Here is a 72,089-nt window from a genome sequence, read left to right as displayed (position 1 = left end):
AACAAATTCCAGCACAGCACTCTCAGAGCATCTCTTGCCTGATGAAGTTTCAGAATAAATAAATTAGTGTTCCAGGCTGATTTAAATGACAAAACCAGTTATTAATTTTGGTACAATCTTTGGATGAGCCCTCCAAGACTTTATGACACCTTCCTTCACACGTGGAACTCTGCCACCAGTGCTTTTATCTCCTCTTTCACTCTGGCTGACGTTATTAGTATCAGAAATGCTGTTTGGATGGAAAGAGGAAATGGAGATGTAGCTAATTTCTTAAGAAGTGGGACCATTAATCCTGTCAGAGGAATATTTGGATCCTAAGGAAGAAGATATTCTCAGGCTGGTAGCTATCTGTTATAGATGAGCATGAACAGTGTCTCCAAGACAATGGCACCAATGTAATGCACTCAGGTGCAAGGTGAAGGCACCATCTTAGAGAAAAGGAGAAACTCATCCTGGGAATACATGGCACACCTGGGTTGGTTTAAGAACAATTCTCCAGCCTGTGCTGGAGAAGAGACTTTAGACTTTCAAACACCATGAATAGGAAGGCAACTTGTTATGAAGGGAATATCAGTTTTTAGAACGTGATATATTTGAATTGAAGGAAGAGGTGGCAGTGGCTGTATGATTTCTTAGTCCTTGTGCTAAGAGATGCTAGATGTGTGATTAAAGCAGTACACAAAGTCAACACGGCAAGTGTACCAGAGCACTCCAGGCTCGGGATAGCTTTGATGTCTGAGGCTCAAGAGGAACTGGGCTGCTCATGAAGGACTGGCTCTCTTCTCTTTGAGAAGAGATCCATTGAGATCACAAGAAAATAGAGAGGTAGTGGGACAAACAGGCCAAACTGGTAGAAAACAGACTCAAATGGATAATGAGATACTGAGAAGATGGACAATTTTGCCCAGCATCCTCTCTGGTGACCCTAAACACTGCTCTGGGAAGGAATGATGATTCCCTCTTCAAGAGGGAAGAAGCCTTCACATTTCCTGTGTCTATGCCTCTCTAGGACTTTGTATTACATGTAACAGTCAAAATTTAGTGGCAGTAAGAACAAAACCTGAGATGTGAGACACCCTCCTCTGTCTTTCCCCGTTCACTGTGTTCTTGTCTTCTCTTTTCACTCTCTCAAAGCATTAATTTAAGCAAATAAATGTCAAACAGCTTGTAAACATATATGGTGTTAGTAATAGTAGCCCTAGAGTTTGTATAGATTTTTCCTAACTACTTTAAAACATATGATCAGTCTCTATTTTACAGATGGGAAAAATAGAAGTATTTACCCTGATCACTCACCATGCAAATGGCAGAAGAGGGAGGAAACAATCCCATATTTTCCAAGTCCTTAGCTGGCAATTGGTACTTGCAATACCATGTCATAGCTCTAAACCATTATTAGTTATTATAATTTTTACCGTATTTTAGCGTGTTAGTGTATTTTTATTACAGCAATTCCCAAAGAGTGAAGGGAAGAATGCTCCAATGTGCCAGAAAGACTTGGTAATGAGAAAAATAAAAATATTTACATCGTGTAATAAACAGCCATCTCTAAAGACCAGAAATTTCTGTGCTGCAGCTATGTGGGATAAACAGCAACATCCTGATGTCTAAGACACCATACCTCAAAACTTAAAAGTAGTTCCTGATGTCCCATATAGTTCTGTTCCTCAGGAAAGAGCTCATAAGAGCAGAGAGAACACCAGGGAATCACTTGGAAAATATGGCTTGCAGTTAAGCCCTTGATCAATCAGTGTAGTATAGGAGCGGTATCACTCTTCGGAAGTTAATTAGACACTAAGAGTAATACTCTAGAAAGCTTTGAGAGCAGATTGTGTAAAGACAGCTCCCCATATAAATCATTACTATACCTCAACTCTGAATTTCCATTAATTATTAAAGCTTTCTAGGCAAGCTAAGCAGATACTCTAAGATGCATATTTCAGAAATTTCCACATGTTAAAAATTAAGTACTGCCGAACAAGCCAGGCCAGTCAATGAGAGGCAGCCTTTGGAGGCCCTCACCACAATGTTCTCCTGTCACTCATTTCCAGCGGCTGTGTCAGGCTGCACCATGCAGGCCCAGGACCCAACAGGCTGCCTCTGGGCACGTCACTGCCCTGTCCAACCAAGGTGTTTTGGTTTCTTTTCCACAGATTTGGGAGACAACCTGGAGACACGGGTGCAGCTGAGCGCGTTCACACTGCTGGGTTCTTCAGTGTACTTGGTGTCAGAGTTCTTGATGATGACACAAATTAAAAGAACTGGGGATATGAAATAAATGAGTGGACACATTGAGGCTACGGAGAGCAGTTTGTGTGAGGAATTAAGGCCCAAATGGATGACAGGAATGAGGCTCTTCTGCTCACTCCTCAAGTTTGCCTATGTTTTTTCTTGTTTTGGTGATCAGACACAGAAAGAAATAGAGCTAGACCAAAGACATAGTTTGAAAGACCCCTCCTGGCATTCTCTGGAGTCAAGGGAAGTCACATTTCACTGACCCTTGGCTTTGTTTTGGAGTTTAATTAGAAACAGAAGTCAACTAAAATGGTCTCATTTGGGATGACTGCATTAAGCCCCCTCTAAGTCCAACCTCACAATAAAGTACTGGGGGCAGAGGTCTTGTTGCTGTTTTTAATTAGATTAATTATTTTCAGTATTTTAAGCTAATACTACGAAAATCACAGCAAGAGAGAGATTTACATCAAATGCTAAAGGTAGATACTTCTATTATTTCTGCAGTAAAACAAAAGGGAAAAAAATCAAAGGATCTTATTTAGACAATAGCTCACTCATTCTATTTTGTGCGTCTTTTTTTTTTATATATATTAAATACAGGAGTTGTTAACTTTATTTGTAAATAATAAATAGGCTTGTCCTTCTGTTGGAGCAGACTAGAGAAGAAAGATCAGCAATGAAAATGTTCAGAAGAATAGGAGAGAATTGCAGGCTTTAGATTTGCATGCAAAGCTTTCAACGTGTGAAATGTACCCAAATAAAGTGTCTCAATTTTTGATTATTCAAATCAGGATATTGCAATATTTTTGGACATTCAAGACTTTGAGCTGTTTATTTATTCATTTTATTTCTTTACTGTTTTTGTCCCCTGAGAAACCTAACATCTGAAATACAGCAACAGTGCAGAATATTTATTGGAGAAAACAAGCACTTAACAGGATTGCAAAATTCCAGGTTCTCAAGAAGAAAAAACAATAGGCTTTTAGACAAAAGCTGCTGATAGTGTACTACTTTCTGATGGTACTGATATTTTGCTTTTAAGAAGAAACCTAAGCATAGTCAAGTAAGAGCATTAGACTTTGTTTTTCCAAACTACACTACAACGAGACCTTTGCAAAAGTACATGAGAAGGATGGATGATGCTTTGCAGCTAAACCAAGGTAAAGACTGAGAAATGGCCACTTTCCAGAAGGGTTGGGGGTAATAAGCTGGTCTGAAAGCCAGGTGGCTTAAAAATCTGATGTTTCCAAATGTGAAACAGGAAAAAGAGGATAGTCAATGATTCCTAATCAAGGGAGGAGAAGAACTGGGATGGCAAAGTAGAGAAGTCTGAGTAGAGAATTCAGGTGGGACTGGTGCAGAAAAGGAGAAGAGTCCATAGTGGCAGAGAGCTGTCTTCTCAGAGAGACACTGCCCAAGGTGAAAACCAGATCAAAAGAAACAAGTGTGTGAGGTCATGAGTATAGCTAGCGAGGTGCTTGGGGTGCTTGCAAGGGAGAGACAGAAGAGGAGGAAGTGTGGTCCTAAAAGGGCAGAGAGTCTCCATGCTGTGGCCTCACAGAAAAGCCATTTTTCTAAGTGTAGATTTAACTGTTATTTGACAAATTTTTCAGAACGGCCACATCCTTCCCGCTCTTTGCATTTTCAGCAAAACACGCACATTGCTTGCAAAACACTACAAAACCCTGTCCCCAGGCTTTTCAAAACAGAAGCTGTCTTGCACATATCCTTGTCTAAACCCAAGGTATGGTCTGAACTAAAAATTTAGTAGCTTCAATTATACAATCACCTAGCATGTTAATGAATGAGGGACTAGAAATAAGGTTGCCTGAGCAACCTCATTTCTGGCATTGCTTAACATCAGAGTACTTGACTAAGCAGTGGGAATAATTCTCTTTTAACACCAAGTGGGTTTCCTGGACAGATCTAGAGAGCACACTGCCTTCATATGCTTTTAGAAGTAAGAATAGTTCTTTTTTTCAGAAGTATTTACAAGCATACCTATCTCATTTCTACTACGTGAGAAAATTTGGAAAGAATAACCCCAGTGCAGGGTCTGAGGTTGCCATGGTGCAAAGCAGCACATCCAAAGCGTTGCCTGAGCTTGCACCAGGACGAGTCATCCCACAGAATAGCCCCAAAGCACATTTCCACTCTGCTCTGGCTCTTCCCTGGTTTGTCTCACCAACAGAACCTCATAAAGCACTGGAGCAGGCTTGGTGGATTGGAGATGAGCTGACACTCAGGACAGGTTTTAGTCACTTTTGTCTCACTTGCATACTGTTAGGATTGATGGCAGTTTATTTTCTAATGTTCAGGTCTAAGGTTGATTGCAGATATAATTTTCCTCTATTCTCAGCTGCATGCTTTCTATATATAGCACTACTTTTTTTTTTTTTTTTTTTTTTTTTTCCTTCCAGCAACTTTGACTTTTTTTCCCCCTAAGTTCAGGATGGAAAGAAATGCAGTCTTCAAAACAAAACAGGAAGTAAGCCTGTTTCAAATAAAAATATGAATTTGATCCTCTTTCACCTGTGACACTTTCTCCACCCTCTTCCAGCCTCCAGCTTGTTATATATTTGAAAGAATTTGGTACTTAAAAATACAGTGAATATGTACAAATAACTTTAATCCCTATGATTGTTTTTGAACTATCAAGCTACATCGAATCAGACAATTCTTCTCTTTCATCTACACTCCAGAGAACTGCGCTTTTTTCCCTGAAATTCTCTAGCATTTGAAAAGAAATGGTCCTAGTTTAGAGTGATAGCGCTCCAAACACTTCTTGTGTTTTCCATTAATTTTCAGTTGTATTGGTATTCTGTTCCAATTAGTCTCTGTTAATGCTTCAAAGCTCTATCTTATCTGTAGATAACATCAAAGATGAGAGCTTCCAGTTTTAAATTTGGTTTGTAGTTATTTTAAAGATACAAAGGCATCATTTGTGAATAGCTGATCAAATAGAATAAATACTTTCTTGTTTGGGATCCAAAAGGGCCAGAAAACCACTTTTTATTTTGAAGTTCAATTTCATTTAGACATCAGGCCTGATTTTCAGGGTGCTGAACTCTCAGAGCTCATGTTGACTTCAGTTATGATTGTATGTGTGCAGACAGGAAGCAGATTTCCTCTTCCACAAGACTTTGAGACTTCACAGTTTTTCTCATTTCACTAGTTCAAATCACAGATATTTCAAAGCATCTTACAGAGGCATTAGCAAGAAAGATCCCAACTCCCATAATGACCAAGCTATCGCTTCCTTTAGGACAAGAAGTTCTTAATCTCTCCTGTTGGAGCTGTTTCACTCCAGCTAGAAATGAACACAATCATTCAGAAGGAGTTTGAACTGAGGTTTCTTGTACCCCAGGGAGATCCTGAGAGTTCACAAAGTTTTTGTTTTTGTTCTACTGCTGCCTTCTCCCTAGTCTGAGAAGTATTTAAACAAAAGTAAACTTAGCAAGAGAACAGAAGAAACTCATTTCACCAGTGGTTAGCTTAGAAATAGCAGGGCTGAGTGCAAGGCACCTAGAATTTCCCTTGACATCTTCCTGAAATAAGCCAGCTGTTTAATCTAATCTTTCTGATAAGAGTTATGCAGACCCAAAAAAAGTCTTCCCCAGCTGTACTCAGCATCTCCGAGAAGATGACCACATTTCAACCACTGTTGGGAAGTGGCTTACTTAAAAGCATGAGAGAAAACTGTCTGAAATGTTTTCCCTTCTGTTTGAGAAGCGCAGTGCTTTCACTGACATCTCATCTGGGATAGTGCTGTTTAGGGAGGTGCTGTCAAGCTTTGCCAGTTAGCAAAGGAATCTGTAAGTGCTCAGATTCCTCTTCATTACAAATACTTGCCACTGGCTTTTTATGTGTGATGGAACACGTACCAAAACACTGTTGTGCCTACCTGGCTTGTAAACAACCTTGAAGATGGTGTGCACTCACCGTCAGCAATCCCAGTTTGCACCCTGCAATTACTGAGAGCATAAGGGATTTTTCTCCATGTCCCTGCATGCCTGCTTATACACTCAGAGGTGTCATCTTGGCATTCAAGGAGCAGTCCCTCTTGTTTTTCTAACCATGAAGAGCCAGAGATTGAAGGGACTCATGGATTCTGGTAAGAAAGCAAACCATGGGGGAATATATATACCATCCATGAAAGTGTGGTTTGGAAAATGTAATGCTTCATATTTCTGACCTACTCCAAGTGCTTATGTAGCAGCAATTTCCACAGGAGCTCTGCAAACATCCACCAACACAACCACAACACATTGGGGCTAGAAGCACTTTAGAGGACAGGGTGAGAATTCAAAATGATCTTCACAAACTGGGGAAATAATATGGAGAAGATTGGAATGGAGTTCGGGAAGCACAACTGCACAATGTTATGCTTAGGTGCAGATAATCGGTTGCATAAACAAAAGAGAAAACAACTGGTTATGTTGCTATGCTGAAGAAACTAATCTGGGGAAGAGGATGTATTATAAACGACACATGAGTAAACAGTTTCATGCTGTCATGGAAATGACATATACAGGGATGGACAAAGAGGAAGAAAGACTGTAAAACATGCAAGTAACCTCACTGCTTAATCCCATGTTGGCAAAGTCTTAGGAGGAATACGTGACCACTTTTGGATACCACATTACAAGGAAGGAGAAGCTCCAACAAAGACGACAGGATCCATCATAGACTAATGAAAGTGATACACACACAAGTGTTGGAAAAACAACAACATCTCAGAATATGAGCATGCTCCTTTATCTGATGAAGGGCCTTTTTCAAAGTGGTAGGAAGCTCAGCTTTGCACAAGCAGAACAGAAAAGACAAGAGGTGAAGGGCAGCAATAAACTGTTGCAATGAAAATACAACCTACATTTTTCACATCTGCTACACAAACTTCCCTTCACCCCCATGAAAGTCCTGTAGCTATTGTTGGTCACACATATCTGCCAGAGGATACATCCCACCCTTGAACGCCACATTCCTGTCTCCCTTACACAAACATGCACTCAAAAAACACAGCAGTGACACCATGAAGCTTATTTTCCATCTCATCTTACTCAGTCTTTCCTAATTTTTGCTATAACGGCCCAAAAGCTTTCAAACATCTGTCTGGAAAGATCTCATTCAGCAGGTCTCTTTGGCCTAGGGGGTCCACCCAAGGGATCTGTACTTCCACCTGCCTCACTAAATGCACAAAAACTAAGCCTTTTAAGAGGGCAAGCTGTCCCCTGACATTTAAAAAAAATAATAAATAAATAAATTACTGTGTGTTTAAGCTACTCTCCACTCAAATACAGCCACCCATGTGCCCACCAGTGCAGAACCATCCATAAGGACAGCGTACACAGAGGTAACAGATAACTTGGTTCATGACAGACAAAACAACGTGGAACAGCACAGGAGGATTTTCTGCTTGAAGCCAGGGTACACAAAGCTTCACACACCTCACACGTTACTATAAAAACATTATGAAACCTGGGCCTTCATTTCAATCCCAAGAGTTTATAGTGGGTAGGAGGGAAGTTGGCCAAACAATATTTATGCATCCATAGCCCCTTCCCCAGCTTGGACGAGGTTGGAGGCTGGGTCTTTCCTAGGTCCTCCCTACCCTAGCATCTCACTATCATTTGCTCAACTTTATTCCACACCTGATATTGTCCCCTTCATCACTTTTTAGCTCAGTCCCTCCTACCCTCTAGAAGGATGAAACCTGTAAGCTCTTTGCTGTCTTCAGACACTTGGCTTTGCTGGGGAGTGAAGTGGTTTTGTTGACATGCAACATCTCTTTTTCTTTCCTGTTCAGCATGGAGTATTTCTAATCTTACTGATTTGTAATGTTTCCTCTACATTATTAGTGACCTCTGTGCTCAACAGCCTTTGCAACACTTCAAGATTTTATTCCTTTCCCCAGTCTAAACCTATTCCCAGGCATTCACCAATCTAGAGTGGCAAGGAGTGGCAAAGTGAAATAAAGCCTCATGTCTCCCCTTGCAGGACACAGTTCCTGAAAAATTATCCAGAGTGTCCATGAGGCAGAGTGATGGGGAGTAAAATCTGACTGTCTTTGTACTGCTCAGAGCCTCTGCAGCATATAGATCATTTGTCAGTGCCAGTTTGAGGTAGTCTCTATAAACAGGCTGTTTTGCATTTGAAGCACTCACAGGACATGATGGTTCGGCTAAAAAACCATGCATTTTACATGTAATCACCAGGATAATTTGGCTGTATATCGTGTTCCCACAACTTAATATTCTACCTACAGATGCATGATCAAGAAGAGATTCCTTAACTTTGACAGGGCACATCACATTATACTCACTTTATTATTGGAAATGATCACCCCAGGGTGCAAAATGGAGCAAAGGCAGAGTTTCATCGTGGTGTGTTTTTTTTTTTTTTCCTTACACATTTACTGCAGTGTGGGGTATTCCAAAGCTACAGAGTGCCACTTGCCAGTGGACAAGGGGCTACATTTTACCTGGACTATGCAGAAGAGAAATAACTGCTTAATCCAATGTTGTGCTGTGGAAATTGTGCATGCTTCTACTTCCTGGAAATGAAGTGTTGAGGCACACAATCCATCTCTTCAAGTAAAAAGTCACTTTAGGTAGTGAAATATAACTCTGTAAATGCTGTACTCATGGATGTAACCAAAAACCCTCCTGGCTAAATCTTCGCATCCTCCCTTAGGACAGCACTTGATTCTGGACTCCTGACCTGATGTTAAGCACACAAGGAAATCTTAACAGCTCTGTTGCTTGCATTTTCCTCTGCTTTGATGGTTACTACAGTCTATTAAAGTTTCCTGTTCCCCAACTCTACAAAGACTTGAATGCACTCTCCTAGTTGAGCAGACCAGAAGAACACACTCTCAAATTTCAACAAAAACTTGATACAGTACATTTATCTGGCAGCTGATTGACATCATATCTATTTTGGCATTATGATTTTTTTTATTTTTATTTTTTTTATCCTCCATATAATTGCCCTATTTCACAATCTGGAAGAAACAAGTGATGGCCCATAGCTATTTAACAGCTATAAAGTAAAACCTATAAAATAAAAGTGAAATGAATTATCAAACCATAAACTAAAGTTCGGTGTTTAAAATGGGCCGTGGCTTTAAAAATTCAATTACAGCTTTAATAGAAACAAGTTTACTCAATATTTTAATGATCTTCTTGCATAATGTTTTTTTTTTCTCCTCCTTTTCAAAGTCTGGCAATATTGAGGATGCATGGTAAGCCTGCCTTTCCTCTAACTGCTTTAAGATTGATTAGGAAACAGAAATATTGATGCATTTATCTGAAATAATTAAATGAGGGGAAAAAATAGCACACAAATACACCTCAGTAGAAAACTAGAGTTGATCAAGATTAAGAAAGGTTATATTTCATGTTTCTGGATTGAAAACATTAGACCATTAATTGAATATCAACAATGGAGACCACTCCAAATAGAAAACTCATATAATGTTTTGTCAACTAGCTGGTGAGATCTTTCCCAAGGTTCAGATTCGGTAATTTCTGAGAGTTTGCATGTTACCAACAGGCAGAGGAATCCTACAAGGCATCTTGTCTGAAAGTAGCAGATGAACAGGTTATCTCAGAACAGGAACCTATGTTATTCTTGCTGAACCACAGATTTAAAGCCAGGTTTTTATTTGGTTGATTTGCTCAAATCAGTATTGTCATGGCTTGGGGGAGATGCTTAGAGATGAGCCATTAGCACATTGCAAGTGGTGCTGGTTTCTTGCACTCTTGGAGGCTGTCAGGAGTTCTAGCTCCTGCTGGTTTCAAGAAAAGATTAAGTTGGGAAAAAAATAAAAATAAAAATCTAAGGAACAGCAACTTCAGGAGCTGTTCTTTCAAGCAACAGCAGCTATCAGGGCTGTGGCTTTGGATGGGCTTTTCTTGGTTGCTTTACTATGGGAGACATTAGGATTTTGACAAAGTCTATAGAAAAACAAGAAAGGGGTGCTGAGTGAACGTATAGAAAGAATTTTCTCTCTAGTTTCCTTTGGAAACAAGCCATTTCTTCATTTTAAACAGTGCTTCTGAAATGCCAATTAACATCAGGTCCAAGACCTATAGGTCTATGCTGACAGAGCATAGACCTATACATAGACCCATACAGAGCCCAGGTGATTTTATTAGGACCCACCCCCACCAGGAGCTCTACAGACTGTCCTGGCAAATACAGCTGCAGAATCAGCACCACTGATAAATTTATAGCATTACAGGTGCAACAATATGGAAAAAATAGGAAAGTGTTTCTGGGAAAAACAGGGGAACGGCAATTGAAAATACATGACTCTCAAAGCTGCATCCAAGGGGAATGGAACAAAGATCTTAAAATATTACCCCTAGATGTTTCCCCCCTGTGGTTGCAATTATTCCCAAAGTACCCTGCTTAAAATAGGTTTTCAAACCATGCAAGACTAATCATTGCAATTTGGAGATGTAAGTAGGCACTTACCATGCAATTCACAATTAGCTAAAGATGGTAGAAGAATCTCAGGCATGTTGGCACGGGAGAAGTAGGAAGAAAAAAAAAAAAAAGAAAACATTTTTTCTTGCAAGAATGACATGTGATGGGAGAGTAGAGGAAGATAATTGTCATAACAAAAGGAATATGTTATTATTTATTGGCCACACTTAAGCACTGGGATCTTGGATTATAGTATCTGGTGACAAACACTGCTTGAAATTTTGTAAATATTGCTTAAAAGGTAAGAGAACTGAGTAATTCCGAATGTACTCTGCAACTAATACTTTCGAAACTCAATTTGGGAAAGCAGAGTGGCATTTGCTTTTTTGTCCTATAGAAAAAGTAGGACAACATCTGAGTACCCTGAAGTTTTGTTCGCTTTGGGCTTGACCCTGCTCTCACCAACATTAGAGCAGCATTGCTGGTAACTATAGCAAGTGAATTTTAACAGCCAGCTAGTAACAGTTAACTATTTAATTTTTAGTGTCCAATAATCACCTTGACCTCCACATTGTTGACCATCGAGCCCACCAGCACAAGCACCATCCCCACTTGAGACCTCTTGTCCCTGTCCAATGCTTGTCTGTGCCCACCTGCCCTCCTGGGTGAGGATGGATTTCTGCCTCCTGAGCTCGAGGGATTCACAGCACTCAGCTCCCCACAGGATTAGATCTTTTTCTTTGCCAATGTGGCAGCTGTAAATAGGCACTCAGGGTCTAATTCATATACCCTTCATTATTTTAACTTGCATTTAGCCAAAACATTGACACATTTATCTGATTTGTCACTATTAATTTCCTGGTTCCCTTTTTACTTTCTTTCTCCCCTTGCAGATCCACTGGTTTACGAACTGCAGTAATAGCCTTTCCAAACCAATTTTTCTTTCACAAAGCTGTTGATTTTCTACCACTCCACTAGTGCTGGGACGCTGATTACCCCCTCCTTCCCTACCCTACCCAGCTCTAGAGGTGCATGCAAACAAAAAGGGAAAGAAAAAAAAAGAGAAAAAGAAAAAGAAGAAAACCTCAGCAATAAGTTGGCTGATTCTGGCAGCAAGACAAATCTAGCACCACACAGCAGGCAGGAAGAGAGTGCACTGCTCATCCTTTCGGTTTTGTCAGTGTATGGGAATGCTGGACATCAACACACAGCGAGGGATTCGGCCGAAAGCACTCCTCCTCAGCATCTGAACCCTGCTGCTTTCACCCCCGTTCGGAAGATACAGGTAAAAATAGAGAAATGCTTTAGCTAACTGGATTCAGTGAAAATATAAAGCAGTTAGAAGAAGCCCGGACAGCCTAATCTTATTCCTAGCAAGCAATGGAAGTAAACCTCAGTGTACGGGCTGATAGCTACTGTATGCATAATACCCTCAGGTACTGTAACTTGCATGTGATTCTTCTCGTTACAGCAAATAAATCGTCGCAAGTGGCAGTAAAGGTTTTTTTGGATACACTTGGTTCGAGTTGCCTTTATAAATATTTATCATTATTTACATAATTATACCTCTCCGACAGCAGGCTTTACAGCAACTTTGAACCACAATAAACAGGCAGGCTGGATGCCTCCTCTGTAGCCAAACCGTATCTGTTCTGTGTTGTATGTGCATCTCTTACCAGCATGTTACGACTGTATCACTCACTCCTTTCATAACGTAATTTATAGTAACCTTACAAAAGAATCCATCTACAAACAGCAACCATGTAATATTGATAAAGCATTTAGGAACAGAACATAAATTTAATGACTGAGATATTATATAGTATAAATAATCTGCAGGAAAAAAGTGTGTCTGTGTAAGTAAACAATCTATTATAGCTGGAACCTAAACAGAGAACACAGTTGTCAGAAACTTTCTTTAAAAGAAATCCTGACATCCCCAAATTCTTTTCTCCCCCACAGATGTCAGAAGCAGAGACAGAGAAGGTAAAAATCAAACCAGCAGAAAGTTTTGAAAATGACAAGCAAAATATTTCTTGGCTGAAGAAAGGTAAGCTGCATTGCTGAGTTATTAACTACTGGTTTGTGTTTGGAAAGATACACAACAAATTTTGCAGTCTAAATTATGGCAAGGAATTTTTACCATATTAATTCCATAGTTTAACACCTATGAGATGTACATGTACATTTGGTTTTGGTGCAGAATGGCCTAAATTACCAAAATTTAGAGTACACTGAAAGCTCATTTTTCCAACGTTTGCATTCCTTTGGAAGCTTTATTTAAGATCTATTGCAACACTAATATGTACAGACCATCCTCATTCCTGATGAAAAGTTTCTATTAAATCAAACCACTACTGCATTGGATTCACATTTGTAGGGTGTCCTCAAATTATTGGGGTAAAAATGAACCCCAAATCTTTGGATTTGGCAGCATGCTAACTTAGAAAAAGTCGCATCAGTTGTCATCAGTTTGTGGAATATGGACTGCCAGAAGTAGAAGTATTATAGAAGATGTTATAGAGGGAATTTCCAATTTTAAAGGCTGAAAATTGACCGGTGTTAAGTAGCTTGTTTGCTACAAATAATTGTCAAAGAAAGGCATTTCAAAAATTACGTTCTACTTGTTAAAATATTTTAGAAGACAGGCATGCGATTGTAAAGGTTTTCCTATTGCATACCGCTATATGCATAAAAAGGGAAGGTTAAAATATATTTCTTGCTGGAAAAAAATATTGGTAAATTAATATGTTGCTTATTACAAGACCCTTTATGTATGTTTGTTGGTCATAGCAGAATCACTTTATTGCATGTCATACATGTGCACACAAGAGAAGTATATGAATGAGGAGACTTTCAAGGATACAAATTACATATCTACAGTTAGGTGCAAATTTGGGTTTTAAAATGAAAACAGTTGTATTCTAATCCTAACTGATGTGTATTGGAAAGACTCAACAAGTAACCTCATTTTGAAAACATCAACTAGGAGGGTATTGAGGAAAAGGCCATTTATAGCAACTGATTACGTCACCTGTAAAATGCGCATCACTATTTTAAACTCATGTTGTTAATTATATCTTTTAAGCTGTGATAGGGGCTGCATTAAAATAGACCTAAATTATTGTCTCTACCTTGCATTTTTCATTGTTTATGCAGCACTTCCTCAAAATGAAAATTGCATGCTTAAGTAGAACTCACCGGCCAACATGCAGGCCTTGTTTGGCTGGACAACCAAAATCCTCCACTTGCAAGGTGTCAGCTGCACCAGTAGAAACTCTGCAAGATTTGCAATTTGAGCATCACAAAGAACGATATAGCTGATTGAGATCTGGGTCTGATCCTACAAAATGGCTTTGTACTTTAGCTGTAAACAGCAAGCACTTAACTGAAATGAAGATTTATTCCATCAGAATAGGGTACAGCACCAGAGACTGCGACTTTAAAAAAGGGGTATAGAGGGTTTTAACTGGTCCATGGTAAGAAGAGTCCACGAGCAGGGTAGGCATGAGCCCTCAGAGCCCCATATGGTTATTTATCCTCTGCACTAGACCTACTCTGGTAGCCAGTTACATCTCTCACACCTCTACGTTCTTGAGTTCATTTAGCTTGGGTAATGCTCATGCTTCATCTTTTATTACTAATCCCCTTCTTACAGGGGCCTACAGTTCTGCATTTCTAGGTCATTAGCAATATATATATATTTTTTTTTTCTTGGAGGCAGTAATCTCCTTCAGAAATCAAGCCAAATGCTGTCTCTTTACACCCCTTCTCTAAAATGCAGAGAAATGGGCCTTGAAGGCCTTGGACAGCAGCTGAGTCAGTAGGTAGCTGAAGTGTCTCAGAAGAGAAAGAATTTTTCCTTGAGATATGGATATGGGCATTATTTTATATTATATTGAAATTTGGTTGTTTAAAAAGCATTATTGTGTCTTTGCTTTACGCACTTCTGTGGTACACATCAGGTTCTTAGAAAAAGGTAAACCATACTGTCTGGAGCAGAAGCTCAACTTCTATGTTTAAGTGTTTTAAAAATACATTGCATATAGATTTCAGGCATTCCAATAAACAATGAATTGTGGAAAACAGACTTGTACTGCTTCCGTCAGGCACAGTAAGAAGACTATATGTTCTTTTAGCATCCAGTTTTAAAGAAAAGTTATTTTTGTTCATGGTTTTGTATTGATTATTTGTTCCTTCTAAAAGAAACAATCATGAACCACATAGTATCAGAAATAAACATAAAAATACAGGCGATGCTGTGGCTTTAGTATCTTTTGTAGACTTCTGTTTTTTCCCAATGCTTTGCAAAGTAGTAGTTCATGGACTAGTAGTGCAGTGGGTCAGAGTATGTTACCTGTTGGTTTCAACATTAGAAGCTGTTAGATCAAGGCAGGGGGAAGGGATTTTAATTTGGCTGCCAGTTATTTATCTTCCAAGTTTTTTGGAAGAGGATTTTTTTTTTTCTATCTTCCAGCCCCTACAAACTGAAATCAAAGCCTCATTTTGAAGGAATACTTTCACAAAGCAAAACAGACACCTAACCAGCCATGTAAAAAGTATTACAGAGAAACACTGAGCTGTGCTTTTAGGAACTTCCTTGGGCAGGAAACCCCCCCCCAAAATCCTACTCATGCCTCAACCTCTAAGCCATTTGCACCCAGTGCTGCACTCATTTCTCTTTTCACAAGTGCAGTGGAAGACTCCAGGGAGTTAAAGATGATGAGGGGAAGAAATAATGCTGCACAAGCCAGAACAGTCTTGGAGAGAAAGATCTACATAATTGTGGCCCTAGATTATATTTTTAAAATGAACAATGACATATTTACCCTCTCCTTTAATTTCTTGCTTATAAAAGCCTTTTAGGTGGAGGGCCTGAGGTCCTCCACAACATATAGGAGAATGTGGAACTACAGTGATATAATAAAACTGTATGCACGGAATCAGACTGGCAGATATGTGGTCTGGTTTTGCTAGGCTATCGAAAAGACCTAAAACATTCCTATAACATCCTAAGTCACCTAGCAGTGAAGTCTGGATCTGAACAACACCATGAGACACACCCTGGTCTGAGGGCCTGAATGAAGACAGAGGTGGTCACAGTCCTATCCCGAGAACTAGCAGGGAAAAGAATTTATACCAGCAATCTTTTCTGATAGTATCAACCTTTTCTGAGCCTCTTTCTCTGCGCTGTTATTTCTGAAGATGACACAAAGAAAACCTATTTGGAGAGCATGCATCAGATCATCAGGTGCATCGGGTACAAAGCAATGAGAAAAAGGCAGGTATTGGCCTTTTTTTTTATTTGTCTGACCTTAGCATCGGTGAGAACCAACTCAAGGAAAGCCAAGACACATGAGTAAAGCCAAACAACTGTTATTTTCTGCAGCAGCAAAGACAGTTATCTCCACTTGCTTCTTCACATGGAGAAGAGCTCTTCACTGGAGAAGGAAAGCAGGTTTAGATGGTGGTACAGATCTCCCCATGCAAATGTCTACACAACTTCAGGTCAGCGTGAAACATGGGCTGATTTGCAAAGAAGCACTGGCAAAGTTATCTGCATTGCTACCCTGAGAAACTAACGCAGGAATCCTCAGTGCATGCACTATTCCTGCTTATACTCGTTTTGCCCTGCCATACAGAAGTTATGTAAATGACAAAGCGTAAAAAATAATTATGCATATATGTAAAGAACATTTGATCTAACTCAAAGGAAACATTAAGAAACGTCCTCTGCATGGGCATGAATCCCCTTCTGCATCACACCCAGAAGATGGGCAAGCAGCAGACCGTCACACCCCAGGCAAGAACCATCTCTGCAGGCTCCTAATCCAGCACAGCTCTTAGAGGAAGCCCTATGAAATCTGGAAGCCACACAAGACATGCCCTTAGAAATGCAGTGCCCAAGGATGAGTAACACTCCCAAGGGACTGACCAAGGGATGCTCCTAGCTCGTGCATCTCACTCACAGCCACAGATGTCTCCTCCACGTGGACCAGGGCTCCTTCCACCACCGTGGTGATCCTGCCAGAATAGCAGCCATCTGGTGGGAAGGGAGGTCAAAGCATCGCTAAATTCACACCAGCTTCAGCATGTGGCTTTTGGAGATCCTTACAAACATTTAATCTCTCAGCATCACTTGATGATTACAGCCATATGGATACATGGGAGCAGGCAGGAGCTTATCTGACTGACGTTAGGCGGTAAAAGGTGGCACTGATTTTGCACAGGGGCCAGCAGTGGTTTCTTCACTACTTTTGCATCCATTGCTAAGGACTGAGCACAAGGTAGAAAGTGCGAGGGCCTCATACTGCCCTCCTACGGTTACATCCCAAACTGTCCCTGGCAGCCCAGGAACGCAGATCCAAGTTGCACAGAAATGAAATTTCATTTCGGGATATTCTCACACAAAGCCCTCCTGTTTTATGCTGCCCAGCTGTGTACACAAATGCCCTCCATATATAACTTCCAGTGAAAAGTTAATGAAATGGCTTCCTTGCTCTCCTGCCAAAAATATAACTGAAATGCTAATTTCAAGACTTTCTCCAAAATAGCCCCTTTCTGCACTAAAATTCTCATAAATCAGAAACATTTTGTCAAAAATAAGCCTGTTTTCATTGTCTTGCAAAGAGTAAGGAGTCTAACCCTGATTTCTTTAATCGGCTGCTCTAGCCAGCAGATTTTCGCTGTAGGCTAAAATTCAGCCCTATATTGAGGGTCAGTGCAAGGTCAGCACTTAAACCATAAAATAAGGCTTAAGTGGTAAATAGAGCCTCTGTTCGGGATTATATTTCACCCCTCCAAGGACCACAGTTCATATGAAAAGGGAGATTTACTCATATCAGAGACCTGGCTGTAGTGACATTATTCACATTATTCAAATAATCTCTTACTCCAGAAATAATCCCATTGGGTGAGGTTGTGCCACCCTTCTGAGCGACACATCCCAGAAATCTGAGGTGGGAGTAGGCAACTCCTAACTGCACCCTCCCCATAACACCCCATAGCCTTGCCCAGGGATATATTCCTGGAGGAACTGCAAATAAACTCATCTCTTGCAGCACTCAAGCATCTTTTCCCCAGCATACCCTTCTCCCTGGATACCTAGGGGTTTTAAGAGACTTTTCCAAAAAGTAATGAAGCAGGAAGGATACCATGCAATGAGACTGGTTTTGCACAGGGGGAATTAGCCTCCAAATCTCTCCAGGGTTTCTCATTTCTTTCAAAACCTTCCAGCTTTCCCCTGATTTTCAGGGGCTGGAGTAGCCAGCATGAGGTTTGCGCTTTGGGTTCAGAGAGATTATTCTCAGCAAAGTGTTCCAATCCAACTTGCATCACTGCATTTAGGTAGCTAAATGTCATTTCCATAATTTATTTCTAAACTCAGAAGTCAATGAATGTAATTCTACATACACACTTGGACATTTGTTTCCTGCATTTTGCTGACTTGGGTCCAGAAGCTTTTTCTCTTTTCTTCAAACCTGAATTAAGTCATTGGACTGAAAAGCTTTATAGAATACCGATAGCAAAAAAAAAAAAAAAAAAAATAGCTCTCAGTTTCATGCAGCAGAAAACACCAAATTCTTATAAAATGAACACTGTTATCTAAGCAGACTGTTTCCAGATAAGAACCACAGACACACACACACCGAAAAACACTTTTAAAAACTGATGACAAGGACCCCAGGGGGCTCAAATGCCTGGAAGATGCCTTGTCAGCTTCAGGACTATGACCAAATGAATTAATTGAGACAACCCTTCCTTTAAGTTGTAAAACAGCAGATTTAAAGACTCTCTTCCAATGGAGAGGAAGTACATGAAACCTGCAATGGTCCCAGCTCACCACTCCTAATTATGGTTTTATAAACTGAGTGGTCCTTGATCTTTGAACTGGAAAGACCTCAGAGATGTAAGACTTCAAATACTGCCACATAGGTGGAATGAATGTACAGTAAGGAATGGCATTTCTTTAGATGGTAAGGTTATCTTAAAGTCACTCTCCCAGGCTAGACACTTGTTGTAAAAATGTAGATGCAAGGTTTATTTAGGTTTGTCTAAATTTTGTGAATTTCCACAAATGGATGAAAAAGATTTTTGTTTAACTGCCAATGCTTAGGAAGACCTGAAGATGTGGTATTTTTTATTTATTTTTTTTTAATTCTATCATTCACCACATAGAAGTCTTCCAGAAGAATCCTATTCTTCATTACAATAGGGCAAAATTTTCAGGATTTTCCCACTGGTTGAATGAGTGCAGCCAAAAAAAAACATAACTCCACATTAAAAACACAGGTAGTCAGTCATTAATTTATTTTTTAGTAGTACGTGTGTTACAGCAGAACCCTCATTTCTCCTCCTATATTCAGGACTAGAGCATCTCCTCCTGCTCCATCAGGAACAAGGGCTGGTAGAGGTGCCCAGTGCAAGTGGAGCATTCAGGCTGCCCCTCTCCTCAGCACCTCCCAGTAGTTTTCCTACTTTGACTCCTCTTGTTCCCACACCTCTCCCTTCAGCTTACTGCTGCTCCCTGTTACTTCATCCTCTGTGTGTTGAACCTGGGAGTCTGGTGCCTGCTGGGCAGAAAAGCATATGCAAAAACTAGGTGCTAAAACCCCCGGTGTCAGTCAAGTTTCTTTATGACTCTTACTACAACTGAGATTCATCTCTTTGAAGAGAATTGCACAAGGCTTCTTTACCACCTAAGAGATACTTAAGTGGCACAGAGATCTTTGCTATCCCCCTAAACTAGATTAATTTTTATTTTATAGGAGTGAAACAGTCTCTTAGGGTCTCCTGATTATATATAGTCTCATTCTAATTTCAGTCTTTAATCTGAATAAACATGTTAGAAAAACACAGACACAATTAACTTAATCATAAATTCAGATGGATTGTTTATTATCTGTCTACTTAATGTGCTTATGATTGCAGCAGTTAAACATGATAATGTTTTCTCTCACACATAAATGAATATACACAGTGCAGAAATATGTGCAGGAAGAAAAACTTCTGCCTGAATATGTCAGTAGGCTTCAGGGATAAAGTAGATGCAGTGCTCACTGTTATGCTCTGCAGAAAAACACAAACATTGCCTTGATAGTGTTGAGACATCTGAGAACTGATTACTGACAAATTATGTTTCTTCATATCTTTGAAAAAAGATGCCTAAATGCAGTTTCAAAAGAAGGAAAATGTTATTGCAGCACCAAAGCTGCAGGTAGCAACGCCATTCTGCTATACTACTGCACCTGTGTTTAAGAAGTAGACATGTAGATTTGGGTAAATAAAGTTACTTCAGTTCTTCAGAGCAAAATACGGGTTTAATCTCTATCCTCCTACTGAAGCAAGCATCAAACATCAGATTTACAGAGGAGAGCTGTCTGTTATGCAATCTTCATAGACATAGTCGTCAAAAAAAGATTAAACCCTTTTAACACTATTGTCCCTTTTGGTTGCATGTCCATGGCAACTAACGTGTGGCAAAATACAATCACATCCTCAAATACTTAATGTCAAAATTATAGTTAGAATCTGATTCTTCTTCCTGTTCCCACAGGATACGGAAAGTAAATAATTTCAAGCATGTGTTCAGTTAAATCTGTGATTATTACTCACGTAGGCTCTTCTCTGTCATTAGGGTAATTTTTTTTAACAGCCTCATAGTATAACACAGTGAAGTTACACTTGGCTTTGAAATATTCAACTTTTAGCTAAATTTAAAACGCTACTTTCCCCCCCCTCCCAGACAAAAAACATTTGTTTCTGTCGTCTCACTCTTGATTTTCAGATAAAGCAGCACTCACCCCCATTGTTACTGTATATCACTAAGCCAAATTCAGCCTGGTATTTCCTACCTCTAGCCTTCCTAGGGTTTCTGACCTGTGTGTTGACAGTTAGAATAAAAAGTGCACTTCCAGGTTAACTCTCACCACATTTCATGCTGGTTGTTTGCATGATTCTCACTAAATACATGGAGCTTAGAAATAACTTGAGGAGTCTTCGAAAAATAGAGCCCATCCTCAGGCAACGGAAACTTTTATAGGACTGCTTCTTGTACATATTTTTATCAGATGCACTTCTTTCAACTTTCCATCCTGGGAGCTACACTCACATTGAAGCCATTGAATGTTCAATGGCCAAAAACACACTAATTTTAACTTTGCTTTCGATGATTAACAGAAGCCCAGTGTACCAGGAAATCCATATTGTTACGTGTATAACTCCAAATTGACACTAAATTTAAATTTAATGCCTTATAGTACTGTCATATGGACATATCTATGCTGACTGCAAGTCCTAAACTTACATCATGGTTGATAAATCAGTCAGTACTCCTGACTGAAGAGAGGCCACTTTTATAGTGCATGGGCAAAAGAGAAGAAAGGGGAGGATAAAAGAACAGAAATTTGGAAGTAAATGCAAGCCCCTTCAATTTCCCTTCACTTCTTCTCAAGGATTGCTGTCACATTAGTACAATAAAAGTATATAAAATTATATAATTTTTCCATCCACTAATTAAATGGAACAAAGTTACATTACTAGATTTTTAAATCTTTGAAATCCATGCTTATACTCTGGGGATAATACAATAAAAAACATGGTAACAGACAGAAGAAGTCAAAATAACCACAGGAAAAAAACCTATGGCACCTGGTGGTCATTCTGGTTAGACAAAGTTGTGACTGAATGTATCGACTTCAGATATTTTAAATGTTTAATATTTTAAAATACTACCGCAAAACAAGACAAAAGTCAAATGTGAAGTCCATTTCAGTTTCCAGCTAAGCAATGATTTTTTGTTTGTCTGTTTCCAGTTTATTTATCATTTAAAAGGAAAGTGACCTATGAGCTGCAGATAGTCACTTTGGGGGAAAAAAAAGTTTAAATTTCTTATTTCCAACAGAACAGCCAGAGCTGTAATGACTTGGGGTTTTACTTATTGTCATTTCTAGCTGGAAGCATCATCCCAAGGTGTTTACCAGAGACAGGGACATTGCACAGAACCCCAGAGGCTGTCTCCAGAGATTCTCTGTTGAACCCACTCAGATTTGGGTCAGGCTTAGGCTGTACCAAAAAACATGCATGCACATACCAAAAAAGCATGCGCAAGCAAGTAGGAGGCAAAGGAAGCAGAGAGGCAGATGTTATGAATAATATTCCTATTACAAAGATAAGCATAATCAAAAAACTGATGTTATATAAATACACTGAGCCTGCTTCACCTAAGGTTCTCTGAAAGCTCCTTCTGCAGATGGACACCCTGAATTCAGGATGATTTTCCTTGACTCACTCTTTGTCTCTAACTTTACATTCAGACGTCCCAGCAGAGATGGCAATCATCATGCAAAGAAAATAACTATGCAAAGAAATAGCAGAGGAAGCTTCCCCAGCTCTCACTTGGAGGGAATCACCAACAGCTGGAGAAGGATAGTGAAGTCTCCTTGCTTTAAAAAAAATATTCATGAAAAATAAATAAAATATAAAACTAAGCAGCGGTTTTTACAGTATGACACAGCAGTATTACTTGCATTAGGCCAATTTACCACTTATGATAGCAGTAATAGCACTAAAAGCCAATAAAAGCGGTCTGTTCGTTCAGAGATTGGCTTTTATGGCTTATTCTAAATATTATCAAGTGAATAAAAAGCTGTCATTATAGTGTCTAAAAAGCCTTCGTACCTTGTAAGCAAACAGTGTGACTTTGACAAATAATCATTAATATGCCTGTGTGAGACCAGGGCTAAAAGAGAAAGAAAAAGGAAAACCCAATATTTCACTTTACATAAGTCATTAAGATCATTTCAGTTAAATTTCATACAAAATAAAACAGTTTTATATGTAAAACACCATTGTTTTCCCAAGTGTTTTTTTCAGTATGTGAATATACTTTCACAAAACAAAAACTTGTCAGATAACTGAGCAATGAGTGGCTGAACTATGGTGATAGTCTCAACAACCTTGGGAAAACAAATAATGCAAATAATGAAAGGTAGCACCTTCCAGGTCAGCCAGGCAGGTGGCATCACCCTCTCACCCTGCCTGCCGTAGGCCCTGACGAGCACAGCATCCTTCTCCCTCTTCTTGCTTCAGAAGAAGACATATTCCCATACCCCTGGAAATGTGTGATTTATGTCCTGTCTGATACTTGGACAGTTGCTCTTCCAAGAAGCTCAGAGGAGCAAAACCACAGCTCTGGCAGCTCTCAGCTGCTCTCCACCCACCTGGGTGTCAACAGCAGTGCCCAGAGACAGAACTGGGCTCTGCAAAACATAGGCAGGGCAGGCACTGGATGTATAGGATTTCCTTGTCCATAGTGAACAGAGAGCGAATCCTTCTCAGAGGAGGATTGCATGGCTCAAATCAGCACAAAATGTCATTTCTAGTCTTTGAACCTCTCAAACAGAGGTTCAAAGAGGTTCTTACACCTTTTTTGGTGTAAGATCAGTAAGAGGATTTGAAAGCCCCAGCTCCTCTCAGCACCCCAGTGGGACTGCAGTATGCAGTGCTTCCTCAGCCCCCAGGAAAACCAGAGACTTCTTCGCCATGCTTACAGGCATCCAGGCTCTGAAGTCAAGACCAGGGTATGCAACTGGGACAAACTAAATGCCTTGGGTGAGGCACAGCCACCTGTCAGGTCTCACGCACTGAATACAGGCCCTGGGCAGTCAGCTAAGTGTCCACGGCCTTGCAGCTCAAGTGCTGCACCACAGTTTTCTTGGCTATTTCTATTTACAGTTCTTGGGGCCTCACTGGAATGGCAAGCTAGCACGCTTGCAGTTGATGGCGTTATGTGATACGCTGTGCAGCTGCACCGAGCACACAGGCTAGCAGAAACATGTGGTGCTGCACTGCCAGGGGAATTATTCCACCTAACGCAGCCCTTTAAGGGCCACGTGTGCTTTGCAGACAATTTATGTGAGCAGAAAACCAACAGACCTCCCCTTCCAAGCTTCCAATTTCTTTGGCTCTTTTTTTTTCCTCCCCATAGATTAGAGATCTCTCCAGAAACATTGCAGTAACAATGAGGTGCAAAGATCCCAGGTAGAAACTGCTGCACAAAGTTTTGCATGAGCTATACTGAAGGACAGTAGGAAACCATAAGGATCCTCCACCTGCTTGCATTTATCCAAGGAAAAGTGAGTACAACTCTAAGTCTATAACAAGTAAGGCTTCTTCCCTTAAAAGAACAGTAATTATGGCTTTATTTCAATGAAAAGAGCAGGTAAAAGCGGTTTGCTCAGATACTCACAAGAATTAGATTTTGGTCTCTTTGGACCTTGTCTTTCAGGCACGGTGTCTGGCAGCTATTGAGCTCCCTTCCAGCCCCATTACACAAACTGAGCATCTGCTTTTCTGTGCCCAGGCATAATCTGGTTCAACAGAGGATCAATTATTGACACTTGGAGAGCAGAAGCTGCACACTGAAGTGAATAATACCAGTGTATTATTCTTCTGCTGCCACCAGTATTTCACAGCACTGATTTCAATCTCAAGCATTCCTATAAAATGGCAAGAAAAGATTTTACATGCACAGAGTTTTGAGTGGCTTGGTCTGTTTGCTTTTCAAGTCATGGGTCTGCAATGTGTGTATTCATCACGCACAGTTCTATATTATTTTTCCCCAGGGTTTAATCCCCCCATATTTTAGCTCCACCTTCCTCTCTGTCACACACAAGTCCTTTATTACTGCTGAGGAAAATCAGAGCAGAGGACTCTCTGGGTTGCTGTGCAACCTGAAACAATTTGTGCAACACTGACACAAACCAAGGCAAACATTGGATACCAGTCTTTTAACCAGGATTTCAAGAGCAAAGTCACCAGAATTACTCATAAGCTCAAAGTTAGGCTTGTGCTTTGGCATTTTGCTGAATCTGCTTCTTATAGAAGAGGAAGATGAAGAATGCCTTGGCCTAGATTAGAGGCCACATCTTGGGTATGTTGTTGCCCTGTTTCTAATTGCTAGCATAGCCAAGAAACTGTATCCTTTCCTCCACTTTAGAGACCACCTGCAGAAATACATTTTTCCCCTCAAACTCTGCACAAGAGCCCAAAACTTGGCTTTAATACAACACATATTTTCCATTTTTTTCTCCCTCTAATGAGACACATTGATATTTTTACCTGCATGTACTGTGTTTTGTTAATGGGAAATTTTTCAAACACTATGTGGTAATGGACTGTGGGATATGGGATTATATATTTATTATTCTCAAGAGCACTCTACACTGTACCAGTAAGTTACAAGCAGGCTGGCAGAACAGGGTTTGAATTTTGGCAGAAGACCTCTCCTGAGTTTTCTGCGATTTGCCCATTAGGCTGTGTTTGGCTCTGCTTTAAAAGCCTAAAATGATTAAGCTATGGTTGCTTTGGTCAACTGTGCTACAACCAGGCTGCACTGAGCACTTTGTTCTGGACTGGTCATGTCAAAACTAGGGTGAGGTGGTGGCCAAGGGCTGGCAAAAGAGGAGCAATGCAAGAAGTTCATAAGCTTCTATTGACAGAAAAAAAAAAATCTGCCCCTTTAGATTGTATTTATACACAGTGGTGTCTAAATCTGCATTTACAGAAGCATACAACAGTCAAAATACACCCTCACCTTCTCCTTGCCATAACAGGTCAGCCTAGGTTTTTGTATGTGCTGGCTTTTACAGAAGTAAAAGGCTTTTTTTTTTTTTTTTTTTTTTTTTTTTTTTTGCACAACTGAAAGACTGTCATTTTAAGATAAAAAGCCTGCTTTTCCCCCTGAGAGAATGTTGGAGAAAAACTTTCATGGATTTGCCCTTTGTAATATTCCGGTTTGTCTGGAGCAAGAGGAGGAAATAAAAACCTAATGGAAAGAGACATTTTTTTCTTGGATCAGAATTGAATACTTGGAAGAATCTGCTCTCAGACTACACTCATAAATGCCTAGTAGAAGAAACAATTGTTAGGTCAAATGAGTCACAAGGTCCAGCTTCACTAGAGCACTCAATATTTACCTTTCCTAATGAGGCTAAGGTGAAAAACACGTTTACTTTTTGTTTGAGAGTCTTAAATCCTTTTCAGCCATTAACCTTTTAAATAGCCTACTCACTTCCTGAAGGTATTAATAGAAGTTGAGGTGAATCAGTTACTTCAAAATGTGAAAATTCTTGGCTAGATTTGTACATCAGTTTCAACACTTAGTCTACAGCAAATTAAGTGAAAGCTCAGCCCAAAGCCTTTTTAAACTCAGAACAGATCATATCCCAGCTTTGCAGGCTGGTTTCATCCTCCCCCATGTCACCAATTATCTCAAGGCATTCTATGGGCTCAGTAGCAAAAACTTCTGTACCAATGCTAACGTAGATTTGCTAGATGCAGATAATACTTAGATATTCTGAATATCCAGCATTCTGAGTAGCTGAACATCACCGACTGATCACCCTTGTTTGTGGTTGCCAGTGCAGAGTACTTAAAAATGTGCTTTGCATGTTTCTAAGAAAAAATAATTGTAGCACCCAAAATTTACTAACTGTAGGTGATAATGAAGATCAGAAAAAAGACAGAACTTCTATTGACCTCAATGACAGAACTGTTGAGCCCTTAATGAAAAAAATCAGTATTGAATTATTAGAATATGGCTTTCTCTGATTCAGTCTTATGGAGTATCTACTTTATTACTTATCCAACTCTCCTCCAGAAAAACAAGTAGCAGCACCTTCTTTTTTGGCCTGTGATAACCTAGTTTGCGCAATGCCAGCCCATTCAAAATCTTCCATTTAATTTTATGAACTTTGCATTGGGGCCCCAGGATTGTTGCTTTATTGTGAAGTTTCACTCCACAAAATAAAGCCTTCTTAAACCAGCAGATGTTAATAGCCTTGTGCAGAAGTTTTAAGAGGTCTCCAGGACCTGCCACACTGACCTTCTCCTATCAGTGTCCCATTGGAACACAGCTGCATGAAAACCAACAAGTAAAATCAGAACTGGATCTTTTGAGAACCTCTAAATCCTTAAATTCCTTTGACTTCCAGAAAAGTGACAGCAGTTGTCAGCCAGGTACACCACTGCATTGACCTGTAACTGGCCTTGCAAGGTAAGTAGATGTACCCTACTAAAGTTAGCCAGTCCTAAAGTACTTATGAGGTACATTATGGACACCATACATAAAGTCAGTATTTGTCCTATGGTGAAAGCTACCTAAACTACAGCTGGATATGAGGTATATTTGCTTGGCCTAAACAGTATAGGCTATGCCATATCCCATGACCGTTCGTAATATTAGTGTGATCTTTTATCTTCTAATACATATTAATTTGTAATATACAAAACCATTCAAATAAATAACTGTGCAGACTGAATAAAAAAGCAATTTAAACTTTTTTTCCTTAACTGGAGACACTTTTTACAAATAGTTCTTTTAAGTAGTCTTAATAGTATCTCTTTAATATTGCCATTAAAATTCACCAGAGTTCAAGAGCAGAGCAAATTTACATCTGTTAAAATAATGGAATTGACACTGATATTACATCATTGCTATTTTAAATAATCATTCTTCATAATTCTAACCTACTTGCTTTAAGTTGCAAATACAGGGCTTGTTCCTACTTCGATGAAAGTCAACGGCAAAACTGCCTTTGGCTTTCAGGGAGCAGCACATAGCTTTAAATGTGGGGGTCTCTGGTTATACGTGGTGGGGTTTGACTGTTCACTTATACAGGGAAGAATAATTCACTCTGAAGGAAAAATTACTGAAGAAAGTTCTATGAACTCTATCAAGCCCTGGTCAAATGGGATAATTGTACTGGACAAGCCTGTTCCTCCAAAATCAGGGAACTATACTCTACTCTGAATTCCAAGGGAGGTACAGTTCTGTTTAGTTTCACAAGAAAGCACAGTTTTATATAGGTGTGCAATTTTGTGGGTTTTGTTCCTTGATATTTTGGGAAGGTTTGTTTTAAGAGAAGCATAAAGGGAACCCTCAGAAATTCACCTTCTCTTGGGAGAACATTAGCAGTTTCACTGAAATTAGGTAAATATTTTTCTTTGAAGGTTTCAAACTGAACCTAAGGAATTAAAAAGATACACCATACACAGATGGAAAGCCACCTAGAAAATGAATCCACATTGCCCTCTCCCTGATTACAGGAGAAAATGATGCAAGGCCTTTTCAAAAATTAAATAAATAAATAAATTAATTAATTAATTAAAAAAAAAGGAAGATGATTATAACCAATTTGAAGAGTATTTAAAACTGGAGAAAATATGGATTTTTCTATCCATCTAACACCCTAAAGAAAGCTTACCTGCGTGATCATCAGGAAAAAAATGAGCCAGTATCCATGCTGTAGCTTATCATCTGCAAAACCACCATGACTCCATTGTCTACACAGACTTACATAGTTTTCAGGGACAGGAACTTCTCAACTGTATCTGCACTGAGCACCTAGTTTGACAGATTTTGGCCGTGGCAGAAATCACTGGTCACTACAGTTAACTTTGGACTATCATACTACTAAAATGTGTCTTCTAGGTTTACTGGACAACTCACTTGAGTCTTCACCATAACTTTTCACTGCGGTACAGGGCCTGTCAGTTGTTATCTGGGAGCCAGAGAACTTTATTAGCACTATCATAAAAACTGAAACAAGGTCAATCCCTTGTTTTATTTATAATAAGCTGTGCCAGGGATAATAAAACATCTACCGAATATCTATCAAACCTCAGCAAATTAAGAGTTGAAATAACAATTGCCTTGGCATCTTTAACAGTTACACATTTTTTAAAAAGAGACATGACAACAAAATGCAACCCTTTGCTCTGAAAGCATACACAAGCAGCACCACCAAGAACAGGGAGAAAAGATCAAGTTATTCCAGAAAAATCAATTTTTGAAGACCCTGCAGTGCTGAGTGCGTTATTCCACTTGGAATTATTTACCCAGTTACATTTCTTTCCACTTCCACAGCAGGACACATTTGGGAGCAGAAAAAATTTAGTTTGGATGGAAGGCAAATGTCTTCCGAGAAAGGACGATTAGGCAATACTCTGCCTCAGGAAGAGTTTCAGGCACTGTCACTTAGTGGTGTCTCAGAAGAAATGAGAGAAGACACCTAAGGGGTTAGCCTGCAGAGACTTTCATGCATGCAGGCTGGGACTAGCTGAGCTCGAGGTCCTTTCCAGGCCCATCATCTGTGATTCTTCTTGGCATCATTCTTTGCCTTTAAAATATTGCGTCTTCCCCCCAACTGTGGCAGTAACACAACACGATGTACACTGCAACCCAGCCTTAAGGATAGCCTAGAATCACACAGTAAGCCAGTGCTGTGCCCATTAAATAAGTTACAAATATGGCTTTTTGTAAGCAATTTACTTTTTTGTAGCTTCCCAGCCACAGCACCGAATGCTAATAAGGGAAGAGGTGTACACCTGATGTGGAGAACAGGTTGTTGGCAGAACACTCATGGAGGAAAGCAGGAATATACAGATATATCATTCTAACCTTATCTACTCAAGTGTATATATAATACAGAGACTTTTTATATTATAGTCTAGGTTCTTCATTCCAAAACTATTATTTCCTTCCACTAAAACCTGTTAATGTGAAGCTTTTACCTAGCTGCATAAATCTTCATGGAAAGAAATATGTTTCTGTCATCTATTTTTGACTTTCCATGCTGTGACAGTGAAGGTTGGCCTGGTGTTGCTAAATATGCACACTGCTCAGGTAGCAGAATAGCTACTGCAGATTGCCTGGCACCTGCTCGAGGATGAGGTGAACAGAAAGTATTTTTGTTCCATTGAGAACATCTTGGCCAAATGATATTTGTAACAGACAAAAAAAAAAAAAAAACACACACAACAAGGAAACTAAACTGAGTGGGAATGGAATCTTTTAATATTTGGGGATCATGAAAGGGTGAAATCAGTTCTGAACCTGAACAGGTTTAAGATGCAGTGGGGGAAAAAATGGCAGGTGTTGGGGAAAAATATCTTCCTTGGAAGAAGTATTTTCAAAACCTGGTAGTTAGATTTTGTTAGTTCTAATCTGTTTTTAATGCAAAAAACTTCTGAAAAGGAGATAAAAAAGCACAGAGCATCAATGCCAACAGAAACATATTGTAAGTATGATGCATTATCAACAGTTCTACCGCTACTGGGTTAAGAAAAAAATAATGCACTTAAAAGCATCCCCTTTTGCTTTCTAATATATCTTTGGAAACATCTGTGTTTTATTTTATTGTTTTTAAGTATAGCAGCTACTAAGAGAGAAACTAATTATGATTTCATTCTTAAGGACCTGGATTTCCTCTTGCATGTATCAGTCTAACTCGGGAGTAAGCCCATTCAAGCAAATTAAATGAGGTTGGTGTGAACGAATTTAAAAGTGATCTGAAGCAGGCCCTCAGATATGTATTGATGGAGTGAGTCATTCTTGTTCTGGTCGGTTGATTACATCAGTGGAGAATTAGTATCCATCACGCAGGGCCTGACTCTCCTTTCTCTTATATTACCATGCTTCAGATCATTGTGTGGAGCTCAATGATATTTTACTCCTAAAACCAGTAAGCTGAAAGAACTAAGCACCCAGCCCACTAAACCTGAAGTGCATTGACTGCAAAAAGCCACCCCCAATTAAATCTAGGGATCATATGGTCTCCATAGTCTGTTTACCAACTAAAGCTTCCATGCAAATTGTTTTAAGACATTTTACTCATTTAAAATTTTAAGTAACTGTTGTCATAAAACAACACATATTCTTGCCTGGCATCACACTCAAGAAGCAACTCTTCCAGCTGTTTCCAGTGACAGAACTACATAGATACTAAGGAGAAACTGAATCGATACCATGAACTTGACTAGTCCTACTCCCTCCTCACCAAAAACAGTTCTGTAAGAACCCTTGAGCAGTCCAAGCCCCTGAGCATTTTCTCATGATTTGTGCATCATTTTGTTCTTTCAGGCCCACACCAGGTTTGGGGATGCTGGAACCTGTGATCCTCCCATATTGTCTCTCAGAATAGGCAATACCAGGAATTCAAGAAGCAGCCCTGGGAAACCTTTCTGTGGATTGCTGTTAATACCTGAGCTAGATTATAGGAGAAGAAAAAAAGACTGGAAAACCTTCAGCCATCATTGGGCTCCCTGAGAAGGTTTTCCCTCTTGGCAATGACTTTATAGCTAATCAGAAGTAGAAAACCAAAGTGGCAGCCTATGAACTCCCCAGACACCAGGTTTTTACCAGGAAATCCATTCTCCAGCCTCACCCCATACCTGTTTCTTTACGGTTTCTCTAGGCCTCTCCCCCCATCAGAAGCAAGGCAGCCTGCCTTCCCAGTATGCCTGTGTACTTCTCACCTCTGGGAAACGAAGACTAAAACCTCCTTCAAAGTGGAAAAAACTGAGAACAGCTATTTCTTGGATCCAGCTCAGCCAGTCCAGAAACTGTCTGAGAAGCATAACAATATGTACCAGCTTACTCATAGAGAAGCTATATGAGCATCCCATAGAGCATCCTAGTTCACTGCTATACTGTCTCTGGTCATGGAGTAGTCCAGCAGGGACACTGAGCTGAGGAAACCTGACTTAAGACACTTCCAGTACAGACATTTTACTTCCTACCATTACACCTTCTCAAGATATTTAAGCACCAAGCACTGTAGGTATCATGGTTTCATATTCATATTACAAAAAGCTAATACTATCTAGAATTTCTCTGCATTAAATGGTGTATTTTATCTTTTCCAAGAAGTAAGACTTCTGCACCATAATGTATCCTACAGGCAATTCTTTTCATATCTAAATCCCAAGGATGTTTGGGAATAAAAAAGGAGATTATATTTATTCAGAAATTAAATGAGATTAATAATTTTAAAAGTAATTTACAAATAGCAATCAGCCTCTGCAATGAAGGTCAAAAGAAAAAGGACACATTAGCAATTGAATATCTTCCGTCCCTTTAAAGTTTTAATACCTCATACCTGTTAATAATAGGAAATATTCTTCTTCAAGAGTAGCATTTTCAAAAATTGGTAGGATCCTTTTGCTAATTCTAATCTTCTTTTAATAAAATAATTTGCTAAAAAGGATTATAAAAAAGCATGAAAATGGAATGCCAATAGAAATGTACTGCCTATACAATAAATAGTTAATGTATTTTCTAAATGAATGATTTAAAATAGCTATTAAAGTAAAGAGAATGAGCTTATGTTTCTAGTAATGACTTCTCTGCCTCAGAATGAAATCTGTAAATCCCCGATTGCAATTTCACGTCCCAAAAGAACAAGCAGTCCTGGGACCAATGCTTATTGCCTTTATCGTTAATACTAGCATACCACATATGTGATTTTTATATCACTGGTTTGAATATTTAGATTTATACTTATGTGTGCTTTTTATTTTAAATCTCATACAGTTATTCTGTCACGAAAATAAAGCTCTCTTTCAACGAGGCTTTTTTGTATGTACATGCATACATGTATACACAGACATTCAGTATAAGTACAATTTTATTCATAAGAGTGCATAATGATTCAGGCTGTGATTGTTAATAAAAATGCATTTCTAACCATCAAATTTGAGTCTATTATTCTAAGTTAATTGCATTTGCCCTAAAGAGACTTGCGACTGGCTGTCAGCCTATTTGTGTCAGTTCCATTTTATTCATCAGTCAATCTTGTCTCCTCTTTTTTCACATCCCATATATTGATCAAATAGATTTGTTAGCATGCCTCCGCAGCCTTAAAAAAAAAGTTTGTTATTTGTCAGGTTTATTTGATTACTATATTAGTTTGTGTGTTATCTTAATTGTTATTTCAATAGAAAATAAATGGCCTTTGATAGCCCCACAAGATTCCCATTAAATATAATCCATATAACAAGTTAGTGGATGGAGTGAATGCGGTAAGAAAATAAACACATTAAACCTATTTTAGAAGGTGGTATTAATCTGCAGCTGTACTGTACTTGATCCAAAAGACAGGAATAGAAATAACTACAGTGTGAAACAATTTTGATAAACATCAGTGCCGTATCATTGCATATTATGCTATGTATAAAATACTTTAGGAAAAAGAAGTGTGATATAAAATAAACTGAGGTCATATCTGGAAGAGTGGGTTTTGTGGTTAAGTGTGAATTGGAACGATATTATATATGGCTTTAGACACCAGAAATTAGGCTAGAGAAACTGTAAGTAAATGCAGGTAGAAGTGTGTTACATGGGGCAAATTGTTGATCAGGACAGAAAAACAGCTTTATAGGAAAGTACTGGAGAAAAAGATGAACAATAAGCAAGATACATTGTGTAAGGTAATAAGAACTTAGCCATATTTTAAAAAAATAGAAATCAAAACAGCGTCTTGTCTTTACAAACACTTTTACCTCGACCTCAAAGCAGAGGACTATGCAACCATTTCCCCACCCATATGATAGTCTCAGAAAACTGCCTCTGATACCTTCACCATCAGTGAAACTACATAACCCTGGCTTGTTGCTTAACTTTGAATCTGATCTCCCCAGGTGGTACATGAGATTACATACTTTCCAAAATAAACACCACATTAAAGTCAGCAAGAACACGTGCTTGCCAGTTCATTTTAAAAATAATACACATGGACTCTTGAATCAAGATAGTTGCTCAAGACACAGGAGTGCTGCTCATAAAAGGCATTAGGAAACAGTCTTTTGTTTTACTTAAAGGCTCAAGGAACACTGACAAAGCCCCAGCTTTTCAAAATTGAAATGTGAGATTAACAGAACTTTCCAATCTTCTTATGAAAATTGGAAGAATTTTTTTTTTTTTTTTTTTTTTGTCAGGATTAGTCTTTTTGTTATCTAACTTCAGTCACTTACACGTTTAGCTTCTGGTATGGGCTAATTTGTTATTATTATGCTGGTAGCCAACTGCTAGGTGGTTTCATGATGGGGAAGAGGGACAAAACATTTCTTCACAAGAGCAACTTATTCCCAGATTAAGTTTTTTCTGTCAAGAAGTAATGCCTTGCCAGCAAGACAGGCTTGTCTCTTCCTTTGATTATTGTAGGAGTTTAGGCCAGGCTACAGCTGCTATGATGAACACCACCCTGAGAGGGACGTATCCCATTATAGCAGAAGCATTTAAAACGCCTGCATCTAGCTGCAGACACTTGAAAAGCCCAACTCCTAGGTTATTATTTTTCATCTGGAACCTCTTTAACTGTATTTCATACAAACAACCACGCTAAGGCTTCAGATGACCTAAAATAATGCTCGAATTTGCAACTGTCATAGAGCAGTTAGCAATACCCCTGCGATTCAGAAGCACACAGCATGATGATAGCTTCAAGCCAAACTGTTATGACCAGCTAGTATAGAATATAAACAGGAACAGATGAGAAGAATACAGCCTCAACATTTGAGACAACAAAGAAAGAGTGAAATGATTGCTACATAAAAGACATTTCAAAGACCTCCCTGAAAAGCAGGCATAAAAATCCCCAATAAAAAGGCTCAGCAAGAAAACTGTCACACCCCCTAATCCTCAGCAGACTTTAACAAGATGTTTGCATGAGCCAGAGATTGTCTCCTTCCCCAGAAGACAAAAGGCACAGAAAACAATACTGTCTAGCATAGGATTAGGAAGCAAGAGATAGATAAAAAGGATTCCTTAACCTTACAATTAGAAACCCCAACTCTCCAGCCAAAGGGATAATCAGAAACAGACGGCAAACCTGTGTCACAATAACTGCCACATCTTTTTTTACTCTTTGAAAACTGATATATTTTCTGATTTTATTTTTTTAATTTATTGCCACCCCAAGAAGGGTTTTGATGGCCACTTAACTACAAGACAACTGCTGCTACCAAACCACAATTCAGCACACATGGCAATAACCTTTTATTTCCCGTTCTTTATATTTCCATCACCTCCAACCAGGCAAAAATTAGATTACCAATGCTCATACCAGCTTTCCAGTAAATATACAGCTAAAAGCAAAATTACATGTAATACACTTGTCTTCTACCAAATGATTGGCGTACTGTGCCCTAAACAAGACACACAGAGAGGTTCTTCATGCAAACCTGGCATAAGCACTTGCTCTGGTTAAAAAGGAAACAACTTAGTTGTTATAATGAGCATCTCTAGCTTTATTTGGTATTACTAATGCCTTTAAACAGAAGGCGGGGTACTGGCAAGAGCAGAAAACAGACTTGGAGGAGGAGAAATCCTGCAGGCTGAAAAGAAACTACAGTCTGCAAAATTTGACCCTCCTGCTGTAGTTAACTAGTGACCATAAACTGTAATGGCCATGGAAGTTAACTGCATAAAAGTTTAAGACTTTTTCTGAAGCTGAACAAGGCAACCACAAGACATTGACAACTGCATTTACGGGCAAATATTAACTTACAGTCATGACTTCAGTGCCAAAGCAATCATATATGATTAGGAAGTATACATGTCCCTGCTTTGTAGGGGATAATTTGAGGCACACAGGATTTGAATGATTTGTCCAAGCACTTCTGAGGGACAGTCAGGGTTTATGCAGTCGCCAGCTCCAGTGGGCAGTTTGATATTGCTAGCCTTTCCCAGTCTTTGGGTGCCATCAGGAAAGGAAAAGCCAAGCAACTTACTTTTTTTTTCTTCAGGTGCAGCACACTTGCAAACCATTCATCTGTGCTCTTGTGATTCTGTCTGTTTGGGACCTTAAATTTCCTGCCTTAAGTTCAGCGGCCTTGTTCCACACAAGCTAGACACTACCATAGAGCTGCCTCATATTCTGGGGGAGATTAAAAATCCCCCTTTAAGTAAACTAGTTGAAACCACATAGAAAGAGGTTGTCAGAGATGCCACCTTAACCATTTCTGGACCTTGGTACAGGCAAAAGCAAGTAACTAATACATCCCCGAGGCAGGAAGAACCAGCACACTAGGCAGAGCAATACAGGATGCCCATCAGTGTAGGGTAGGAGAAGAGGGTCATGTGGTTTATATGGTAGCAAAAGCAAATTAATCTCTTCAGCAACACAGTGATCCACAGACTCCAGGTCTTGCTTGTGGTGTGGTGTTGGTGACCCATGCCATCAGGAGCTTTGCTGCTGTCCTACAAAGACCAGCTATGTTTGAATCAGGAACCTGGAAACAGGGCTGTGGCACCCTGTCTATTGTCTCAAATTACTTCCAGATCAGTTTTTCCTCATTTTACAAGTAAGCTTCTGTTTGCCACTATTACAAGCATGACCTGAGATTTACAAGGTAGGTTAGTGTTTTTCCCAGTTCACACATACAGACCCAGATTTACTAAATAATAGTCTGATTTATTTTTTTTATGAGTGACAGCTGTGCAGCACAAATTCCCATACCCTATGGCATAGCAATGCCACCCAAGTATACAGCCCCCCAGTCAGGTTGTTACTTATGTTTTCCCCTCCAAGCAGAGGAGAAACACACAGTGTCACAGACACCATTAAATCTTCTGCTTTGGCATCATTATTGATTTTATCAGATATCCAGATACTATGGTGATGAAAAACAGTGCAAAACTCTAATATAGCTAAAAACCTAGGAAAACTCATTCAACACAAAACAGAAAAATTAAGAGAGGTGATCTAAATTTGAACCCCCAGTATATCACGCAGCCTTGACTCAGAAAACTACACAGTATGTATTAGAGCTTTTTGATAACTTACTCTGCTTGATTCAAAAACTTCAAGTCCAGCATCTTCATATTTACCATTGACAGGAACGGAGTTGTGATGAAGCACACAGTAATGAGGTCTATGTTCAGGTTCATTAGCAGTGTTTTCCTTGGTTGTAATTATTTTAATGAAGACTTTGCCTAATTAAGATTTTCATGACTTGGCATAGGAAGCAGATACAACACCTGATAACAGTATGCCCTGAAGTTAAACATCTCTATCAGCTTTAATGGGCATTAGAGTGGTCCCTAACAGCATAAGGCAGAGCCTTTTCGCTGAACAGGTGAAGACAACATAGACATGAGCCAGCAAAAAGACATAGCCAAAAACATAAGCTTTACTCACTCAAATTCAGGGATGAACACTGCACCAGCCAGTCAGGATCCTCAGAGAGCTGCTGCTCCTCTGCTTAAGATGAGTTGTGTTGGTCATACGAATATTGGTGTGTCCCCTGAGGAAAAAAATAAACCTCAGTGAGGGGTCACAAGATGCTAGATTTTTATGGGGAAGAGGTACTTCTCAGCTTCTATTAAGAACTGTTTTTCCTTACTTGTGAAGTCAATTAGGGGATGAAGTCTCCAGCCCCACTAGCTTCACTTCTCACTTTTCTCTGAAGAGAACACAGCACTAAGAAGTTTAGAAAACACTGCTGCCTATGTGGGACAGCAAATCCACCTCACTAGCTGAGGAACTTCTCCCTCTTAGTGAAGCCTTCCTTTCCTACTCTTGTTTTCCAGAGCTGGACAAGCCCATCCTACAGCCTCTTGGAGATTCAGGTAAGACTCCCTGCCTCCTCACCTACTTCTGCCCACGATATATGGTACCACGTAAACATAACTACTGAAGTGGCCCTTTTTATGTAAGAAGATGAGCTCGGTTATCCTAATTCCATGGGGAATACGAACAAAGTATTGTTTGCCTTAACATTGACATGCTGCATTTCAGATTTAAGCTCATTTTAGAACAAGAATATTATTTTTATTAAGATGAGTTAAGGAAATATTTCAACATTTACCACAAAACAGCAGAACAATCATAGAAGTGCCATGCAGTTGGCTAAGCCTACACAGTTTAGAGTACAGTGGTGTCCAAGACTGTTGATGCAAGCAAAAGGCCTACACCCAACAGCTCGACATTTCTTTGTGCTGCATACACACACACGATGCAAACTTTCTCTGGTCATTAGAGGACACTGCTGGGGCTTTGGTGGGCAAGGTCAAGACAACGTTAGTCTGGCCTGATAAAATATGAGGAGGCAAATCATTCTGTGCCACTCAGAAGTCATTCAGATGGTACTTTTGGCTTTTCCCCCCTGCTTTTGTTCTGTCAGTCTGAAGAGAACAGCTCGTGTGATGTAATTTAGAATGGAGCTTTTTTAAAGCTTTCACTCAGGAAAAGCTTCAGGAGCTCTGGGGGTATAGCTTAGCTCTGAGAAATAGAAAGAAAGCAAGTTTGCATTGACAGCTTGATCCCAGAGAGAGGTGGCTGCCTGCTTGTCTAACAGGTCCTCTGGGTCTGGATGAGGCAGAGACAGAGGAGCAGTCATATTAAGTGAACGTGCGCTGCCAATGTTAAAGGAACAATTACCATTATTCTGCATAGTTCACTGTTTGCTACTGCTATTTCCTTCAATAAAACCTCTTTTCACTTGCCAATTGGAGCTTGTCATGTAACAATATTTCTTATGCACAATACACATACTAAAATGCCCCTGTGTTTTTAATACATTTATAGTTGTTAACAATAGTGGTATAGTGACAGAAAAAAATGTACTTGCTTTGAATACGGAATAGACTGGAAAAAAAAAAAAAAAAGAACAAACTAGAGGCCCTGCTCTGAAGGATTAATGGGTGTTAGATTTTGCCTAATCTCAGAGTTAGAGCGGTGACATCTCTTCCATCTCATTTACACCCAGTTTTTCCTCTCAGGGCCTGCGCTGTGACCTCCTTGTTTAGAAGGGGTTGTCCACCTGTGAGACTTTTGATGTGAGGAAGCACTGAGGAGGGAGATGAGCAACTCCAGTGGGTGCTCTCACCCGCCCTGTGTCAGGCAGCTGAGCGATGCTGCCCATCAGCCTTTGGCAAGCTCAGTGCCCTGCAGGTTGCCCAACCAACCCTTTGGTCCTTGTGCATGGCCCAGTGACCACCGCTCACATCAGGCACTAGCAAAACTCCTTGGGAGTACAGTTTCTTATAAAACCGGACAAACAGCTGGTGGTAGGGAGAGTTTGGCATTTCACTGAGATTTCAGGAACTCTGCAGCTCTCCTCTGAAAGCCTGTACAATGAAGACATTGTGCTAGCATTGCACTTGCCAATATTACAAAGCCAGGCAGAAATGACCACAGTGAAGGTGCCATGGTGAGAAGAAATTAAGTGCTTGCTCGTGACCAGGCTGAACCTAATATTTCATGCACCCAAATGATCAAGCAGCTGTTCGGAAACCTTTGGAGCACAGTCATGAAGGAAACTTTCTTCTGCCATAAGATTCATGGTTTCCAAGAACACTATTTTGTTCCAAACAAGTTAATATACACAGGGAGAGACATCTTGAATTTCACTGGTCTCTCCTACACTATTCAGGATTAGTGGTAGGCTGCAGTTTTAAAAACATCCTTCCACTGCAAAATGAGATGAGTGTATTTAATGCTGGGAGCAGAGCAGTTACCATGTAAATCGGAGTTTTTGCTATGAAAGTCTAGAAGACATGACTCTCACAGATTGCCACTCATCATTGTATTTAAAGAAAAAAGAAAAGTTTTTATAACTTATTAGAAGGCATGTTTTTTTATAGTTATATACTATCACATGCCAATTTACCAAGAGCAGAGCTTTAAAGACCCTTCTATATTAAATGCTGCATCTTCAGTGATTTGCAGCTCTTTTTGACAGTGCTTAAACTCTCTGGGTGTATTTTAAGAAAACATGCTGCTTTGATGGCATTTACCCCCACCAGCATGCTGACAGTCTCAGAGCTCCTTTGGCATTAATGCTGTGAGGATATCTTTGTGACCATAGCTCTGTATAACACCTGCTTTGGGAATAAACTCCGGGCAAATAACTTCAGTGTCATTCAGGAAGTGACACGGGTGACAAAGACCATGGGACATTAAAGAAAGTCACCGCACTGTCTTTTCAAGTTCTCAAATTCTGCCTGGAGTTGCCTCTAAGATTTCTGCTTCTCATTAGAAAGAGCTTACCAAAAATAAAACCAAAAAATTAAAGTTCTTTCCAAATTTAATTGCAGAGAGTGTTAGGTGGAAAAAAAAAATCATTTGTAATAAGAGCAAAAAAAAAAAAAAAAAAAGAGAGAGAAAATAAAAGATAATATAGAACAGAGACTTTATTTCTCTTTACAAAAGTTTTGCAATAATATGCCACACCACCCAGAAGAAATGAAAGGGTAATCTGGGGCTTAAATTCAGCTTTAGAAGTTGCTGCTCCCTCAGCACATAGAGGTGTATGTGAAACACCACAGGGTCCGGCTGCTCACTGGCAGAGCCTCAATTACTATAAGGAATTTTTATATACATTCCCAACAACCAGGACATGAATAGAGATGCGAAGCAAAATTTGGTAAGAAGGAAAACAGTGTCTGAAGCAGAATTGGAAGATCTGGTATAGAAAGAAACCCTGGGGGTTCTGGCACAACTCTCCCGGAGGATGGCTGTATCCTGCATCCTGCCCCGCACAACCTGCTGAGGTTACATTTCTGCTGAAATTCATACCAAAGCTGTGAAGTTCCTGTGAAAATCCAGTGATAATCCAGGGCATATCAACTGAGGGCTCTGGAGGGCCTGGCACCAAGCTCTGACGCAGAGCGCAAAGAGCGCGGGGCTCTGGGCAGGCACCTGCAAACCATCCTGTGATGGTTTGCACAAAAGCACAAAAGCACCTGTGAGTTCTGCTATTATGTTCGTTGTGAGCATGAATTATGTCTGGTGTCTAATGCAGATGATGATGTCTGATGCAACAGGCACTTTTCAATTTGCACATAAAAACCTTTTCGTATTTTTTGGTCCCCCCCCCCCTTTTTTTTTTTTTGCGAAGTCCGTTAAAACAATTCACACTGATCCTTTCAATTCTTTTTTAAGCATCTTTAAATCCACCCCAGCCCCCTCCCCCCCAGCTGTACACCCTCACTTTTTAATAGTTAAAAGTAATTTTAAAGCAAAAAAGAGCATAAACAATATACACTGACTCTTGACACTCCATTGCTTTTTTAAACTAGAATAATAAAAATTTGCAAATGAACAAAAGAGTGGGAGGAAGATATCTGATTTACAATGTTTTTGAGATAAAGAACACTATAAAAAAAGATCAATGTGAATAATAAAGCATTGTTAACTGAGTCATGACATTTCTATTCTCAGTGAAGATTTGAACAGTAGAGCTCTGCAAATGAGCACCTTGTGCCATTTTCAAAGTGGGAGGAAGACATATAATTATAATTTTTAAAGTGAAGAGAATTTTTTTTTTAAATCTCTGTTAAAAAGTTTATTGAAAAACATATCGACATATCAATATGACATAAATTACTTTAATTTTATTAAACTAGGAGGGGGGAAAACCTCTTTTTGAAGACTGGCTGCAGAAAGCATTCCTTGAAAAGAATTTTCTTTATTAAAAACTCTTTTGCTAAGATGAAACAGCACCGAATGTCAGCACTACCGTATATTTATTCTGTAACTCTTCCAACAGCTGAGATCCATAAAAGAAACATATTTTCAAAACAGTTTTAACCTCCATTGTCTTGATCATTCGTATTAACATTTTTCATGTCACCTATTGAAATCCCTTAAAGGAACCTTTTATTCAGTCAAAATTAATGAAGCCATTTTCTTAAACAGCCTCCAAAAAGTAAAAAGGACGTAATGTTGTGCATTTTACTTGACATACGTTTTCTTCCATTTCATTTATTTGTGTGACGAGAGCAAAACTTCATGTTTATGTTATCAATTCTGCAGAGAAAAGTGATTTTGAGTGAGAAGAAAACTAACTCTGCTCTTGCTGTGTGTGCAATTTAAATTCAGAGCAAAAATACAGCATTGATCAGATTACTCCAATTGAATCATTTAGTGCTTTGGCATTCCTGAAGTTAGGGCCCAGCTGTGAAATCATAGTTGGGGCCAAACTTTGCTGTTAGGTGAGTGCACATGGCTCCCATTTTCTTCAAAGGGAATGACACACATGGCCAATATTTAACTTTCACCTCTTCCATTTTTCAGCTAGCAAAGCCAGAACCAGTGCAGGCAATTTAATAGAATTAAGAATATACTCAAGATTTTCCAGGACTTACTAGTGATTTGGACTATATAATTCAATACACCTCAAAGCGCAGATGCTCAGCATATTCCGAAAATCAGGCCATCTCGTATGTCTTATTTTAAGCAAATAAAATCATAAATCATTTTGAATATTTTGGCCATCTAGCAGCAAACAGGGTGCAGGATACCTCTTCAAAATCATAAGCTCCAATTCCTGGTCTGGCTGGGATGCCTAAGAGACTTCCACTTCCCAACTCACTTTGGGCACTGGGTTTGCATTCATTTCTCCTCTGCCATTGCCAAGGGGGCTTGAACACAGCAGTGATGCCCACCTGCAGCAGCTGTCTCCTTAAGAAAATGTAGGGTACAGTCCTGTGAATCTCCTGGACTGCTGGCTCAGCCCTCAGGACTTTGAGGAGCAAGTGCCACTGAGGGAAAAAAGGATGCATCCCAAAGCAATACGTAGCTGCCCCAAGGTACATGCAGATCTTCATTTCAGCTCAAGGTCAAATGGAAAACTTTCCTTCCATCCTTCCTGACTCTTCCCTTAGCTTTCCCCCGATTCCATCTGTTCCTCGCCCATCTCCTTCATTCCATGCTCGCCTCCCTCTTCTTCCTGTGTCCATCTGTTCCCTCCTTCCTCAACGCGAGTCAGGGAAGGGAAGTGAATTCAGTCATTCACTGAACAGATTTCAAGATGAACCCCCTCCCTCTCCCGTTCTAACTTCATTCATCATGGTAAAAATTATAATGAATAGAAATGTTGAAGGTGAAAATTTATTAGGGATTGTGTTGCTTTCCTATATCAAAAGCAGTTAAAGCCGCATATAAACATTGGCTTCATTCATTTTTTTTTAATATATGGTATAATTAGCAAGAAATATTAGTGGAAGTGCTCGGTATGCAGTCCATCAACACATGCCCGTCAGAGTTTAGGATCTGGGCCAAAATTTTTTGCTAGTCCTGTGATAGATTTATAATAAGCCTATAGAAGGCTTTACAGTCAGCTGGGTCACTAATTCATGAAGTTAAAACGTATGCAATGAGGTCAAAAATTCACTATTGATAAAATGCCCCCTTCGGGGATTGCACCATTAGCTTTGGTACTGCAAAAGAAAAAAAATTTAAAAGGTAAACCCAAAGCTTCTGTGAATTACCAGTCCATCATCGTAAATCAGAAGAGAAGCACTTGCACAAGTTCGTGATGCCACATGAAGCCCAGTATATATTTGTAGCCTTGTGTACCATTTCCTGTTTCCCTATAGCAAAAATAAACCACCCCATCCCACTTTGCCTATCTGATCCCAGGAGGGAGAAGGAAGTGGGATTTAATCCTCCAAGCCCTGTGCAGGTGGCAAACGTAGCTCAGCACCCACAGGAGGGCCTTGGGCATCTTGTGCAAGACAGCTAAGCCGTGGAGGCTGGTGTTTGGAGGTGCATTTTCCTCTCCCTTCCTTTGCTGACCATTTGGGAACTTTATTTAAGGTTTCTGGGGTGCTTGGGCATGGATGATGCCTCACAGTTCGTTGCAAAATGTCCAGCCCCAAAACTTTCTGTACCTACTCCAAATGGGAACTTCTGCTCCTGACAGTGATCCTCTGTCCCATCTCCTCAGCTAAAACTCTCTCTCTTATCAATTTTTCTTTTGGGTTATTTTATCAAAGCAAGGCATAGATATCAAAAAAGCGTATGTTCCACTGTAACCTCCCCTCCCAAGGACGCATGCTTGCCTCTATTTCTCCCCAGAGCAACAACTTTTAAAGTAGATTACTTACTTTCAATGGCTGGTGGTGATTTGTGTGCTGAACCATGTTTATTTACAGTGTGCCTCTGTACTGTTGTGTTGTTTTTCCACCAAGACAGCTGCACCAGCTCCCTGACTCTCCCAGTGCTCCCCAGGGTGACGCTGAGCACCGAGAACTGCCCAGGTAAGCTGCTGTCCCTGCGCACATATTGCACTGTGTGCATTCCCACTGCTGTAAATTATAATTTATTATTACTTAAAGAACAAATTGTGTCCTTTAGACTGGTTACCAAAAGTTTCTTTCTTTTTTTTTTTTCTTTCTCTCTTTTTTTTTTTTTTTTCTTTTAAAAACACCCATCCAAACCTGGGGCTTGGGTTTTATTTTGCTATGAGTCTTTTCAAACCAAGTGAGTTCAGTTCAAGCCTTTAAGCTTACAAGTTATCACCCATCAGGTCTGATGTAGCTCTCCCAGTTCCATCTCAGGACTGAACGGACATGGCACTCAGCTCTTCGAGTGATGAGCACGCGAGATATTAAATAGACAGGCAGTGACAGCAGTACGTGGGATAAGGAATGGCAGGGAGATCAGCCCCGTGTTCCTTTGGTGCTTTCTCTGCACTGATACATGAAGATGCCTTAAGGTGAAATTAAGAAGTTACACGTCCTAAACTGCCAGAGTTTCCCACAGAATTCACCATTAAACCTCGGGACTCTTTGCCACAGGAGCGCAAGGCAAGGGGCCATAGCCAGAGCAGCCTGGGAACAAATGTCAGTGGCGAGTAGAGCCACAGACACACACGTCCTTTGCTGCAAGATGTGTACGAGTCCTACACAGGGCGATAGATCAGTTCCTTCCCTTTCCTTCTCTCTCAGAGGCAACTGCACTCCTACAGCATTACCTGGCTACAATCCAATTCAAGACACTACTGTCTTGAATTCACCTCGCTTAAAAAAAAAAAAAAGAAAAGAAAAAAAAAGTCTCTATACTCACATGAAATTTCCATCTCTGTCTTTACGTCTTTACACGGGAAACATAGGAAAGCAATCCCAGTGCTCTGCAACAACAGTCAAGGCAAGCTCCAACTTCCCCAGCTAAGGAAGAAAGTTGCTACTCCAGAAAACACTTTAAAAATGGTACACTAAGGGTGTTTACCTCTGCCTACCTCTAACAGTCTTACTAATGCTGAATAGTCTCAGCTTTTTTCATCACAATTACCTATTTTTCCCCTTCTAATTAAGTTCAGTGGATGATTTCTGCATGTTAAAAGCAGGTCTTTGTGGGCATGTGAAACTGTGGACACAGGCTATTAGAAGACAGTAACAAAGTCTGACCTCCTGCCCATCTCTAATTGTAATTTAATTCTCCTGCATTCTCATTTAAAAGTAATCATAAATAATCAGTTGTACATAATATATATTTAAAGCCTATTTGGCTCCACTTATTTGTTCCAATCCCACAACCTATTACTGTTCCATGCAGCAACAAACTATAAAATAGAAAAAAAAAATGCTAACCACTTTTTTTTTTATGCTGGTCTAGCATAATCTTTATTTCTTTAGACACTTTGTGCAAACATTAAATTGATAAAAGACATAATGTAGATGGACCAACAGCTGAACTGAAGGTAATTGCATAAAAATGAAATGGAGACCTATAATTGTACACTGCTTTAGCCTCTCTCGCACTGTTTTCTGGAAGCAAGGATCTCGCTTGTCATAGCAAGTTGCTTGTTACGGTGATTGCGTGAAGACTTGATCTAGCTGTACAAGACAAGTATAACATTACTTAAAGGGAGCTTTTCAAACTAAGAGTCTGACACTAAAATGCACTGTATTTTCAAAGATGTAGTATGCTTTAACAAACAGAAGAGTCCTTGAATGACAGCTTTTGTTACCCTTTTGTTTGATGGTGCTGTATTGAAAAATTCAGGTTATGTCTATGCCTTTCTATTTCTGGTTTTGATTTCTCTTCAACAGCACTTCAAGAATAAAAATTGACTCGAAGCATGAATAGTAGAAGTCGGTGGATACAGTAAATGTTAGTCTGGCATTTACTGATTACTTCCGTCTGATTTTTTTCAGTCTCATTTGTTGAATGCTTAAATGCTTTCTGTGGACCATTGTATTGTGGCAAAAATGGGAAACTGAACAGATATATTGCAATTTAAAATATATCCAGATTAGACTTTAGGGCCAATTTTGAAAGGGGGAAATGATAGAAAATGCCATTCTTCCACAGACCTTTCAATCCGACCTGTGTGTATTCGTCTGCTCAGCCCATGTATGGCTCTCAGCATGGACAAGCAAGATCCATTTGTAAGATTGGCACCTGAATACCAGGTGGGGCACGTGCCTTTTGGACCCACAAATCAATTATTATCCAATAAAACCGATGCATGAGCAGGACACTGCTTCCTCCAGATCCCTGCTACTTCAATTAGCACAGCCTTTCCTGGAGATGTCGTGTTATTGAATGAAAGCGCAGGGAAAATTGTGATATGTCATTGATTTATAAATGCTGGAAAATAGTGGTTACTGTACCTATAAGTAAATACATCCAAAACTCATGAATTTTCACATTTTTGGTTTAAGAGTCTAGACAAGAAGTCAGAGAGGAAAAAAAAAAAAAAGCTATATTTACTTACTCTGAGGGAAAAGCCATTGCCAAATTTTTATAGCCAAGCAAAATCACAGATGTGCTTTGTCCAGGACACTGGTTTTTTACATGCAAATGTGCAACCTACAGCCTTTGCACTGCTGCCTCCCACCCAGAGGAGCCACTGCCTCTCCTGCCCTTCCCAAGCCTCACCTGGGGCATTCCATCCTTGTAACACTCACAAAACCTGACAGCTGTAGGTTTCCAAGACTCCTTTCTGTGCCACCACTGTCTTACTTCCCTTTCTTTCTATCCCACCAGTCACCCCTTCCCTAAGGCCACCCCATAAACTCTGCAGGACAGGGGAAACTGTTTCCTTCACATCAGACCTTGTCATTCCTAGAAGTTAACAACCCAGCCAAACACCTGCCAACAAACATTCTTATGACAATGACTTTAAATGAAAATAATAGCTTACTATTTCCTCTCATCCTCTTCAATGGTATTACTCCGCTAACCTTTACCCAGTTTTTTCACTTCTGGAAATTTCACCACATGAAGATGATCTAAAATAGCATGAAGTCTGACTATGGATAATAGTTTAAACAAATTGTTCGCTCATTCTGTAAGTGGAACCATAGAAAAATTATGATTGGAAGGGACCTCTGGAAGTCATCTCATCTGGCCTCTTCCTCAAACCAGGGCTAACTGCAGTAAGAGCAGGTTGCTGGGGACTTGCCTGCTTGAGCATAATTTCCAGCTTCACCAGGGCCTGTTCCAGTGCTTTCCAGAAGAAGAAAACAGTATCTAGCACTGACCTCTGCCTTCTCTTCTCCAGGTCAAACAAGTCCAGCTCCCTCAGCTTCTTCTCTTACATCAGGTACTCCAGACCCATCACCACCTGGGTTGCCTCCACTAGACTCTCTACAGATACCAGTTATACTCAAACTGCTTCCCCCCACTAGGCAGAATTTTCACTTATTTTGCAATCCACTCATCCCATCCAAATATCCTCCTTTTGGCTACAAGCGGACACAACTGCAATTTCACACTCTATCAATCTTTTATTGGCTTTTCTTTAATATACAGCAGGTGTCAAAGGTATCTGAAAAACAAGAGAGATGCAGGATCTCTCTTCTAGCTCCTTGCAGCAGAACACAGACCAGCTGCTTTTGAGCACTCACTGCTCCCGTCAGAAAGCAATGTTTGCAAAACTGAGGTGTTTGTAAAGATTGATTTTCTGTATATAGCTTAAGAGCAAGCGTATCACAAGATTTAAGTAAGATAAAAAGTGAGGCTGTGCTTGATGTGAGGTGCAGGAGTTAATCAGCTGTAGATAAGAACTGACGAGGTTTTATCATCCCAGCAGTAGAAAGAATGACTGTGTTTCTTGGCCTCTTGATCACTTTGGAGAATAAATGAAACTGTTTATCTACCCATGTTTATCTGTTCCTGAGAAGTTCTTCAAGAGCAAATTGAGCTCAGAACTCTTCTTAACCTTTCCCCTAGTTGAGGCTTAAAAGTAAGCTCTCCCTCTCATTTTAGAGCTGCCTCTCTGGCACACTGACAGCATGTGGAGGATCCCATCTTCTAGTTGACTTCCAGGCCAACAACACAAGTGGGGAAGAAATTACGAAATAACGAATCACGATGTTAAAGAGAGACCATCTGGCTTGCTTTGCAACAAGACTACGAACCATGGCAAGCTGGTACATCTGCATCTAGGTACCACCTACACACACAACGCTGGCTGTAAATTTAGGGAAACGAGCTGCTGTTGAAAAATAATTGTTTTGGCTTTCTTGCATGTCACAAATTGCAACTGGGAGATCACACTCCAAATGGATTTCAACTGAGCCGATAGTTCTGTTCTCCTACCTCACCTGAACCTGCCCAATGGAACTGAGTAGTCACCCTAGCCTATATACCCCTTGGGTTTAACAGAAAATTAGGGGTGCAAATATATAAATACTTGTTCTATGAATAAACTTCTCCAAAGAGACTGAAATTGTCAGATAAATAGGGTTAGGCCTCGGAAGTAAACACCTGTAGGCTTGGAAATTCTGCATATGTTATTCCTTCAGATCTTTGCCTTAGTATCACAAACAAGTCTTTTTTCTCTTAATCCCACCAGATAACCAGCTTATAAATGAAAAGCATGCAGATGAAAAGCCTGTGAGAAGTATTGTTATGAGTACTGTCGCAGAATTCAGCATCGCAGATGCTTCATCAAAGGAAACCAAAAATGAGAAGAAATTGTCAAACGCGAGCAGATCATCCATTGCTTCCCTGGAGAAATGCAGAGAGTTCACCTACATCGAAGATGATGCATCAGTACGTCAGAGAGACAGCGATGGTATGTTTGATAACACACATTACATTTAAGCTCATTTCTAAACATCCATTTCAAGAGCACTATGTGTACCTAACTTGAAATAAATGCTTACATGCTGAATAGGAGATTCAAGACCATAGTCAAAAGCAGTACCAAGTTGCCTTGTAGACACATTTTATGATACATGAGAATCTGTAGATTATTATCTTAAATTGTCAGTGATACTAAATTCACAGAAGAACTTAGAGCCTATGGAGCTGTTGTGCAATGGAGCTTTTGTACCTTTGTAAGCAGTGTTTGCACGGAGCTACTAATGTCAATATCAGTTTAAAGTGTCAAACATGGGCCTACTTCTTCCCAACAGCAGGGGCTATTGCTTTTGCTATTGCAGCAGCTGCTGTGGTTGATGAACAGATGGTGTGTTTTGTGGGCTGGACATGTCCTGTAAGGACTTTTTACATATGCAGTTGTACGGACCATTACATCCAACCCTGCCATTCTGCTGGTCCACCACCAAATCTCTCCTAAATCTCTCCTCTACTGCCTACGCTGCAAAACTCACGTAGTTGGTCAAAATGAGGAGATCTCTTCAAGCTCTGCCATGATTCTGTAGAAAACTGTTTCTGATGACTGAGCAAGGTGGATATATCTGGACAGGACTTTGGGTTAGCTCAGTATGGTCTGCATTTTGAAAAAACATACTTGAACACAAAGCATTATGAAAGGTACCTACAAACCAGAACTGCAGCAGAGCCCCAGTAGCTCAAGTGCATTTTTTTTCCACATGAACACTACATATTGCTAAAGCAATTTGCTCTGGGAATATTAATCATTGTTACCTTTTCAGAAAGGAAGCTGAGCCTTTTTATTGCAAAAGAGCACAAGTAAAGGAGCAGAATGTTTGCATTATTTTTTATTAGACTTTCATAGACAATAGCCTAACCAAGAGAAAAGGAAGAGAACTGGTTGTGCCCATTACAGACCATGGGCCATGACTCCTGGTCATGTAAATGCTGTACCAACCCTGATTTTAGTGAAATTATGCTGAGTACCAGCACCCGAGGAGCTATTCCTGGTTATTCACATGGGTGTGGGAAAAAGTGCTTCTGTGAATCATTTTTTTGTTTCTTACGTATGCCTTTTGCAATAATGGCTTAGTATCTTATATAAAGTAGAGTTGGGTTCTATCATGCATTTCATATTAATGATCCCCAAATTAAGAACTTCTAAATACAGATCATCACAATAAACTGCAATGCTTTCAAGAAACCATTACCGTCTCTATTGTAACACTGATCCCATAATAAAAGGAATGTCTCTGGTACATCTATTAGAATGCATTTAATTTCAATTAAGGCCATGAAGTATTTATTCCATTTAAGGGACTCATCCCCTAGTCCAGACACTATTTTCTAAGTTTACTGACTATTGGATCAAGCCCCTCGATCGCACACAGGTGAGTACCATGTGATGCAAATAACAGATTTTGTACTCCTTATAAAGCTAAAAGTGAAGGAAATTAACAAAAAAACAAGCTGTGCTCAATTAATAATGTTAAGGGCTGGATGGAAGCCAAGAGAACCAAAGGAAGCCAGATTTGTGATTGTCACTGCATACTCTGCTCACTCTACTCTGACAAGTTACTGCTTATTTCACACACACAAGGCTAAATCTTGCTCGCTGATGCATGGAGAACCTCTGAAAGCAGAGCAATAGCTGAAGAAATCGTGGACTTGCTGAGAGGGGAGCAGATCCAAAGCTCATAGGCCTCACTGGGGTGACCCCAGTGGCACGAGTGAACTTTGGACCAGGCTCATACAGAGCTTCATCTGTCTGAGCAGAGAGTGAACTGACAGTCACCAAACAAGAACAGGAAAATTTAGAGATGAGGCAGGCTAGCAAAATTATTAGAAGTTCTTCTTTTGTGGTAATTAATCTACTAATGTAGAGAACGAGAGCTGAGGTCATTGTTCTCACCGAGATAAATGCAATAATGCCTTTTCGCAAACAGCAGGGAAAACAGAGGAGAAAACAGGAGATTGCATCTCCTTTTATGCAGTTTGTGGCTAATTTATTTTCAAATATATAAATGAATGCATAGGAATGGATGTTTAATTGCTAATATCTATTATTTATATACATTACCCCACTTAAAACAGGACAAAAAAAAGCCTCACACATGCAGATTTTTTGAAATGTGTTACATCCATTATCACAGTTCATGGTGTGTGCTCTGATGGGAATTTAAAAGCATCTTTACTGCACATCACAGACTCTGTGCTGAAACATTACTTTATTATTAAAATCTTGTGCTTTTTGTGTGCTCCCTTTCCTGGATGAGGTCCTAAGAATTGTATCTATTCTCTTAAGATTACATAAGCACCATTATGGCTAACGCATTCAGGAAAAAAAAAGTTATTAGAAAACAGATCTTTGGAGAGAAAAAAAAATGGAAAGGTATAGGAAGGAAATTTCATAAACATAAGATACTTAAGAAGAATAGTCTTAATTACACCATGGACTACTGGATAAAATGATTACATTTTCTACACTGTAAATTTCATACAATTAAATGCAGCAGTGTCACCTTATAAAATGTTTCAATTTTATAATTATTTCAGTTCATTTACTTAGAAAAAAATATAAGCATGAATTTACTAAGTATCACCAAAATCCAGTCATTCTTATTCAACAGAACTGACTTAGAAGTTAGTTGTGCTTGTCTGAACTCAAATAGATCTTGACATATTTAAATAAGTATTAAAATTGATAACATTGGTGATGATATGCTACTTAGAAAGAAGTTCAATCACGTTATTCATTCTTGCTACCTGCTATAGCTGCTTTATATATACATGTATATAAATATAAAGACATTGGCATGATTTCTTAATTTTGGTTTTTTTTTTATCAAGAAAGCTTTCTTCAAAAAGAAAGAAAAAAAAAAAAGCGTAATTCTGGAAACTTCCTGGCAGTGAACTTTATGTTACGTGAGACAGAAAATGCCACAACAGAACCAATGCAGTTGAATGAGTTCACAGTTAGTCATTCTAGGGCAAGGAATGCGGTTATAACCATATGCTTTCCTGAAAGAACCAATGAAAAGACATTCATATTGTTGAAGGCATTTTTCTTTTCCAAAAAACAAGGAGGGAAAAAAATTTGAAAGGTTTGGGTCTTTGCGCTCCAACGAGATTCACACAGTCAGAATCTCACACCTGCTCAGAGCCCTGCTGCACTCCGAGGCACATTCCCCAGATGCTGTTGTTTGAACTGTGGGTAGTAATTAATTGATTTTTGAGAGGAATGAATAGAACAGAACAGAAAGTTTTTGCCATAGGCAGCCAGAGTCTGGGGAATACTCGCTGTCTCCACACAGACGTCCTAGCTGATACTATTTTCCAAACTTTTGTCTCATTGCCCAAGCAGTTCAAGAACACTTGCTCCTCTGCACTTCACCTCCCCAGAACATTTTTACCCAAATTATTTTACTATTTTCATGTCACTCTATTTTTTCCCCCAGGACAAACAACGTAAGAAATACTTCCATAGAAACAAATGAAAGCATTGATCTCATTTCTGCGTAGTCACAGTAGCCTAAACGTGGGTAATCAAGCAGGCCCTTTTTCTTATGTCTTGCTGCTTTTCCTTTTTCTTAGATGAATGCGCAACACTTATCCTGGCCTGCTTGTTCTGCCAGTTTTGGGACTTTCTTATAATGCTGCCTGATACCTGTGAACATTGGCTGACAGATACCTGTTGTCCATCCAATAGATACTACCAGACTTCCAACGAAGACCACTCCAACAACGACTGCAACTGTGACTGTGACATTGATTGCAGCCTTTTTGAGTCCTGCCATGAGACTGGTGAATGCCTGGAACTTGCCATGGAGATATCTGAAGTTTGCTATCGCTAATAGGAAAATATTAGACACAATTCCTGAAAATTGCCTGGAAGGAAAATGGCAGAGTACAAAGGAGATTTTTTTTTTTTTATTATTAATAACAAAAATAACCAGAGTGTTTGCCAACCAGGACTATGTGCATCATGCTGCTCCCACCCTGGAGGTCTGTATATCTGTACCATACTGATTGTACAATAATAAAGGGCAAAAAAGGGTCTCCTCCTTTGCCATAGACAACAAGAGAATTCCTAAGTGCCAAGCGTACTCAATGCTTTATCCACTTTCAATGCAATGCTTTTATAAACCCCTAATTGCTTTAAACATGGATTTTCCCCATTCACAAACACAGGACAAATTAGGACATTCTTTTAGGACTGATATATATTAGTTCATCTTCCTAATGGATTCATACATAAACATGTATTACACATTGTTGGTTATTATTAATAATGTATGATACAGCATCATTTTATAATTAAAAATTTATTTATTCAATCTCTTAAAACACACTTATATGCTCAGTTTAGGTAGAAAAGAAAATTAAATGAATTAGAAACCATGCTAGCTGTAATTACAGCAAATGTCTCTAAAAATCTCCAGTGAATTTTGTAGAGGAAGCATTTTAACAGGGTAGTGCAATTCGACAGCGTATTAATGTGTGTGCCTATGGTTATGTAATAACAGGTTATGCCTATTGTTCATTAGTTATAGGAAAGGGCTCCTTAAGTGTAATTAGCCTAAATGGGAATTGACTGCACACTTTCAGAGGAGAATTACCCCATGGATAGCCAGTAACTCCTTTGCCTGATTTTCATCTGTAAGAATTCTGCAAGCAGCAGAATATTGCCATCTATTCTAGTGGAAACAGGCATCTCCACCTGCGCACAAAAGATTACAAAATGACAGTATCTATCCTGGTTGTGCTTTCAAACTCTCTCTATCTCTTTTCTGATGGCAGGTCTGATTAATAAAAAGGAAATACATATTGCACATTACACATATGACAACAAAAGCATGTAAATTCAGCCGCCTCAGGGTGCAGAATGATTGCATTAAGCACAGAGGAAAATACAGAGTTGCTTGCTCACATTAGATATTTATAGACTAACACCAAAGACCATGTTTGCTTTGTATAGTCACTAAAAGTTCTCGCTAAAACCCCACTGATCTCAATGCAGAATTGCCTGGGGAATCCCAAACAAGAATCCTGGACAAGATGCCAGGACACTCAGCTTTGCTGAAATCATTGAAGCCACTTGTTTAATAATCCGAGTCTCAAATCTCTAGTCCTGACACACAAATATTTAATGAATGGAAACAAAGACTCATGTGAATTTCCATCCTCCCACCCCCTTCTGGAAATTCATGCTTTCAGAAAATTGGAAGTAAGAAGGAGGTAGAAACGCTAACGATCTTTGTCAGATATCTTACAAAGCTTAGTGACCTCTTAGCAGATTAAACACTTTTTTATATATATATAATAAATAAAAAATGAGGTGGCTTTGAGGACAACAAACCTTAGAAGTGCAGCAAACAGCCTAGCATACCTTGTTTCTGTACTCCTTCCAGGATGTTGGTGGGGAGTAGGATAGCTTTGCTTCTTCTAATTGCAACATTAATTCGTGAGTTGTAGTCACCTGAAGGAACAAAGTCATTAGTGCTTAATTGTAATACCTGTGCCAGCCTGCCAGATGCGGTGGGACCCAAACACAGAAAGTGCTCACCACCACCATCTGCGAGGCTCTGAATTTGTGCACCCTGGGCTGAGCAATGCTGATTTTTAACGCTTCAGCTTGTATTCTCCCACGTGTTTTTGATCTTAAACCTGGCCATACCATGACTAAATTGTCAGGGCAACATACTGGGAGTTGGTCACAGGCTTGGATCAGTCCACATCTTGCTGCCACAGGTCATCTTCGACAAGTTGGCAAGCAGACACGTGTGACTACAGACATTGACCAAAACTATTTAAGAGTCAGAAAAGGAGAAATCTTGCCCCACATATAATTTCTGAGAGGAGTACCAATACGCACAGCAGTGATGCACACAATACTTGCTGTTGATGCTGCCATCCAAAAAGTGGGATTTCATAGGTGCAAGGGCTGGAAGGAGCCTGAGAGGCAAGCAGTTCTCTTTGACTGTTTTCATAGTAATCATTATCAAAAAAACTTTATGTTGTAATCCATAGGTTGGCAAACTGAGGTCATGTCTATTATAGGGCATGGGTAAGGTCAAAGACAGATTTACAATGGACATGACCATAGCCATGGCTAGACAGGATGTCCCAACAATATGAATTGAATTACACTGTGAAAAATATTAAAAACTGCTGATGTCATGAATAGGGGTGTTTTAAACAGTACAGCAATATCTTCTTGACTAAAGTATACAAAGACACATTGCTCAGTTTCCTGTTTTAGGAAGTAGATTTTCAGTGGCCTTCTGTATAAGCAACGAAATCTTGAAAAATGTGTTAATATTTTTTTTCCATATTTAATGGTTTTCATACCTTATTTCATGTAGCAGAGGAGAAGCAGCTGCTCATAATGACTTTGTTTTCTGTAAAACTGCTAATTGTACTGTTATACTTTCATGACACAGGGACCACTCAATACACTGTTTGAAAGTCAGATTTTTTTTCCATTAAGCATTCCAGAAACTGGATTTCCTGTTTGGAGAGCCACCCTATTCCTATATTAAACTGACTTCCTCGGCCAGAGAAATACCCATTTATCAGATAAGAACATGGGTAGACATTCCAGTTAAACAGAAATATCAATATCAAGGAACAATTCAAGGCTCTCACTGCATTTTTTATTTACTGTGGAGAAAGGCCTGAGCATGCGAGTAGGAGGCGTTCGGGTGGATGGCTGTTCTGAACATGTTGGACTCAGCTGTGCTCCCAGAGAGATGTCAGCTCTGCAGTGTGTGAAACCGGCTCCTCAGAACAACAAATAAACGTTACCATTTTGCAAACGGGAACATCGCTCCGACACGACGCCTCTCCGCAGCACCATAAATGAGCTGACAGATTGGTTGGGGGAAGAGAGAGACGGAGATAATAACGAGGAGCTATATTGCTACCTTCTACAGGAAGGGACCATAGGATGCTCTCTAAGGATCTCCTCGTGGAAACGTCTCACCAATCTCATCCTTTAAAGGAAAACGTCCATCTCTTTTCTGTGTGCTCACAGGACACAATACTGATTTGGATGCAAATTCTTTACAGCAGAAATTGTCATTTGCTAAATGTTGTACTGCACTCAGCACACAGAGGACACGATCAAAAGGCTTCAGGGGGCTTCTCAAAGGTAAAAGAGAAGTTATCTTAAAGGAAATGCAATTCTCCAACTGAACATGAGCCCTGCCACTTGTAGTTCTGGTGCCTTACTCTCCATGCACAGTAGGAGTCCCTTAGATATGGGGTAAACAAAGATTAGCCTGCGTAGTTCTCCGAATAAAGGAACAGAGTAGATCATGTTATCTCTTTTGACTTTCCTCTACTTCCTAGAGCATTTTGATCATTCATATTCTCTTCAGCAGTCACAACCAGAATAACCAACCTCTTCCAAATGTCAAGACAACAATGACTATTTCCTTAACTCCAGCGCTGCTTAAGAGATTCAGGCTGCATGCTACAGCAGAGCTCTAGAAAACATTGTTTCTCAGGAAGAAAGCAAAATATGGGAGCAAGTAAGATGCCTGCAATCATATTTCACCTATTGTTATGCCTGTATATATTGAAAACTTTCAATACTGTTTGACTAAGAATGTGTAACTATTAAATTTATCTTTTAATTACATGAAATGGGTGGTTCCAATCTGCCTTTTGCACTGCTGTAATTTTCACCTATGTCAAGCTGTATTTTAACTCTCTTAAATGCAAGGTAAGTTTCCCATTATACAAGAAAATCAGGTTACCACACAGACTGGGACCACCAGGCACTGCTCTACCATAACTCACAGAAACTGAGTATTAATCATGATTAATAGTCTATCATTCCTGTGGTTAAAAATATGAAAAAAGGAAGGCAGGTTATTGAAAAACTGTACTTTCTCTTTGCATACCTCATATAATTGCAGAGCAGATTATACGGAATTCAATATTCTGCCGGTAACAATCTAGATTTCCTTCGCGTTGCACACGAACAGGAATCGTCACCATCTGATGTGTGTTCTGTGGCCTGTGCGAAATGAGTTGGTGGGTGCAAGCCAACTCATAATGGATGTGTGCCCATCTCACAAAAAACACCATTATAATTGGTACCCTTAGGAAAAATGCCAAGGCCTGAACGTAAACGCAGTACTTTCTGTCCCAAGTGCTAGCTCTTCCATGGTCAGAGCTGAGGCACAACAGAAAGAGCAATGCTGAACTGCACCTACTGCCTCCATAAAGGGCCTTGCTCCCCCGAGGTACCCGCTGGCACCTCAGATTCCCCTTAAAACCAGGAGAAAAGTCACCTTTAAGGGTCATACCCAGCATACCTCTCCCTCCCACCCCTGCCATGTCATGGAGGGTGCAGGAGCAGGAAGCGAAGCAGAGGAAGTGGCTGTCAGGATATAATTTGTCCCCTTTTTAGGTGTGGAAGAGAGCTAAGAGAAAACTATCAGCACTAAATATAAAGTATTTATTCAGGAATCCCCATCCAAAATCCGAGAAAATGTTGAAAGGCAGAAAGTGTTGAAAGCCACAGTTACCATTTTGTAGGGCTTTCCTGTGGAGAGCCACCACAGACCTTGGATTTCAGAATACTGTAGACTTCTAACCAGTTCACAGGCCACACGAGTATCCTGAATAAAATAAAATAAATAAAATAACATATCTCTCATAGACACTCTGTTGATGGCCTGCCTGAGCAAAGCAGTTTAAGTGACAAAGTAATATTGGAGAAGCCTGCTTCCTTGTCAGAGAACCTTGCAACTGAAACAGTCAGTCATGTCCTCGTGCCAAAGTATATTAAAATGACCATGGTAAAAGAGAAAGAAAAAAAAAAACTATACCTTGTACAAGTGCACAGGAAAATCACCATCAATATCATTAAGATGCAGACTCAATTTATATGGCCAGTTTTGCCATGATTTCTATGAAGTAGAAAATAATGCCAGAGAGCAGTGAAGAAAATATTATTAGATCAACTGTATAAAAAGCATGAGTGATTCCATTAGCAAGCACAGCTGAGAAAAGACAGGATTTAAATCAAATCTAAATATGATAAGATTATACAGCCAAAGTGACATGTCCATTTTAGAAAACACACAGGATAGGGAAAGAAGCAGCAGAACAAAGTAGAGTTTCTGCTTCATGCTGTAAAATGTGGTGACTTACACAACATTCAAAAACCTGATAGAAGCATCCTGCTAGTTCCTCAGTTTTATGCTGTACTTGTTCTAGCTAAATAACAAGTGTGAAACTAATATACAGGAAGACCTTTCTTCATCTTTATTTCGGTGTATTTGTATCGTTCATTTCCTCAAAGTGTCAATACGCCTTACCGCTTGGTACAGTCATTGCACACACAGACGCGCCTGCTCAGGAAACAGCAGAGCTGCCCACAGACCCCCTGTTTCAGATCCTAAAAACTTTGGGGATGTTGTACCACGTCTTTGAGGACAAAGAAAATGTGCTGAAAGTTGGCATTGAATAACAGAGACAATCATTTAAAATGAAAGGCCCAGGTTTTCTGATCTGTTCTCTTTTGGAATAGAAGAGCTTGCCCTGGATTTCAAGAGAATTTTCCTTAAAAAATGTAGCTGGAAAAATCTCTCTCCAAATAATGATTTTGGCTAGTACAGTGTCCAGCAGACTTTACTGTATACAGACAGTGACAAGTAAAGAATTCAGAAACAGAGAGATATGGCATTTCTTTTGGTAAGGTCACTGATAACAGTTGTTACAGGTTGTGCTCTCCAATTGCTCCCTGGAGCAGGTTTCTTTCCAAGTCATCTTTGTGGCTTCTACTGCATCAGAGGCAAATGAGCTGCAGAGCGCAAGGAGGACAAGCACAGGTGGGCCTTTGCCCCAGCTCCTGGAGCTTTCTTCTTCCACACCACTGCCCACTCCTTTCCTCGTTTACTTCCAGGTGGACTCTCTGAAATAAGTCTCATTTGTAAGGGATTTCAATGCTGTTCAGAATCAGGAGTGGAAAAGGACATGCATCAACATTCGCCTTCTCAAATATATAATCAAATATTGATCCATTTTCAATCCCTTGATTTTACTACGCATTTCAGAGTTTCCTATATTTTGTAACCCATACACACCATAAAGTCATCACTGAGAGGGGAAGCTGGAAAAATCCAGCTACCTTTCCAAATGGAAATCAAAAGATATATTTTTAACTACGTTAAGCCAACTGCATGCAGCTCTGCACACTTATGTAATTCCAACATAAAAATAATCCATAATATTCCAGAGGAACAAATCCAATTCTTAGTCATATAAATTTTCATATAAGTCCATCAAAACCCATTCCAAAAATGTCTCAGTCTCTCTGAGCACTAGAGCTGGAACAAAAGAGCAAGTCCTTTAAAATGCCTTTGGAGCTTCCAGGGATGTTAAATCTAATTGCCCTTAGCACAGCACCGATCCACAAAGGTTTGAATCATGGAAAATGTATTTTACCTTTATGCAAGATATACTATGCAAAGTTTATCGTGGCACAGTAAAGCTAGATCTAACTTTGTGCACATTTCAGACAGAGAGAAATTAACCTTTGATGCTTCACTTTGACTAATCAGGCCAGAAAAATGTGTCTTCTCATTGCAGATATGCAATACTATATTAAGTTATATGACACAGTACAGTATGATATGATAAAATATCAATTTGTGCACTTGAGTGTGTGTGTACGTAGAAATCCATATTTATACTCAAGACTATTTATAGCAATGCCTCTGTGTTCCAAGAAGCAAGAAATGATGGAGAGTGGGCAAAGATTAATTGTGATAAAAACCTTCATAAGACAAAGCCAGATCAGCATTATTTGTTAATACTTTTAGAAGCTGTATAATTATCAGAGCTAAAGTAGAGCAGAAATTTTCCAATAAAATGGTTGGTCATGACAGAACGATCATTTGCTTAAATTGACCTTACAGCATCACAGGCAAGAAAGTGTTGGGAACCGAATGTTTCCCTGGAAAGCGCTGCAGGGCTTTGGCAGCCCACAGAAACAAGAACAACCCAGTCACTTTCCTGGGAGCCTGGAAGTCCTTGGGATTCAGGTCAACCATCTGTGCCATTGCATTCAAATGTAAAATAAGAACTAGAATAGAAACCGTCCTTTTTTTCCGGAATGAGTTTTCTTTGACCATCCTTCTATATGAGCTCTTTCAATTTCTAATGTCTATCTCAAGCAGTATTTTTTCGCCAAACTTCAGAATCCCTGGTGGAATAAAACCCCCTAGCTTTGTGTGTAACAGCTGTGTCAAGACCAGTGTTTTATAGGCATGGGAGGAGACTACGTCTGACCCAGAGGAGCTCCTAATTTTAAAGACAGAAAGGGAGAAATACAAGACTGTACAGTCTGCAAACAAGAAATCAGGACTAAGGGACCAAGGGTGGATTTCTCCCTGGAGAACTTTATATCCTCTGCTAGGAATCTGACCTGTATCAAGGGGACCCCAGGGATGAGACGTGTTTATAATGCAGCCAAGGACTCTGTTTCCTAGGTCCAATCCCCTGGCGCACTCAACACTCCTAAGAGGTGTCTACTCCATAAAGACCCAAGAAAATTTAAGAAGCCTTTAAAAAAAAATTTGCAATGGCACGTCTTCTTAACCAACATCATGGAAAAGTCACGCTGCTCTGTATATAGCCTTCAGGATTGTGTCTGCAACACTTGAAATCCTGCCCAAGTCTGGCTTCGCTCTCACTAACAGGTACTCTGTGTGCTTCTGCATCTTTTCCTACAAGCAAATGTTGCAACTTTCCTATTGCGACAGCTGTAATAGGCATTCACTTTACTCTGTTTTTCCTTAACACTCCTGATTCCTTTTATATCTAGTTGGGAATACGCTCAAGCGCTAATGGCACTTGTTCAGCCATCCAGAGAAGGCACAGCGTCGCCTTTCTAACTATTTGTATTTCTTCATCTTGGAAATCTGGACTTTGCTGAGATCCAAATGCCTGATATTTAACTTAGATTCATCCCTCTTAAGGTCAGAAGACACCATTAAAATTATCTGGCAACACAAGATCAACATCTACTTGGAGAGAGGAGGTTTTAAATCAGTCATTCCTTCCTCCTATTTCTGTTTGGGCAATGAGAGGAGCCCAGGTGCCAGATAATTAAGTCACCACTGACAGATGAGACAGGTGATAGACCTGCATCCATATGCTGTCACTTCTAGTTTGGTAACCTCAAGGGATGTGGCTTGCTCTGCACGATAGTGATCTGCAGCTGCTGGTGTTTGCTCATCGGTCAGCGTGGGCTCCTTCTGCCACCACCTGATGGAAGAGTCCCCAGAGCCTGAGCAGAAATGGAGCTATCAAGGCTCCAAAGACATCACTTCACAGAGAGGGACCTGCTCACTCTCTGTGCTTCTAACCTGCTTTGTGCTCTTGGCCCTATGGAGAGGTTCAGGGCATAGGGAGCGGCACCAGCACAGCCCTGCAGAACTGCAGACAGCCTGAAATCCCTTGCAAGCCACTTTCAAATCTTTGAATCTGCACATGAAAAATGTCTTGAACAGTATATAGGAAGAAATGGCACTAATAAGCCCTATGAAACCCATTGGTAAGGTAAAGCAAGGAGAGCTGCAGGGGAGCTAAGTGAGCGTGGTGACAGCCAAGGAATTCAGAAACTCCTTCAGCAAACAGAGACGTACCACCACCCAGGCAGGTCTGACATAAGGGTTTTGAACAGGAGCCTTCAAACTTTTATTACTAGGCTTCTTTTTGTAAGGCAGGGCACAGCAAATACTCCATTTAAGGCTTCTGTGGAGTAGAACCAGAAATATCCAGCCTTGCAAATATCCTCAGCAGCCAAGCGCAGAGCCGAGACATGCAAAATGAGCGCCCGTCAGCTCGGTGCCAGCACAACAGAAGGCAGAAGTGCTTCAAGGAACTTGTGACAGGTTCTCTGGATGCACCAATTCGAGACGGGCCAATCCCTGCTCGAAATGTGCAAACTCTCACACTCCTTGGCATGACCGCACAGCCAAAATGCACATTTTTTAAAGGATTCAGAGAAAACACAACCAAGGGGACAGGAACGCAGAAGAATTTGGCAATGGGAAGCAGATGCTTCCCAGGGAGGAGACAGGACTTAGTTCGAAAAAGGTTTGAGGAAAAAACTTTATATATAGCAATGAAGTTGCTGAAGTCTGTTGTGTTGTAGAATATCTGACTTAGAGGGAGGACCGGGCTCTAAACAGCCACACCTAGGAAATCAACTCTTAAGTGGCACAAATATCAGTGCCCTGGGTTACCTACAGCAGCCGCTGCTGGCAAACACCACAGACATCCATCACAACCCAGGTTCCCCAGATTTTGTCACTCGCTGCTCCTGACAACCCCTCTGAAACCCTGGGAGTGCTGTACTGGAGATGCTGACAGCCTGAGGGTGAGCTAGTGTGCAGGGCTGGAGAGAGAAAGAGGAAGGGAGGGGACTAAAATACATATAAGGCACATGCCAAGCAGACTCCAAAGAATACCAAATTTGCTGGCAAAAAAAGACAAACTTGACCACTGGTTTTAAGAAGGGCAGTGGTACAGCTCTGTCTTGCTCCTGGCTAGTGGGGTTCAGTTTTTGGTTAACTTTGAGCAAGGACTGTCATGGTGCTGAACACTGAAACCACAAGGGAAAAAAAAGGGTGATAGGCTGACCTGCGAGGGATGGAGTTCCCTACCTAAAAGGTACAGACATGGCAGATTTTAGGGGAAAAGACCTAGTACAGGGCAAAAAGTCCTAAGAAAGAAGGAAGAGGAGGGGAAAAAAAAAAAAATGTTCCTGTTCTCCTTTATTGCACTAAAAAGGGCTTGACTCCATCCAGAGGGATCTTGGTTGACTTTCTTTTCATAGGCAAGTACGAAATACATTATTCAACATGGACTTCAGGCACATCCCAAGTGAAGCCTTTGCATCCTTCAGTAAAAAAAGAATGAGATGCTCGCTGTCCTCTGGGCTTCAGTCCTTTTCACACTGGTGTTAATTTTATTTTTCAGGCTGAACAAGATCACTCCTCATTCACATCTTAGGGCCTCCTCATAAAATTAGCCTGGGAAAGCAAGACTATTGGACTGAACGTTTTTGGACTTGCCTGGACTTTGGAACACTGTTAAAAATCTCGTGTTTCCTTGGAAGCCCTCTCCCTTCGACCAAACTAAACCTGCTCTATTTCCACCAAGTGTCACAAGCTCGTTCCCCTCTCCAGCGGGACCGGAGAATTTCCTTCCTATAAAGCAGGGTTTAAAGGCCAGCTGCACTCCCGAGGCTTCAGCAACAGCCCGCAGCCTCCAGCACACCACGTGCCAGAAACAAGCATCCACACAGGCTCACAAAGGCTGTAAAACATCTTGTGCAGAATGGGAAAAAAAAAAAAAAAAAAAAAAAAAAAAGTTAAAAAAAAATGCCAGGGAGCTTTGCCAAACACTTTCTGCTTATTTGCACCGATGCCAAACGCTTTTTAATCTTTTGCAACGGGCATCAGAAAGTCACCCCGCAGCAGCCCCGGGAAGCGGGGACGTCTGTCCTGCTGGGAGCCTTGGGAAAGGGCTGGGGCTGAGCCCGTGCTCCTGAGGAGCTGTGGTACCTTAGAAACGTCTGCTCAGAGATCAGGCTGCCTGGTACCCCTGGCGGAAAAACTTTTGTCTGAGACACAGTTTAATTCTGGGCCTGTCCCAGAGCCTTTTTGCAGCCCTGCTGTCCCACCCAAGTGCCCTGCCTCAATTTCCCCATCCAAAAAACCATCAGTATGTCCTTTACCCAGCTCTCTAGGGCACTGAGGGGACACCCACTTCTAAACTGCATGGTTTGGAAGCCGAGAAGCAGACAGAAAGGAAAATACAAGACTCGAGCTGTCCTCCTGCTGGAGATGACTTCAGCTCTGCAGCGGTTGGCACTGCTGCCCACGCCGCCCCGCAGGGAGCTGTGAGACCAGCCATGCCCCAGACCTAGCGTGAGGCTGTGCCTTCAGGAGGAGCATTTTTTCCCAATCTGGAATGTAGGAGGAGGGCCTTACAGGTACAAAGAGGAACCTTTTACCAGAGAAGTATTTTTATTTCTTGCCCAGAAAGAACAAAGACTGGAGAGAAAACGAACCAAGGGGTTAGCTGGCTTAGGCTATGCACTTTGCTTCTCTGTAAGGAGCTCAATTTGCCTGTTGCAGAGAGAGAAAGAGGCAGTTTTAAGCCCAGCCCTTTTAAGCAGCAGAGAAAAGCTCGTGTCCTGGCTGGGGCAGGCATCCTGGGAGCATCCTGCACCAGGAGCCCCAGGGAGAGCCCCAGCAGCAGGGCAGCCCCAGCTCCTGCACTGCTGGGAGACACGGGGAAGCTTTTCATCATGCAAGAGTCATTTCTTCTGCTGGGGGAGCATTCTGAAGTCACAAGGGGCCACACAGACACTCAGGAAGCCTGTTTGAGGCAACACCACCACAAACAAAAATACAGGAGAAGGCACGGACAGGGGGATACAGGATGGTCTGGGGTTCAGGCAGCCAGTCATTAACCCCTTACTTCAGCGTGGTTTTATTTCTCTGTACTACCATTTTTTAACCAGCCTCAAGAATCAAACTCAGCCCTTTTTTTGAATACACCCAGAACACTCAGTTCTGACGGGGAAGCACGGAACCAAGAGGTCCCTGCATATCAGGGCATCTTTGCCTCTCTCAGAAGGGTGGCTCCCAAAGCACTCCCAGGTCAGCCCAAAGCCATCCTTCAGACATCAGATTTCAGCCTAAAACACATCTGTGCCTTCTCCTGGCCTCCCGCAGGCCAGCACCCATGTGCTGAAGCAAGGATGTCCGTGCTCACAGATGCTCCAGCACCATCCCATGTGCCTGCCCTAGTCCCTCGCCACCGCCCCATGGCTGCTGACGCAGGGCTGGCTTTTGTCAAAACCCATCACCGGGACTCGGTTTCCCCCCTGCTTTGAACCTTCTTACGCACAACATTAAAGCCTCAGATTTGTCAAAACACACGGAGGTGCTGCCAGAGGCTGAGCAACTCATTTTAGTCCCTTTACAAAGCCATCTTAAGGGAAGAAACAACATGTCAGGGCGATGCCAACAACTGACTGTACCAACAAGGAGAGATTTGACGTACTTCTCTGTGCCGCAGTGACTGTTATAATAAAAGACAGCAGTGCATTAGTGAAAGATTTATGCTAGTATTTCAACAATGGAAAACATGAGCTTTGCTGTATCCTCATTCACACCGAGACAGGCAGCGAGGGCATGTCACGTCGCACCATTTCCAGGAATGATGTTCCAGCAGCAGAAATGCTGATTTGCCGGTGCAGGGAGATCGTTCCTGGAAGCAGCAGAGACCCTCGCAGTATTAGCGCTGCGGAGGGAGAAGCTCACTGCTGGAGCTCTCATCCCGGGCTGGTTGGTGGGAAGGAAAGGTGAGCCAGCAAGGCTGGGATTGCTGCCGCTGCGCCGCGGCCCCACCGCACGGCACCAGCCTCGCTGGCACCGCCGCCGGAGCCCTCCATGCCAGCCAGAGCCAGTGCCAGCTAATTGAATTTGCTAATGATCCATCCTCTCAAAACCCCTCTCGCGCTGCACCCACCATTTTTGCGCTTGCAATTAAATCACAAGCGAAAAATGCCATGTGGTGTCATTTGACATTTAGATGTCAAAGGAACTGATTGACAGGGGGGAAGAAAAAAAAAAAATCAACAGCGAAAGGCCCGCTTCTGCCAAACCGGTGGGGAGGATGCCAGCGGCGGTGGGAAGAGCGGGATCGGGGCCGGCGGGATGAGGGGAGGTGGCAGGAGGGCACCCAGCCAGGGGGTGGCGGGGAGGCAGGGACCCCTTGCATGAGGGATGCTGTGTGCAGAGCCTGGGAGGACGGAGGTCTCCCTCCTCCAAGGGAGGCTTTGACATCTCGGTAGTTTTCACTGTCTCTGTTCAGAGTAAGGAATTGAAAAATTAAAAGAAATTAAAAAAAAAAATCTGAGCAGAGTTAAAGCAAATTATATATTTTGATCATTTTGAAATATATTCTGTAATTTTTTAGCTCACAAAATGCTTGGTTTTAGCGCAAAGAATAAAGCCACAAAAATTTCAAAACTTTCCTATTTTGCTTTAAGTGTCAAAACCTGGGTACTTTTCATAATTTAGAAGTTGGTTGCTTTTTGTTTTTAACTCAAACCCTTTTCAAACTGGAGAGATCCAGCAGAACAGGACCTGTCCTGCAAAAAACCTCACCAGCGGTAAATATGATGTTTTTCCAATGGGATTAAAAAAAAAAAAAAGGCTCAGGCTGAGACTCCTGGCGAGCCCAAAGGAAGGAGACCTGCCTCGGGGTCAGGGTGAGGTGGGAATGGGAATGGAAATGTCGGGCCAGGAGCGCAAAGGCCAGCTGTGAGCATGGGCAACGTGGAGCTGCATCTTTTCTTCTTCTCATGAGGAAAGGTGTGGGGTCACCCGCTGCAGGCAGCCTCCAATCCACCCACACAGCACTCAGCTGCTAGAAGGGTGTAAAGGGACAAATTCCTATAAGAGAAGAGAATATTAATAATACAAAGTTGCATTATTTCGTATTTTAGCAAACTGCAGCAGCTTCAACAGACCCACAAGGTTCGGGTGGGCTTCAGCTCAGCCCCCACAGACCAGCATGGGCACGGGCACGTGTTTTAATGGAATGGACAAGGTATGCTCATGGAGTTAAAAATAAAGCTTTGGGGCTTTTTTCCTTCTCTTAGATGCAGGTGGGGCTATAAAACCCTGTTAGCATGAGTCAGAGAACCAGACTTGGCGAAGCTTGGCTTGCCACTTTAAAAACAGAGCACTAATTAAATCAAGTAACAACAAGGAAAAAAATATATATCTCTTTTTTTCCAATAACTAATCCAGCCTCAAATGAATTAAAAATATTTTACCTGGACTCTATTCATGTACAGAATAAAGCAAAAAACATTCCTGAAAAAAAAAAAAAATCACTTGGCAAAAACCTAATGCAAATTGTTCTAGCATGAAAGTGCAGGCTCTTCTTTGAGCAGTTTAGATAGATTTAATCACAAAGCCAAAAGCCTCCTTCTCTGAAGAGAGGCCAAATGAATAGCCCTTGCTTGGGTGTTCTTTGCAGGGGAAAGGGGATGGGGACCATCGGAGTCATCCTGAGCATCCCCAAAAGTCTATCATTTATCTTCCAACACTGTATTTTAAATTCTGGTGCAAGTCCAGCCCTTCTGGTGCAGAGACCTGCTGTCACTTCCATGCCCTTGCTGGGTGATGTTACACAGCCTGGGCACAGCACCATGGGTATCTCAGCCCCAGTACCATACCTGCCCATGTTCCTGCAAACATTTTAGGAGAATGAGATCATTTTTGAGCTTGGTGCAAAAAAACATTGATAATTCCAGTACTCTACATTTCCTTGGTGCTGTTCTTACGGATTATCTTCCTTTTTCCTTCCTTTTTTTCCCCTCAATTGTACATTGTTTATAAAAAAAAAAAAAAAAAAAAAGTCTTCAGAAATGTATCAGCAAGACAAAAAAAACTGTGAAATAAATAATAAAGATATTGCTAATGTGACAGAAAGTAATATTTTTCTAAGCAGCAGCACCCCACTCACAGCCCCAGTTAGTGACCACCAGGCTTCACACACGGGACAAAGTTTCATGGTTTGTGTCACACAGCACAGCTGATCAGTGCATTGCGGGGTTCACTTGCCTCTGAAATTACTTTGGGCACAGCAATGCCCAAATCCAGCCCGGTGCACACAGCAGTCATCCCATTAACTCCAAGAGCAATCCGCTCGCGTGAGTGGAACAAGATGGACTTGCCGGGGAATTTCTATCCACAGAGCAAGCAGTGATAGACACAAAGCGTGCAGCCTGTGGTTATTCACTCTCAAGATTAATTTTTATGGGCAGCTCTTTACAAAAGGATCTGCAGCTGCACACCTACAAACACTCAGGCCAGTGTTTGCCCGGGTGCGAGCCCCAGGGCGGCAGAGGCACGCTGGCTCCTCTCCTGCTTTGTCGGCTGCCACCAGGGCTCTGCGGGACACCTGCAGGTGTCCACCTGCTCCCAAATCTTCTGGGAACTTTGGGGGTGAACTTGGCTTCAAAGTAAATGCCACCTCTATTCCAGCTGGGGTACATCCCTTGCATGAGCCTGTCCTCACACTGTCCCGAGCACCTCACCTGTGTGGATATGGTGCCATCATACTCAGCAAGGAACAGAAAATTCAAGGGCCATGCCCAAAAGTATACAGGAAAAACAGTACTGCCTGATGCTTCCCAAGTCCTATCCCTTCTATCCCTTGCATCTTTTTACCGAAGGCATCTATTTATTTTTTTTCCGAGTGCTCATTTAAATTACATTTAATAAGATAGGCATGTCAGATTTTGTTTACAGAAGTTTACTGTTCAAGTCAGCGGGGAAAATAAAAATCTATCGACTGTGGCTTTTAAACAATATGAACGCAGATTTTTTTTTTTATTAGCACTTTATTTCAGTGCAGACAGAAACATCACTGACTATCACTGTTGTTTACTGTTAAAGGCACAGCTCCTACTGCCTTTCCACAAGGAATATTCCCATGGCAATCAATGGAGGTTTAGCATAAAGAGCAAAATATACTCCATCATGTTGTCTCTCTATATAGTAAATGCTAATTTCTTGCCAACTATAAACTTGAAAATTTCTTGCTGTACATTGCAACACAAACCTATTCTCAGTGTGTAATTTAAATTTGCAAGATGTGTACATTCCCAGCGGAGAGTCATTTGTGCGTGTGCGCGCGCACGCCTGGGTATATGTATAGAAGAAATGAAATGTTAATGACTTCTCCATCTATGTTTCTAGACTTGTTAGCTTTTCCTACTAGTTCTCTTCTGCCCTTCAGAGTGCTAATTGTGCCTGTAAAAGTCCAGGAAATTTGTGTCATAAATAGTTTCTGCCTATTATAGCCAATGAAACACATATTGAGACAAATATATGGGACTGACTCTCGAGTTATTTCACTGAAGTCAATGGGGTTACTCTGCATTTTGATTTTGATTTGGCAAAGCATGTGGTCTAAAGTTGGTCTTGGAGACAGGAATAAAATTAAGCACATGCATAAGTACTTGTCTGGGGCTTTTTGTTTAATTGGTTCCATACAGAGAGCAGACTTTAGCTAAATACATTTGATACGGTTTCCTTCTGATTTTCATCACTATAGATAATAGCTTATAGTAGGAAAAGCGTACTATAAATATCACACATTTGCCAAAGAAGGGGCAAATAAGAGGTACTGATGCTGCACTTGAGTCAGCTAGTAGTGCAGAATTTGATGGCCAGGTTATTGCCATCTGGCTATTAAATTTGCTGATAGGTTGGAATAAAATATGCTTTTATGCATTAACTAATGAATTTAGTATTCAAGAGCAAAGGAAAAAGAAATCCTTTGGTTTCTCAGGTGTTCAGAAGCACTGCTGTTTCTCTGCCATTACCCATTCCCCAGTATTTTGCGTCTGTCACTCTCTCTGGTGGGTATATTCAAACCTTAAAGTTGTTCTTTTTTTTTCCCCCCACATGGCACAGAGCTGCATGCATGTGTGTTTTTAAATAAGGGCACCTGCATAAAAAATGTCTATTCTCATTAGATCCATTTTCTCAATTAAATTCAAGTTTCTGTGTCCAAAAGGCATAAATCTGGGTATCGATTTAGTCATAAAATAATGAAACTCCCAGCAGTCTTCTAAACCCATTTTACTTGGATGAGCGTATAAGCTTTTAAAATATCAAGTTATTCCAGTATTTAATACACATAACTGCTTCCAGAGGTCTGAAGGCAATAAGGCATATCTTCCCCACTCCATTTGAAGCACTGCAGCGAGAGCTAGCCAGCACCTTACTACTGTTTTTAAGGCTTTTGACAATTTTATTCAGTGTGAGTTTGATACTTTCTGAACAGGGGCTATATCCCCTGAAGCCAAAATCAATAACCTATCGAATCAAAGCTCTGTAAAGTACCAATGGACTCCCAGTGTTTTGCTCCCATAAATAAAATTCAGCTCAACTCTAGGCTTCCAAACCAGGCTAACTGATCTGTTCCAATGAGTTAACTGTATTGTCAGCATGCACTTCCAAAAATCTCTTTTTAGGCAACAAAATAATGATCTATTCACTGTAAAGTAAAAAAAATCAAACCCAGTTTCACTTACTTGTGTTCAGAGAACAACTCTAAATCTTGTTTCCCCCAAACAAGACAATATTTCCCTGCACAAGTGCGTTCTTTACCTTGTTCAGTTGGCATGCTGAGCAGAGCACACACAACCTCAGTGTAAAATAAATCTTTGATGTTTCTTGTAGTCCTACATGTATTTTGACAAGTTAAACTGGATGGCACCGCACATAGATCAGTGTTGGTAAATAAACTTTAAGCTACATTGGCCTCTTACTAAACCCTGTCTAATCTCAGGGCAGTTCGAAAATATAGGAAGAATGGTAAACAAGCAAATTTTAAACATGCCAGTGGTTTTATTTGAATCTTTTCCACTCCTCACACACACACTGAAGTTGCTGCTTGATAAAACAGAACCCCAGAAAGACGAGTATCTTAGGAGTTGAGAAACCTTCTCTTCTGCTGCAAAGTGTAATCGTGCAAGGAACAACTTACGTTGCTAAATCAACACGTACACCACACGCTGTTTTTTTCTCCAGCTGAGTTTAACAAACCTGCCCTGCATAATGCAACAAACAGTCTTCAATAACTAGGAGCAACATTTCATAGTCAGTGGTTCCATAACGTATTTGATCTGCTGATGAAAGCTTTGGGGTTCTTTTCCTTTCCTAGCTTGCCTTTAGCAACAGAAAGCTCAGCTCGCTGCTGTGTTATCCCAGGATTTACACAGCTGCACAACCAGAGCAATGGATCCTCACTGTGTGTTTCACTGAGACTGCACACACAGAAAGCTGAAGCAACACGATGATGAATTATCCTCTGAATACAAGTATTCAAATTATTAATGAATATGCAATACAATTACTCTTAGTAGTTTCATATCTTAACTCCTGTTCATCAGGAAGACTATTTTCTAAATATAATCTTAAGGTCAGCATATAAAAAAGAAGTATGTAGCTACATTTCACATGCTGTTGCATATTAAAAATAAAAATTAACACCTAAACTCATCAAAATTGGTGTCTTTTAGTTCTGCCACCCCTCTCCTCACTCTGATTAATGCCTCACCAATAAATACAGTGATATAGTTGCTAAATTTTTCTCCACATGGCATTTGCGTACTTCCCCTAAAGCAAACATCACAGCAACTTATTTATATATTGATCTCTCTGGTGTCCTCCAGGAAAACAGTTCCCTAACATTGCATTCCTCCAGATGGGTCCTTATATTCTCGCCTGTTCCACTAGTAGGCTCAGTTTTATTAACTCTTAGAGTGATTCTTCAGACCCAATAATATCATCTGCAATGCCCTCCTTCCACTATACATTTTTTCCCTGCAGCTAGCAAGGACGATGCCCAGTTTTGGAGGGCTGAACAGCTGCTGAGCAGGACCACGACCTTTGTTTCTTGACATCTCTTGTTTTGACCCCTGCTTCCTGGTCGCTGGAGAGATGATTGACTAAGTGTGCAGGGAAGTCCATTTTTAGTACAGTGGACTGGAGCACGGCATGACAAACTGTGATGTCTGAGTTTCGCGTTACACCATCTGGCCTGCCATTTCCACAGCCTCACATCAGAGTCCTGATGATGTATGTTTAAGCTTGGCACTATCATTTATCTCCTATCTTGTGTTTAAACAGATGCAAGCTGAGTATAACAGAAAAGGAGACCTTGATGCAGGAGTCGCCGCAGAAAGCGATGCTCTTGAGCTGTCTACAGGCTCCAAGATTAAGTGTAAAATCTGACAGGGAGGATATGTATTAAAAAATATGTGTTGACAGAATGATTTAACTAATATTTTAAAGGCAAAACATCAACTGCATTTCCATATCATTTATAACGTTAGTGAACAAGGTACTACAAAGCAGACTATCCCCTTCTGTCACCATCATCTTATTCGCAACTTTATTTTACAGATCAAGAAAGTTTAAATAAAAGGAAGCTCTGGAGCCTGATTTTCAGCTGCTGTAAATCAACCCAGCTACAGGGATAGCACCAGGGCAGACACATTAATGAAGTGATATCAATTTGCATCAGCTGAGCATCCAGTTCCTAATTCTGATATAAGCCTTTGCACACAAGGATAAATTGCTGCATCACCAGGAATACAAGACCTCGGTGATTAAAACGAACCCTTGAAATGCCACGGATGGGAACGCAGGACTGAATGGCCTGCACCACACACATTCATCGGCCTGGAAGAGGAGAGGAAAGGAGAAGGGTCTGCCTTGTGCCATAAGGCTGTGCAGTGGGGCTGGGTGTGGGGTTCCCACTGACCTGAAGATGCTCAGATATTTTTTCTTCGTCTTGCATTGAAGTACACATCTCCTCCTGGACCCAGCTCACATAAATCAGCAAATCCAAAGGATTGCACACTAGCTTTGGAATCAGCCACTGAAGCCCAGATCAAGTCCAAACTAGAAATTCAACTAATTGCAATGCTAAAATTAGGGATGTGAGATTGCGCTCTTACTCCATGGAAAGAGGTAGGCACCACCAGAAAGGAATGCAGCACTTCTAAGCTACAAAACAAATTCTGTGGGGTGCAAAGCTCATTTCAGTGACAGCAAAGGGTTGAGCAATTGCACTGTAGCTTGGAAACCTGAGCCCCAAAAGCAAAAACGTCCCAGAGAAAACTAGCAAATGGCCAGAAAT

General features: G+C 40.5%; 1 protein-coding gene across 2 annotated transcripts; it reads left to right on the top strand.

The window, feature by feature from the left end:
* Positions 1-11,540: 11,540 nt before the first annotated feature.
* MDFIC2 (MyoD family inhibitor domain containing 2) lies at positions 11,541-55,956 on the top strand. Of its 2 annotated transcripts, XM_032193965.1 has the most exons (6): positions 11,541-11,953; positions 12,631-12,718; positions 37,043-37,081; positions 43,430-43,498; positions 48,046-48,267; positions 51,906-55,956. In XM_032193965.1, the coding sequence occupies exons 2-6, from the start codon at positions 12,631-12,633 to the stop codon at positions 52,163-52,165; spliced, it is 678 nt and encodes a 225-aa protein (XP_032049856.1). In that variant the 5' UTR covers positions 11,541-11,953; the 3' UTR covers positions 52,166-55,956. The 2 variants fall into 2 exon arrangements, with proteins under 2 accessions (XP_032049856.1, XP_032049855.1); XM_032193964.1 differs by lacking the exons at positions 11,541-11,953; positions 12,631-12,718 and adding an exon at positions 30,434-31,288 and having other exon boundaries at positions 36,864-37,081.
* Positions 55,957-72,089: the final 16,133 nt, after the last annotated feature.

The sequence above is a fragment of the Aythya fuligula genome, chromosome 10, assembly GCF_009819795.1.
Source record: "Aythya fuligula isolate bAytFul2 chromosome 10, bAytFul2.pri, whole genome shotgun sequence".
Classification (NCBI taxonomy): domain Eukaryota; kingdom Metazoa; phylum Chordata; class Aves; order Anseriformes; family Anatidae; genus Aythya; species Aythya fuligula.
Note: the sequence above shows the minus strand (reverse complement) of the source record. Positions and strands in the feature narration are given on the sequence as shown.

Excerpts from the sequence above, each read along its gene's own strand:
- MDFIC2 (XM_032193965.1), top strand. The coding sequence starts at position 12,631 with ATGTCAGAAGCAGAGACAGAGAAGGTAAAAATCAAACCAGCAGAAAGT. Across the intron at positions 43,499-48,045 it reads GAGCACCGAGAACTGCCCAG|ATAACCAGCTTATAAATGAA; the intron begins GTAAGCTGCTGT and ends TAATCCCACCAG. Across the intron at positions 48,268-51,905 it reads ACGTCAGAGAGACAGCGATG|ATGAATGCGCAACACTTATC; the intron begins GTATGTTTGATA and ends CCTTTTTCTTAG.